This window comes from Amblyomma mixtum, chromosome 3 (assembly GCF_055824585.1).
Source record: "Amblyomma mixtum isolate Tamu chromosome 3, ASM5582458v1, whole genome shotgun sequence".
NCBI lineage: Eukaryota > Metazoa > Arthropoda > Arachnida > Ixodida > Ixodidae > Amblyomma > Amblyomma mixtum.
In genome coordinates, this window is record NC_143014.1 from 168,969,844 (window position 1) to 169,034,439 (window position 64,596).

The window sequence follows — 64,596 nt, forward strand, 5'->3', positions numbered from 1 at the left end:
GCACGAACGTTTTAAAAGCACTACCTGGCACCGGCGATGACGACTGCTCTCCAATTGTTCTACGATACACGTTGTAATGGTTTTCAAAGCAAAAACAAAAACCTAAACTAAAAGCAAGCAATCAGAAAACCTTTAAATTGCCTTGTGAAATTTTCGATGTTTCTTTCCATTTTGTCTCGTCTGAAAAAAACGAAAAAAAGCCGTTTTTTTTTGTTTTTCCAAAATTGCAGTGTTTTTTTCAGGCCTTCACATCTCTAGTTCCGGGCCGGCGCTCCCTGTTTTAGAGATGGCAGGGCGGCCTGTGCTGCGTCTGCACGGGGCGCGGATGGCCCTGCCTCAGGCTCACTGTGTGTGGCCTGGGCAAGTGCCGATGCCCGGTGAGGTGCACCGCACCGTCGCACCAAATCGGCGAAATTTGTTCTTACTATGAACAGGAATGTGCCTTGTGTCTGTCTGAATCGCTGACGTGCTTCTTTGAAAGATATATTTTCTTTTGTTTTTATTATTATAGTTATTCTGCATACGTTCTTTCTATATCTATCGGCACGTGGAAGAAGCTTCCCAGGCAAGCATGAGGTTACAGGTTGAAATTTATTCTTTCACATCATCCGAATTAAAAGCCTGATCAGCGTCCCCGCCCGGCATGCGGGGGGGTTACCGAACTGCGCGCCGCCACCACGTGCAAATGGCTTGTCACTGCCCCTGAACGCTGCTGCTGCTTCGCTCGCACGAGCCCGCAGCGCCGCCACGTCCTCTGCTAACCGGCCGTGCCCGATTGGGAGCGTTGTTACTGACGTTCTTCTTGGTACCCAGGCTGGCTCGAGGAAACCGCTCGTTTCCTGTGCTCAGGCGACCTTACGGTAGGCGCCGAGCATAAACTCCTTTTCGTTCTTCCACGTCGGACACGACCTTGAGTACGCGGGGTGAACCCCTTCACATTTCGCGCACTGTGGTGCAGCGTTGCAGTTCATGGATTCATGATCATTCGATGCACATTTGGCACAGGTTTTGCGGCGGCCGCGACAACTCTGAGCGCCATGGCCGAATTTTTGGCACTTGAAGCAGCGTCAAGAGACAGGGGGTATTGCTTTACACAGGCCGGTCGGCCGGTCTGTAGGATAAAGCCGGCCCTCGACCAGTGCGGTCTTCCTGGGGAGGTCCGAAAAGATCACTTCATACTCCAGCAACAGTTGTTTAACTTCCTTCTGTTATCCGTTGGCCACCGTTTCGCAAATGCACACTTCCGCGAAGGACTGCACCTGGTGGGACTTGGGCAGCGCTATCTCTTCAGAGTCCGCGTTTCTTCGGCAAAACATTAAGTCCCCGAACGCTGCAACGTCACTAGGGAGGAAAATAAGGACTTGTTCTCCGGTCCCTATAGAGACCGTTTGCGGCTCTTGATATTGTAATACCGGCCGTATCGCTCTCCAGCACGTTCGAGCTCTTCGAGCAAGTTTACGGGTACGTTCGAGCCTGTCTCGCAGTGAAAGGACGTACTGGTATGTAGTTCGCAACTCTTCAGATATTACTAAATTCGTCCAAAGCTCCCTGAGTACTGCCAGATCCCACGGACAATTCATCCATATAAGAGTTCGAATGGGGAAATGCTGAGGCTCTCCTGGGGTACTTCTCGAAGACAAAGAGAAGCGGAGCAGGTAGCGATCCCAATCGGTCGGTCTCTCTTGGCACATGCGCTTCAGCGTTTGTTTGAGCGTGCCATTAAATCACTCGACCAGGCCGTTCGCCATTGGGTGGTAAGATGTGTGTAGTTGTTTTAGTGACCGCAAGCAGCTGACCTCTTTCATTACCTCGGATGTGAAATTCATGCCCCAATCAGTAGGACTTCTCGGAGCACCCTTACTCGAGAAAATATTTCGACAAGGGCCTCGGCCACCCTTTCGGTCTCGATGCTAGGAGTGCGACCGCATCGGGATACCGCGTAGCGTAGACGACCATGTTCAAGATGTACTTATTGCCCTGAGCCGACTTGGGGTTGAGCGGTCCCACGATGTCAGTCGCTACCTTCTGAAACGGGGTTTTAATCACGGATACTCGGACCATAGTTGCTCGGGTCGTACAAACCGTCGTAGTTGTGCGTTGGCAAACATCGCAACAGGCAACCGCTCAGTGTCCATCTGCATTGCCGGCCATAAGAATTCACTGTGCAGCTTTAGCGCGGTTTTCGCGCCTTGGTGGCCTCCCATTAACCCACTGTGTGCCAGTTCGAGGATTGCTACTCTGTATTTCTTGGGCACGACAACTCCCCTCTGGACTCGGTGGCGGTGTACTTCTACTGAAGGACGCCGTTGGCAACGAAAAAATGGTGACTGCCCCTTCCCTTCTTGTGCTGCGCGGTGTGCCCATGTGATCGAAGCCCGTGCGCAAGGTAGGATCGTTCTCCTGCTCCTGTATTAGCTCCTCGCGGTTTACACCATGTGGGCTTGGCGAGCCCTTCAGCTTTAGAGATTTTTTCTCGCACCCTTGGGCTCTCGTAACCTCCGGGCTAGCTTCGGAGACATCCTTAAAGGGTACAGCACTCTCGACTCTCTCTTGTTCCAGTTTGGATCCGGTTCGTCTACTCGCCTGGCTTCTTTAACGTTCCCTAGAACCAAGTCATAAAGAGGATCGTCCATACATTTTGCGCGAAGTCATCCCTTAAAATATGGTATATCGACATCGATCCAGGCCTCTAGGAACATTAGCACTGAACGGTCAAGCAAACAGACTGGGCACTTCGTACTGGTGAAGTCTTCCTCTTTCACCAAGTCCTTCCTCACCACTTCGGTGCTGTAACCGGTGTCTCTCAGGGCAAGGACCACTTGATCACCTAGTTATGCATGATGGTCACAACGGGTAAGATTTCCTTGTTTGTGCACGCCTCGCCAGCGAACCCTGCGCCGATGACGGGAATCTTTCCTCCGATCTTGAGTTCGAGGTAACCGTCCTGAATGCGTATTGATGCTGACGCCCGTTTTTCCTCTTTCGGCTTTAGCGGCCCGCCTTCCCAGCATTTACAGCTTGGATGGCCTGATTTACCGCATCTGTAGCACTTTTTATGCTGCCCTGTCTCGTCGGATGTGGCGGCACGGCAATCTTCGGCGCGGTGCCCTGGGCGCGAACAGATGAAGCATGTCTTTTCTTCCGGCCCCTTCCCCTTCCGAATAGCGCGACGGCGTTCCCTTTCTCTCGAATGACCTGAAAATGCCATTCGCTGGCTTCTCTTTTGGTGGACCTCGATTTCAGAAGTTTGACCAGTATGAACCTCTACATATTGTTCGGCCCTCGCTACGGTATCCCCGAAGGACGATTTCCTTCAGAAAAAGCTGTAGCGGTCAGTGGCGTCTGCTCATGTTGCAGCGCGGCCTCCTCATAGAATTTGTGGAGGGATCAAACGCAAGAATGCTAACTGTATTGATTGCCATTGACAGTGCCATTGCGTATTAGATAAGGCTGCGAACTGTCCAGACAAATGAAGTACGTATTTTTTAAAATCAAAGAATGTATTCGTAGGTCTTAAAAATCGTTGCAGACATAACTGATGCCAATGCTTCCATATTTTTGCGTATTTAGTACGTAAACAAAAAATAACACGAAATCTAGAACTATGTCAGTCCGAAACCAGCAAAACAGTGCATGCCGCTAATATGAAAAATGTAAATGCCATGAAATGAACAAGTAGAGGACAAATATTTTAATGAATCGTTATTGTTCAAGAACCTTTACATTTTTGTACATATGCAACGGCCAGGGAAAAATCTCAATGGCGCTGTCCTTCGCTCAGTGTACTGCGCAGCAGCAGCTGTCACCGGTCGTGTACTGCGAGTAATTGCACCGAAATTTTAGTCGTAACCTCGAGCACATGCATAAACGAGGAGTTCTTATGCAAAAAATATGCAAAATATAAGAATAATAAATTAATTGAAATTCTCGGTTTGAAAATCTAAAGCACAACTTTTGAAATCTCAGCGCAGCTTTCGCGTCAAAAGTTTATGGGAACTTTACACCGATTAAGTTTCAGAATTGAAATGAGTGTCTCCGTAGACTCCGCGGCCGCCGTGAGATGCCGGGGCGAGCCCGCTTGCCATCGATAGGCCCTTGAAACTTTTTGCTAAGATGGGGCTCCATGCGTTACGTGAGTCCAGGTGCATGGGCGTTGCCACGAAACCCAACCCGAGTTAGCAATGTTCGCGCCAAAATGTCTTCTCTAGTCTGAAAAAGACACTGTAGGTGCCAAAATTCAGAATGACTTCCGGCGCCGGTGGTTGTTTTGGTCAGCGGTGCAGGACAGTTCGAAAAAATTTCAGGGAGGGGGGGGGGGGGGGGCTGAAGCCCCATAAGCCCATAAGCCCCATGCAAACGTGTTACGTGTAACGCGTGACACGGCTGTCGTTGTACCCTCAAAATTGCTTCTACTAAATGGTTTGTACAAAACTATTGCAGCTTTCACTGTAAAGCCGAAGTCATTCGCATACACGGCCTCCGCTACAAGTCACCTGTCTCTCTCTGCCTCCAAATCCACGACCGTCTCATTGAGGAACGCCCGCTTATCAGAGTCCTCGGCCTTTGGGTCCAACACAACTGCAAGCGCACTCTCCAAACCGTCCGTACCTCGGTTCTCAATATCACCCGCATGATCCACCGCATAGCGTGGAACAAAAAGGGGGTGGAACGTGGTCCACAATTATTACACGGTAGTCGCGGCTGATGAGCCGGCGGAGAGGGCAGTCGGTGCTGCAGATAGGCAGGTTGCCGAATGGGTCCTCTTCTGCGCGAGCGAGGTCGCGCTCCAAGCTTCATCTTCGTCATTAGCGCCGCTACAAGGGCATGCGCGAAGAGGACACACTCCGGCTCGTGAAGGCCATCAGCCGCATTCACTACAGCCTTCCCTACCTCAACCTTACCAAGATCGACCAATACAATAAGGATGAAATCCTCATCCACACTCTTTCAAAACCGCTCTCAGACTCCCGATGTGCACGTCAACATCTCGGCTGGTCATACTGGGCATCCGCAACACCTTCAATGAAATCCATGGTGCGGTCCTCACTTCCCAACGTATGAGCTTACTCACTACCTCCGCGGGACGGGCCGTCCTTCAAGGCCCCAACACATCGGGGGTCCCCAGCAACCTTAACACTCGCCCTCACAGGAATACTCCACCATCTAAAGCCGTGTAACGCGGCCCTAGAGCTGTGGTAGGTGAAGCTGACCAGTGAAGGCCTGGACGACCAGGCTGCGCTCCTCATCGCCAGAAGGTCGGCAGAAGCCTCCGGAGCCCTGGCCTGAGGGCCCACCCACAAGCGGTCGAGCTACCTTCCTCGTCAATCAATCAATCAATCAATCAATCAATCAATCAATCAATCAATCAATCAATCAATCAATCAATCAATCAATCAATCAATCAATCAATCAATCAATCAATCAATCAATCAATCAATCAATCAATCAATCAATCAATCAGAAGCTGTAAGAACTGCGGTCCTGTGGCTGGTATGGCAAAACACAAGCGCACAAACGTAGGCGACAAGAAAGTAGCACGACGACAGAAAGCACCAAGCGCTTGACGCGAAGGCTAGCAGCCGCTAGCAACGAAGTCACGAGGGTCAGGAGATACTGTACTTACCTACACCCATAGAGCTATTATACCTACACCGGCAGCTTTGCTCAAGGTAGAGGCTGTTGAAGACGGTGCTTCAATCCCACCGCTACCACCAGTGTTGAAGACGGAGGAGGCCTGGAATGACTGACTCGTTCAGCCCCGCACGTCCCGGCTCCGAAGGACGGTGCCGAACTCCGATACGGAGGAAACTGTACAGAAGATTTATTTTACATATTTACAGACGAGATGGGAGTGCTCCGATCACAAAACAACATCCCGTTAAATATGCTTCGGATTCCCCAGGTCCCTGACTGGGGAATAAAGTTCGGAGGTCGATGTCCAATCAGGTGGGCGGATGTAGACACTGGTGGTACCACCCACGGCAGGGGGCGGTGCTGGGCTCTCTCACCCTCTCGTAGCTAGGTCGGTGGGAAGGGGAAGACAGAGTCATCAAACACTGATGCGTCACCTTGACCACTGCTGCAAGTCTTCTGTGCGTTGCCTCCGCGGGAAAGGAGTCTCCTGCAGTCTCCCCGCAGGTGAATGAATGTCCTCGAACTCCCTCCTCCTCCCCCCCGGATGACCGAAGCACGAGACCTCTGTCGAGGACACAGCCGTCTTTCAATTATCAGCCTCAGCTTGACCTTGCGCAGCACCACACTGTCCGGCGACCCGAGGGCAGACTCGGCCACCGCCGCCGCCATCGTCTGCTTCCGCCGCTGCTGTCGCCAGCCCGCGCCGCATCTTTTGCTTCGCGATGAGTCAGGCCCGGTACTAATTCTTCCCTGGCCCGTGTTCGTCGATCTTAGCAAGGCGTAAGAGCAGCTCTCCGTTGCTGTGAGCCAACGCGAACATAAATATTAAAAAAAGAGAGAAGCGTTGTACTTTTCATGCAAATCTATACAAAACTAAAACATTTTTAAAAACAGTAACTAAAATGGTGTTTAAATGGTTATAAATCACAAAAATGTAACCAATTATTCTTCTTTTATCTGTGTTTGTCCGCTTACTCCATTCTGGCGCTTCAGTTGATGATGATGACGGCCATGCTGTTAAGACCATTCCCCTTTGCACCGGGGATCACAGCGTACTGAACCTGGGCTATTGGGCTTTCGAGCTCCTCCTTCGCGACTATTGTAAATTGGCCTTCCCCCTTCTGTCAAGTTTCCAAAGTCGTTTCATACCGGTATCTAGGAATTCATATCACCAACAACCTCACGTGGTCCGAGCACATTACGAAACTGGCAGCTGATGCTTCGAAATCACTCGGGTTTATCAGACGGCACCTTGGTTCTTCCCCACCTTCTATCCGAAAACTAGCCTACAATACTTTCGTCCGCACTAAACTAGAATATGCCTTTCCTATTTGGAACCCACACCAAGCTTACTTAATCGACACCCTAGAAGCTATTCAAAACCGTGCAGCCCGCTTTATTTCATCCGACTATCACACCCACTCTAGCGTTACAAATATAAAATTGTCTCTCGACATAGAGCCTCTGGTGCACAGGCGGAAAATTGCCCGTTTGTCATTGTTCCACAAACTTTACCATTGTTTTCCATCACTTCGGGACTCCATTTTGCTTCCGCCCCTCAGAACTTCGCGCCGTCTCTTTAACTCCATGAGCATTCTACGCGTGCACGGCTCCACTAACGCATTTAACAAGTCTTTTCTACCCGTTGCCATCGAAGAATGGAATTCATTACCCGAGTGCATTGTCATCGAACGAGATCCGTGTAAGTTCCGCATATTGCTGCTGTCGCACTTAAAAACCTGATGTTGATTATTCTTTTTGTGTTTAACTACCGTTTCATAAATGTTTGGCCACTCTCTGTGATGGGTTCATGTGCATTTTTTTTCTTTATATCCTGCCAGTACATGTATATAGCACTGATTGTGACCTGGTGTATTTTTGTTATGTAACGCCTCCCCCTTATGTAATGCCCCACCACCCAGGGGCCTTTAAGGGTCAATAAATGATGATAAATGATGATGACTAGTTGCCGCTGCTAGGAGTGGGAATGCCTGCAACAAGCTATCGAATCATACACACGTTTCGACATGTCAAATGAAGTGACAAGAAACCGTGCTTTTTAAACTGCTCTGTTATATTCAAGTTCCCCCTCCCCTTTGCACGTAAACCCACGTATGCCTCACAATACCCACTGTAACATCATTTCAAGGAACGACTCACCGGTTTTTTCGCCTCGTACGAAAGGTGATACTAACCTGAGACCTCGCGTTGCCATGCTCGCGATGGCGATGAGCTGCAACCTCGTTATATCCTCGCGATCCGCTGCCTCGTCGTTCTACGCTAGGTCCCGCCTTAGTGACAAGCTTCTGCCCACGTATGCTACTGTTGTTGCTCTTGCCGCGTGAACGTGCCAGGCCCAACTCCGACGGGAGTATGCACCGACTTCAAAGTGGCCGCCATTTTCTGATGCATGAAGCACGGCAAAATGCTGCAGGCATATCTGATCGGCTTAGCGTCACCTGCTCAGGCTTGTACTGCGGAAGCTGCGGGCTGTATCACTAAACGGCACCCGTGACGTCTCGTTAATACCTCGTATACATTCGCATACTTAGGCTTTGCTGTGTCAATCTCTAATGGTTGCAAAGTGCAGCTCCTTCCAACATTTCGCTTTTTTTTTTTGCGAGCACAGAAAGAAGGTGCACCAGTGTAGTGCAGCGAAATTTGCAGAGTGTTAAGAGCGGATATTTTAAAAGATAATGGGATACCACGCAGCTCCGGGGCGTCCTAATATTATAAGAGTATCTGCGGACGCCAGTGTGATTTATGGTTTCTTCGATCAAACGGAATCAACGTACGTTGCGGCAAATTCTCTGAAGCAAACTCTTGCTGCTTTGTATGTGTGTACACCGCATGTTGGTAAACATGCCGTGGTGAGGCACGAAGTGATGAAGTGTTTAGCGTTTGCCTTCATTTAAAGTAAAACAGAAGGAATGAATGAAGAAAGAAGGAGCTCGAGAGTGTCGTCGAAATGCGCATCACTTTCTACCAGGTGATCGTATAAGGAGTCCTCCATTCGAACTTTACCGTCGAAAGGACCAGCTGAGACGCGATAGTGATGCCAGGTCATCGCTGCAAAAGGAATAAAATTGCGCCTGAAATGCGCTCTTGACGGCGCGCAGCTCGACAGTGCTGTACACCAAAGCGTTCGGAAAACGAGCCAGAAAGAAAATAGCGCCTAGCTCCAGACAAGGCTCCAGGGCTCTCCCCTCAATGCTGGGGAACAGACCACGGAAGAGAATGGCCAGATGAACGCCCCTTCCCCCCATCCCCCGAATGGGGTACCGCCCCCGTTATTTTACTCCACCTCTACACTTCGCTCACCCCGTCTTTTCACGGTGCAGTACGTATAGGTGGGAAGCTTTAACGGATTCATGGCCTGAAGGCGGAACGTATTTGTTATATTTATTTTTTGTTTTGTTTTGACGGGGACAGCCGCAGCCAGCATTCGAAGAAAAAAAAAGCTGCTCGCGTGGCTTGCTGCCCGTAATTGCGCGCCGGCACAGCGAACGCGGGTCCATGGCGCTCGGATGCGGCCTGCGGGCGGCACAACAGCTGTTTGGCGATTGCCCCTGTATAGCCGCATGCCGCCATCGTCCGCGTGAGCGAGCAAAGCAGCGGCGAGGCTCGGCGGGCAGGTCATCATCGCGATCGTGGTTCAGCCCGCGTTGTGCGGAAGCTGCTGGACCGAGCAAACCAAACAGTCCGCTAAGCCTAATTAATAGCAGGGAACTTTCCGGCGCTAGGGCGCACTGCACCTATAGAGAATAATTCGCGATGCCCTGACGAGAAGTCCAAAATTCTGGTCGCGGCGAAATGAGGTTGGTTTTCTCCGCGCTATTAATTATCGCGAGTAGCTTCTGCCACAACTTTATGATCCATGCCGACCACGTCACCGTTACCACCTCAAATCACTAATACAGCCACTGCCATGAGAAAAAACAAATGGGGCGACACTTCGCCTTACCGCAGCCGTGTTCGCTAGCGGCGCTTATGAGGGCGATGCGTCGTCGTTGTCATCATCATCAGCCCAGCTATCTCCATTACAAGACAAAGGCCGCAGACTTTCTTAGCTGATCTGCCCACTTCTCTAGGATTGCATTCCGCTACCACGAGGAATCATCGGTTACCTTTTCTCCACATTGCATGCACTGCTCATGTCCATTTCCTCTTGTGTTCGATCCCGGCCGCGGCGGCTGAATCTCTTTGGAGGGGAAGTTCTAGAGGCCCGTGTACTGTGCGATGTCAGTGCACGTCAAAGAACCCCAGGTGGTCGAAATTTCCGGAGCCCTCCACTACGGCCTCCCTCATAGCATGAGTCGCTTTGGGACGTTAAACCCCATAAACCAAACCAAACCATTTCCTCTTGTTGATTTCGACTAAGATATCATTCACTCACGTTTGCTCCCTGACCCGCTCTTCTCTCAGCATTCCTCTCTTAACGTTACCCTTATAATTTTCCTTCCCCTGCGTTGTCTGCAATTTCAAACCTTTTCGTTATCTTCGACGTTCTATACCACTTCTGCACGATAGTTGTGTAGCAAAAGTACGTAATCTTTCTTAATTGCACATGCATCCCCAAATACTGTTGACCAGTGCGTCAACTTTTTCTACCCAATTAGTAGTCATTGACTACACTCGGTAATCGGTTCATTTTACGTTCACCACAGCTGCGACATAATTTTAACGCTCAGCCGGAGACTAAAGGTAGGGGCACCATCTACTCCTGTGCATTTGCAGACATCGTCTGATAGCGACGAAACAAGTCAAGAAAGAGTAAAAGTGTGCTAACCTTTTTGCTGACAGCCATGAGCTCAGGCAGCTGATCGTCTTACCTGATGACTTACCTGGACGAAGTATTTATTGCTTGCCTGCGGCTTAATCCGAATACGTTAGAGCGGGCGCGCATGAATTACTAGATGCGCCGGTAAGGTATATAAAAAAAACCGAAACAAAACAGAAATATACAACCTGAGTTTCAAGAAGCTTTATTCACATTGTGTTTCAAGACTGGCCGCGCAGTGCAGCGCCATTACAGTGCGCCGGGAACTCAAACAACACGAGAGGCAGCGTGACCTTCTCCTTCACGCGTCACGACGAAAGCCGGTATAGCAGCGCGCCAGTGCATGCAGCCTCGCCGTTCCTCAGTAGACTGAGTGTAGACTTCGCGGTGGGCTTTGACTCACGACTGGGATAAATAGCAGCTATCCATCCATCTTTTACCGCAAACCACGAAGTGGTGGTAGTGGACTCCAGATTCGGCACGCAGTGTACGGCTTTTGCAAAATTTTGCCCTCCGTCGCATGTGCGATCATAAACTCGCTCACCTACTGGTACTCATTTTACCGTGCTGCGTACGCCGTTCTTTGAAGAAGCGCCGCTCATGTACACGATTCAACTTGGCTGCCGGCCTCTCATAGCGTACATGTGGTCTGCAGCGATTAATTCCATCAAGGAATATTGCTTGCAGCTACAATAAAAACTGTAGGCACGTTTTCTCTCGGCTCTACTCACTTCTCGAATCGGCCGAATCGGACTGCCATTGTACCGGACCGCCGTGTGCATGAAACGGTTGCCTGGACAGCGGACAAGCGTGTACACGACTCCCGATGTCTCCAGCTGAATGGCCGACATAGTCTGGCAAGAGGCTGTAATGACTACTATGTGGTACTCCTTTTTCGTTTTTGCGGGGAAGTTGCCTCCAACCACGAAGCCAGATAAAATATCTAATTCCAGAATCTTTTTTCTTCTTCACACGTAAACCTATAGCTTGTTTTCGATTATCGTAGTCCCTCGCTTCCTTGCACGCAGATATAAATAAACGAAAGCCAACCCTGATGAAAAACTGCAAACTATATATAACTGCGTCGCTTGAGTATTAATATAGAGTGGAGAATTCTCCCGGGGACTGTTCCGAGATCGCAAGTGAATTGCGAAGACGTCCGGAGTAAAGTTCCTGATGGCATCTTTGTCCGCTACTCGCATCTTCACACCGTAGACTTTCACCGCTCCTCACATGCGGATCACTGGTTCTGGAGGAAAGAGTGAGGTGAGAAGGAAGCGCAAACGAAAGACTGCAGGTGTGCGAAATGTTTACTTTTGAGTTCGTGCAACGAGCACGACAGGGAATGAACAGAACGGGCGGATTCGACTGCCTGATGCGTCAGAAGCTGATGGCGGTGCGAATGCTGAAAGAGATAACGAGACACAGTTTTCGTTATGCCGATCACTTAAAAAAAAAATACAGCAGAAGAGGCGAAGTTTTTGAATATGCTGCACAAAACGCAACAACTCTCGACCACTTAACGCGACCTCTTGCCAAGCTCTTTCCGGCGAATAAAATCTTTTACAATCAATCAATCAAACAGTTGGAACCGAGCAGGCATAGCCGGGTCGATACGGTAACTACATCGCCAGCATGTATACCGAGTGCATACACGATTCAGAAGATCTAAATGGCGGGTTCATGGGCAGACATTTTTCTTTTATCTTTGCCTGATATCTAAAGCTGTGCTTGTTTAAATGCAGAGGCAGTGTGCGCACCTGTCGTGAGATACAAGAGAGGTTGCTGTTTGTCATGCGAGTGTCATTATCGGATGCGTGGCATGCAGGTACACGAATGTTCGGCGCCGTTCCGTTGAATGCACTTTTCTTTCTATCGCAAAGAGGTGCGTGTCACGAAAGGTACTGAAAATTTACGAGATACACATTTTTTCGAAGTAAACCGACACCTTAAATGTCAATCGAGACATCCCTCGACTGCAGCTGGGACCCTGTAGTTTTACTGAACTGATGAAATCGCTGTGTTGCCGCGCTAAACGTTATCCGGAAGAGTGAAGTTTTGTGCTTCGACTTCGAGCGTTCTTCTTGTTAAACGAGGCTACCATTTGCACGATTACGTTTCGAATCATGCATTCATGGTATTAAATGTGCGACGAATGTGTCAGCCTCTTAAATGGGCGCTTTTCAGTGAGAACCTCGAGATTCGCAGACCCTGTCGAACTCCACGAGGCTGTGGCAACAAGACAAAGTTGATGACGGCTCAGAGGTCAAGTAACCCCACACCCGATAGATGTAACTTACCGCGTTCGAAACAAAGTTCATATGAGAAAGCGACGAAGTAAGCATACATTTATAGCAATATTCTTATGAGTGGTTATAAAATTAATGCCACAAAATCATGCATCCTGTGCTATTGCACTTGTGAAAGGATCGATGTTGGGTTCTGTACGGCGCTAAGGGACTGGTGATTGCAGTCTCCTTAATGGTGTCGGAGCTGCTCACTTCCTCTGTCTCTTTTCTTTTTAGATTAGAACGTTATTTTACAATGCCTGTAATAGTGAGCGCTCTGCGACTGGAAGGTTGCTTTTGCGGTTCGAAGGCTGCTCCGCCGCACTGCATAACGCAGTATGTAGACGGTGCATGGTTGGAGCCGCTCGTGTAGCCGCTTTACGAATTCGGGTTATGAACGCAGTTTCGTATTCAACCAAACTATTTCAACTATAACCTGGATGTTATACAGACGAATCTCAATAAGTTCGAATCGAAGAGGACCGAACATTGGTTCGTGTTAACCGGAGTACGAAATAAAGAGAGCCCAATCGACGACGGGCTGATGTACTGCGTTGCGTGGGTAACCGCATCAGAGACGCGACACCATCTGCTCGGCCTTCTCGCTCTCGTGGGGCAAATCAGCACTGTGGACAATTATGATGGGTCTATATAAGCTTTTGTCCGGCGCCGGCATCATGTCGGTGCCTATGGGTCGCTGTTTCCCGCCAGAATTCACCGCGGCCGCCAGAATTCACCGCAACTAGATGCGAAAGGTTCGCGGGTGTATAGCAGCGCCACCATTTTGGCCATCAACTTCGCATCAGCAGATAAAGAGCACGATGCAGGGAAACGAGCCGCGTGGCATATGGAGCTCCGACTCCGGGATTCCCGAGCGGATTAGAATAAACCTGCGTATGCTGTAGACGAAAAGAAAGGAGGGGGGGGGGGTGCTGGAGCACTGCGACGGACGGCCCAACGCGGGATGGAATTCTGGCCGCAGCGGTCACATTTCGGTGCAGGCTAAATGCAAAAACGACCGTGTGCTGTGCGATGTCAGCGCACGTTAAAGAATCCCGGCTGGTCTAAATTAATCCGCAGCCCAACACTACAGCGACCTTCATAGCCCACGTGTTGCTTCGGGATGTTGTACCCCACATACCATGCGATAACCGCGCATTCAAGGCAGTCAGGCGATCGTTTTAGGTGCGGCCACTCGCGGCTGGAAGGAAGCGAGCACTGTCGTGCTTTACCGGCTGAGCCGCTAGCTTCGCGGTCAGTTCGAAACAACCGTTGCGCAGGCACATGCATTCCGACTGCCGGGCGATTTCTCTTACTGAAATACGCGTGGGTTTGAAGGTACCGTAGCACCATTTCGATCTGACGATATTCCGCGGTATATTATCATCATGCCGTATAATTACATTAAATCTGGACGCCTTGCATATGCCGCAGCGGTATATAAAACAACGTGGCGTTTATAGGCTTAAGGAAGGAATCAATGGGCAGCTTTGGCATAGTCCGATAAGCGGTGGCCCTGTGGCAGAGCATCCGCCTCGCGTTTCAGAGGTGCTGGTCCGATCCCCAGTGCCGCCGGGTGCACGCCGGTATCTAATGGGTACAAGGTTTCCCCTGGCCTGATGCTCGGCATTTTTGGGCTGAAATGATTGGAAAAAGGGTCTTGGGCCAAACCATAATCCGCTTACAAGGGGAGCCAACTGCCTTTGGCATGCGTTGGCCGGAGTTCGCCTATAGGCAGCAGATCACAAAGCGCTCATCGCGCACCTCGCTATGCTTGTGTGTGTTTGCGTGCGTGCTCTAGTTTGGCACATGTTGCTGCACTGTTAGTCCAGCACTCACGATAGGCCGCCCTGCATGAACGTGAAGGCATCGTTGATTCTCTCCAGGTGCACCCTGTGCGTGATGAGCTCGTCGAGCTTAATCTTCTTGTTCAGGTACAGCTCCACCAGCTGAGGCACCTGGTCGACCGACTTCCAGCCTGCGCGAATGGACACGCAAGTGCAGTGGGTAACTTGCCCGAGAACGCCATGGAATCCACAAGCATTGCTTGCAGGGTAAATCGCTGGCGGCCTTTCGCAGTGCTTCACAGACTTCAAAATGACGGCCGCTGTGGCGTCAGTAGCGCACAGAGATTTAAGGGTGGACGCGGCAAATAAAATGGCCAATTTGGTCGAAGTTTTTCATTTCTCAATTCATTTTTTTTCGTAACCCTCGGTTACGGTCCCGGTGCGACGACGCGAATTTCGCGGTTTTCCGGGTCACCATACCATCTTAGTATCACCATGAAGAGGAGACAGCAGAAGATCAGGGATTCCGTTGGTTGCAATGTCGCATTTCTCTGACCAAAAGCAAAAGCATACGAGGCGGTAAACGAGGCAAACGAGGGAATAAACTTTAAGGTTCTCAAATCTTCTTAGCTCTCACGATTTCTGCGATTTGTATCACTCGTCCCTTCATCATTTCATAACGAATGGCATGCAGTAGAATGATTGTTTTTTGGCCACGAATCCCGAGGCGTTAAGTGCATTAAAGATCACTATTTTTTTTTGTGTGTGTACACTTTAAGTATTGTTTGAAAGCTAATTTTGTGAGAAATGCTCTTCATGTAAATATGAATGCTGGAGTTTAATTTTTATTTGCATGAGTACTGGGCGTCTGAGAAAAACAAAAACTAATAGCTTTATTGCACGGAACAAGGCTTTGTGAGCATGCTGACGTAAAAAAAAAAAACTTGTGCATTTTCTTCTTAGTTATTTAACACCCCGGGGATGACTTTACGAGGGTGTTAATTGCGATTACTCAGCAACTCCACAAGATAACCTAAATAAATGCAATTATGAAAACAGCATTAAAAATTATATTTCCGCCAAATTTGGTTACAATTCATCCATAAATAACGAAAAGGGCGGGTGGCGAACCGTAAAAAACATGAGAGGTTCAATGATTTGTCTTTATTTTTATGTTAACGATAGTCATTTAGCTCAGAAAGTGTTCAACATTATCATGCCAGGACGCCAGAAGTGTTGTTTTAAGGTCAGTTTAGCAGTACGTGCCCAAGAGTGCTCCTGTAAAAATAAAATAATCTGTACAGTCTTCTTCGCTACCTTTCTGCTCTCGCTAGTCCGTAACAGGTCATTGAAATCTGGGACCTGTGGACCTGAACGAGCCAGGCACTCCAAGGGCCACATCTCTAAGAACGCGAAAAAAATAGCGACACGACGAGGCGGCGCGGTGAGGACCGCCGTCGTTCGCTCAGTGGAGAAGCCTCACGGGCAGCGACATATACTCTACATGCACCAGCAGAGATGCGTTTTCGTTCGGTGCCTGCGCACTGCAGCTTTGTAAACACTCCAGTAAACTGTCACCTCGATCAGCCTGTAAGTGGGCAAACTATGCAGTTGATCGAGAATATGCTTCGTGAGTGATCCTGCACCTATACAGCTGTATAGCAGCAGCACTGGGGATCGAGCGCCCGTACCGGCTCACACGCATGTCGGCCTGCATTTCGCCCTCTCGAAGCCTGCTCCAATTGTTAGCCGAGCAGATTGTACTCTTTACTTAAATTTTTCTGGTTTGACTAGCAAAAGATCATGTTCTCTACGGCAGCGGTGCAGCGGCAGTGACGATGACCAAGCCGACGCGCTTGTTGAGGCGAACACAGATCTCGGGGGAAACAGCTAAGTGACAAATCGGAAATAGCCAGCGGCGGTCTGATTGGCTAATCGCGGGTGAATTTCCGGGCGACAAGCGAAATTACGCCCCAGGGCGCCTGAGTGTACACTGAGGCTTCATCCCTGGGACGACGCATTCCGGCTACGCTGCGTCGTGGCGCCTCCGGTGACGCTGCGGAGGCCCAGCGAGCGCACCTCAAGCGACACCTAACGACACTGCGATTGGTCTTATTCTTCTTTCACTATATTCGTTTCCTGTGGACTTGAAGGACTTTTTAATTCGAACCCTTATTTCCACCTGTGTGCGGCGACTTTTCGGTTATATATACGCGCGTTGTCATTCACTGTTGTGATCTCTTGTCCTTAGTTTTAGAATGTTCAAGAAAACATTGCTAAAAAAACACCTATCTCTCTCTATCGCCTTACATTACAGACACGGAGTGAGGCACTCTGTCTTTGCCACGAGCTGAAACCCTGGGCACTGCTATCTGTCCATACGTGAGTGACCGCAAAGTGTCGCCGCTGATTTCGTCACGTTGTTGCTACAAACAGGACAGTGTAACCGCGGAGTGTATCCTACTCAGTGTGATGTCTTTTCAGCGAACGAGGGAATCGCGGAGATTCGGGAATCTTTATGATTAAAAGCCGCAATATAATAGCCAATCTGCAGTGAGTAGGAGTCAGCAGGTTAATGAGTATTAAGGCAGACAAGGAAAAAGGAACCGAAGTTCGTTGTAAGGTGGGACAGTATTTAACGCCAGTGACGGCTGCACCACCGCAGCGCAAAGACAATGATAGTATATAGACGTCTATGGGATTAAAGTAAAGTACACCCGACACAGCTGCGCTGAAGAAAGTTGTGGTCTCATTCTCGAAATGCCTGCTGTTGATGGTACCTTCGTGTGCGTCCTCCCCGCTCATCGCGTTTCGAAAATCGCTGGTGACCTTCACTATACCCGTGTGTCCGCATGGTTGGTTACTCGGCGCACTGGCTCACTGAGCACAAACCGCAGCCAGCACACATGATTATTCGCGTGGGCCACGCACCTCCGAAGACGCATCCTCGCCAGGCCCGGCCGGCTGTGAGTTGCGAGGGCAGAGTGGAGATCACCTTGTCCGTGGGCGCCGCGCCCAGGATGAAGGACTCTCCCCAGCCGGCGTGGCAGGACTCCAACGCATCCCTCTGCGCCGCCAGCAGTGGACGATGAAAGCACGTGAAAATCGTTAAGTACGTCATATGGTTATTGCACTGTTTGCGACTGCACCGGAAAGCAGTTCGATGATGTAAATGAAATGCACTTTTAATTAATTCAAAACACCACGTCGAAACGAAATAGCCGCGGGCTTACCAACGGCACCATCATTTTCATGAGTTCCCAGACCAACGGGCTTATCTGTGAACTCTCCAGGGCTTCAATCCTTTCAAATATCCAGGGGTTCAAACCTTACGGGTGTAGGGACTTTCCTCCTCATACCATCAGTGGCAGCTAGGGCGTTAAAAAGCGTAGCTTTTTGGGCTTGTTGGTGCATGATCATAGCGATATAATAGCGCAGATTAAGACAGGACACACGAAGAAGACACGAACACGCGGTTAATAATTGAAGCAGAGAAGATAAATTCTTCGAGAGAGACATGTATAAGCACTCCTTCTATCTTTTTATCGGATAAGGAGCTATCATTTCTCAGACAACGTTACTGATAGCACAGGTGATGACGTGGTTTTGGTGTTAAATATGTTGCATGTGTGTAATAAAAATTTTGTTGGAAGTTAGCGCTCGTGTTGTTCGTGTCTTCTTCGTGTGTCCTGTCTTAATCTGCGCTATTATATCGCTATGATAGGGCGTTAAGTGAGCTCCGCTACATGGAAACGACCACCGGGACAGAACTCTTGAAGGGACAACTCGTGCATACACCGTCGCTTCCATTACTACGAAAGCTACGGGCGTGCATGTGGAGGCTAGCGAGTTCCCGCTGAAAGCCGCTCACCTGGGCGGCGCATCGAGTTGGCGAGCTACCAGCTTCCAGGTAGCGCGAGCGCGTCATCTCCAGCAGGTCCAAGTGATACATCTTATGACACGCGCTGTCGGAACGCGGAGCGTTGTATAAGGCATGTAGCAAAAGCACAGTTCTCAGATCAGCCCACCGCCTACCATCTCCTCAGGGCCTGTCCCAACCTCAGGGTGAAGCCCCATCCATCACCAACCCACCAGCGTTGCCCTCTACGGGCAGACATATAGCTGATCCAAAGGGTTAGCATGGTCGACACTGCCACTGCGGTCTTGGACTGAGGACTATACACCCGAGAATTGATGACAAATGAAGTTGTTTCCTATACTATTGATGACAAATGAAGTTCTTTCCTATACTACTCCTTGCCAAACAGCCGTGCATGCCATCACATAAAGGCTGGTTCAAATGCAAGCCACTGAGCGATTGAGCGGCGCGTCGCAGCAAAAATTTGTTGAAACCTCGCCGCTCATCGCAGCAACGACTCAAAACAGGCTTTTCCGGCTCGGCGGCAGGATTCGCTGGCATTTTCGCTTCCATGTGTATGAGGCTTAGAACGGCTCCAAGCGTCACCTCCCTCGCGAAAAGCGGGGAGGAATGCCCACCATAGTGCTGACGTTTCCGATGCACTCGAATGTGAAGTCAAGGCCGCCGTTCGTGTTTTCAGCCAGGTGCTGCACAATGGTCTTGGACAACGTGTTGGGATTCACGCACTCGGTGCAGCCGAACTCCTTCGCTGCGTGCACGTGAAAAGGGCGACACGCACTTTTTTTTAGAAACGTTTAGCGTATTCTCTATAAAACTGTTAGAAAAATGACAGGGATCCACGATGTAATTATATCGTTCTCTGGCCAGTGGATATGCATGCTGGATAGCAGGTTTGATTTCGGACATGGCTAACTGAGTGAACGATGCCGAGCATCGACTTGGAAGGCGCTCGAGAAGAGCCTTCAAGAACAAAATGTGCCCAAGAACGGTTATGAATAATGCGTGCGGGACTGGTATTTCAATAGCGTAGCGGCAAATTCTATAGCCGAAACAAATCTGGGTGAGACTACCGTGATTTACGATATACACTCCGCATCCGGTGTATATAAATAGTAGGGCTCAATTTTTACTCGTTTTTTTTTACTAGATTGTCCGTTCACGGTACATAGCTTGTAATAGCAAGGTGTACAACCGGCGCATAAAAATGCATGTGAACGTACAGCGCAAGTATCACAAAAGCTCGTAATAAAATAAGCATTGCAAAAATTTCATGGCGTATCGGCGATGTTAAAAACAAAAAAAAAATACTGTATAGTCCGCACCTGCAGCCAGTCCTCAAAGCATACCTGGAGCCTTAACCAAATCTATCAGATACATTCACTATATCACCACATATTTGAGCCACAAGATTCATTCCTTCATATTATTCAAACAATGTCAGCATATCTTTAAAAGCCAAGTCCTGCCTGATAAATCTTGATTGCCGCAGTCGAATTGCCTGTATGTGCTAATTTCATACCACTTTTTTTTTTACACATTTCGTATTCTGCCCTATATCCGGCACGCATTTCAATCCGCATCGGTCATCCCCTGCAGGTTGCGCCTCCACATGCACATACTACAACATTTTCTGCATTATTCTTCCTTCGCTCAGCCATTGACTGGAACGGCCTTCGGCATGACGTGACTGGGTATACGTCTACCTATAGGGCAGGTATATAGTGACCGCGGCTCTGGATCACGAGAGGGAAATAACTAGAAGAATAAGAATGGGGTGGAGCTCATTTGGGTGGTTCTCTCAGATCATGAATTGCAGTTTGCCAATATCCCTCGAGAGAAAAGTATACAACAGCTGTATCTTACCGGTACTCACCTATGGGGTGGAAACGTGGAGGCTAAAGAAGAAGGGCTGGTCCGAAAGACGCGGGTGTGATCGCGGCCGCGGCGGTTGAATTTCGATGGAGGCGAAATTCTAGAGGCCCGTGTACTGTGCGATGTCAGTGCACGTTAAAGAACCCAAGGTGGTCGAAATTTCCGGAGCCCTTCACTACGGCGTCCCTCATAGCCTGAGTCGCTTTGGGACGTTAAACCCCAATAAATCAAATCAAATCAAAGCTAAAGAAGAAGGTTCAGCTTCAATTAAGACAACGCAGCGAGCTATGGAAAGGAGAATGATAGCTGTATAGCGTTAAAGGGGCTTTAAATAATGTTCCGGTATGCCTAGGATATTAAAGGACGCCGCTTCACAAATATCCTCCAGCAAGAATTTTTGAATGCGTTTTGTGGAAGTTGAGTTATCTGTAGTGAAAATTTGAATTTCCGCGTCTTCGCGCCTTTCTCTCTCCTCTCGACACTTTTGCACACTTTTGCACTTTTGCACACTTTTGCAGGCCTTTGTCCTGCAGTGGACGTAGTCAGAGTGATGACGATGATGATATCATCCACATTTAACGGAAAATGTTTTTGTATATAAGTTTATTTTTATTCCTGTACCTCCCCTGTACGTAATACCCCCGAAATTCGAGGTCTTTAAAGCTAATAAAAAAAGGTAAAATTTAAGCTAAATTTCAACTTTTAAACGTGTATAGTTTGCGAGCTGTGCACCAGAAATTACGGTAATTTGTCATTGTCGTGAACGTCGGAAGTGATTCCTTACTCCTCTTGTGGAGAGTCTACACTTTCCCCGACAGCGGTCAGAAGAAGCAGTGGGGCACGCACCCTTCTGGAACTTTCCCTCGTTGATGTCGATGCCGATTATGGTCTTGGCACCTCGCTCCTTGGCACCCATGGCGGCCGCGAGGCCGACGGCTCCCAGGCCCCAGATGCCCACCTTGCTCTCCTTGGTGATCATGGCCGCGTTCAAAGCAGCACCGTAGCCCCTGGACACGGCGCAGCCAAGCAGCCACACCTTGTCGAGCGGCGCCGCAATGCTGATCTGCGCCAATCGTCTAGCCTCACATAGCTGGTCTCTGAGCAGACCATAATGCAAGGGACTGATGCGGCTACAACGCGGGAAGCGTGCCCCTCGTCACTCAGCGCGGCATCACAGCGCCGAGAAAACCACGTTGGAATTATGCAGAGTTCAAACTAAAGGTGTCCGATCCGAAAGAGGGCTAACGCAGAACTGTGTCGCGCAGATAAACGAACTGCCCCCCCTTCTTTTCCCTGCGATAGGTGCCGAGAAAACTGACACAGCAGCTCACGATGGACGGCGAGAACACAGCTTTCTAAAGCGGCGTGCGCGGAAGGTATAAATGGTAACGGGCGATAATGGCAAACCGTCCGTGCACGCGGCACCAGCAGCTCACCGCGATAACCGTGCGCTCGAGGCAGTGTCGTGGCATGCTTGAATTAACCTTTGCACATACGGTCATGTGTTCGAAGTACCGAGCGTTTTCCTTCATTGAAATGTATGCTATTTTGATGACAACGAAGCCTCATGCAGTTCGGATATACCGGAGGTTCCAATTCAGCGAGTTATAATGAACGATACACTCTGATATCTTTCTAGAATGAGTGTGCTCACTTTTGACTGCTGGTCGATGGTATCCAATCGGCTCCAGAGTTGCCGAATTCGGCAGAGGATGACCCAACCCAGATCGACCATGTCACAGGCGGTCGGCTATGGAATTTGCGCCCGAAGTCTACACGTCACATTTCCATTTTCAGCCGCGCTTCATAATGAAACAAAGCATTTGTTTTCTGATTCCTAAGGTATGTCCCAACATCATGGCCAGCAGCAACCAAATCTCAACTCGAAGAATGTGTAAATATCGGCGTCGATGTTTCCGATGATTTTCCTTTGTAAGGCGGTTCAGGAAGAGATTGTTAGTGCGAAAGCATTATTCTGATTGGGTAAACCACGAGCAAGATCTCGCGGTGTTTGTCTGTTTGTGCCAAGTATTTCGCGATGTTTGTGGGTTTGTGCCAAGTGAATTAAATAAAAATTAATCAAAGAAATATTGCCGCGACTGGGATTCGAACCCGCAGTGGCGCGAACAGAGCAGCTTCGCTGGCCAGTGCTTGGGAGCACTAGGCTATCGCCGCAGTCTTTTTTTCTTTATTGTATGGATATAGTGCCGAAAAGGAAACTTCTGCTTATGCCACAAAACACCGGGCTGTGTAATACGAGCCCACCATACCCCCACACGTCCCCACCGTCCCAAACATCGAAAGTCTAGGAGATACACACATGCATCTAGATAGGGGAGCCAGCTAGGCGGCTCTTCCAGGGCAGATTTAGGTGACCGCGGTGATTCGGCGTGGCGGCCTTATACGGCTTTTCCAGAGACTATGTAGTCCCACAAAGATAAATAGATCACATGGTACAACACAATTTTACTCAGTGGACTCTGGCGCATTGCACAGGCGACAATTCACCGACCATGCCACAAACCACTCCTTAGCATGAAGCCATGCCTTGACAGGCAGTGTCGATGTGTGCAGTTTAATTTAACTTTTTTAACTTTTGACAATATAATTGTCAAAAATTAACCAGCTCAATAGTTTACACTGTTCATCTGTTTTAATATTCCGCATATGCAATTTTCATACCTCGAAAAGCATATTAAAGAAAATATCCCTGAAACACAGGGTGTCAGTTAAGCTTTACAAATTTCTGTAAATTACGCGCTGTAAAGTACGTGACAGCGACCTAATTGTCACTGTCAGGCACATGATTAAATAAAATATATCTCTTAGCCACTGAGGCTAGCGTGAATATTTATATTGGTAATATAGGTGCGGTCCCATTTCAAGACTTCAACATTATAGCTAAATTCTAGCGCACGAACGGTTCCGAGACGTTTGCCCGTGAAGTTTTCACTGATTTCGCGCGTTGCGTATGTTAGGCGGTGGCAGTCGACGCAAAACTCCTCCCTGATGTTGCACAACTGTTACGTCGGGCGTTTTTGTCATTTTGATAGCCCAAAGTGAAAAGAAAACGGTTATCAGGGGTCGCTCTACGCCGTTGCCAGACGAAATACCCGCGTCACGACGGGAGGAGTTTTGCCAGGGGTAGGAAACTTCCATATACGCCACTGTCCAGCAAACACAGACGTCAGCGCCAATCCCTCCCATAGCGGCCGGAGGGAAGCTAACTATAGGCGTCGTGTCGTCGTCATGACAGCGGTATCAGGAGAAAAAAAACTTAACCCCCAAGACATGCCCCAAGACGAACTCGAACCACCGCCGTCGAAAAAGAGCAGCTTCGTATCCCCGGTCACTCGGCCACGGACGCAGCCTTATCACGCTACGTGCGTGGGCAGGAATAATTCAATTTGAGAGGATCAGTTCACCTCCAGTCGCACGGTGCACTGAAGTAGTTCCACACGGTACACTGAAGTAGTTGAAACCGAAACTAACCGGAGTTCCCCTGGTTTTGCGCCGACCGTCAGCGTCTTGCATGCACCATTACGTGGATCGAGCTGAAAATTTGGACGCGAATATCTCGGAACACACGAACTTCGCTGGGAGAATTCTGCCAAGTGGAATTCTGTAGGAATACTCCAATATAAACAAGCCCTCTTACTACTCTCGTAAAAAAAAAAAAAGGAATAATCGATTTTAGTTAATTACGTGCCTGATGGTAAAATTATCTTCTCACTTTGTATCCCTTTGGGCGCATAACTTATGTGCTAAGGTATACATTTCACGTACCTCCCAATGCCTAATTTAAAAAAAAAATCTATAAAGCTTAATTTTGAACACCATGCAGTATACCAACGAATGCTGAACCAAATTGTCAAAACCCTTGGAGCTAGGTCTGACGTGGCTATGGCGAGCAAGCAAAAGGTCTACAAAACTAAATGCACGGCTCCGTAGCACCAGTGATAGTGTGAAGGAACACCTTGTCCGCTTTGACGGCTCATCGACAAACCGTAATTAGGACATGCACTTGCAAGTGGCGGGCCATTTTCTCCTTCCACGAAAAAGAAGCAGCGTACACACTTTGGTGTGGCAGTATTACGGGCAGATAGTCTCCCGGGAAGGCCATCAAGCCGCCCACGGGCCCAATAAGCTAAAGGTCGACTTGCTTGCGCTGCCGAGAACGAGGGACGACAGAGACATGTGCAGCCGCTTGGCTTGGTTGCGAGAGAGGGAAGCGATGTTCGGCTTGTGTGGAACCACTCGTGCACGCGTAACGTGGATCCGTGCGAAACAGAACGTACTGCGCGCAAATGAGGTTCCTGTGTACGCTACATATGTGAAAATGAGCATATTGCCATGTATGGACGGACGTTATCAAGGCCGCAGGGTTCGAGGAGCATTGCACTGCTGTTGATTATTTTAATGCACACACATACTTCAGTCATCGAATGCAGATTGCAGCGTGGCGGTGAGCAATATAACGAGGAGGTGGAGTAGTAGTAGGGGCTTATTTTATTTATTAAAAAGAAAAATTAACTAGGCCCTACTCCAAGGGGTGTGTGGTCAGCGCTAGCTGGTCCGCGAAATAATTAACGCAATGGTGACGCCATGCTTAACGGTACGGTGATTGCGCTTTTTATGTTATGGAATGGCTGCAGTGAGTTGGGGTTCTGATAGAACATGTCTTCTTCACATCTATCGCTCTTTTGTACGCTCCTCAGACTATTGGGTACGGTTCAGAAAGACCGCAGTACACAACTCAGGCCTACGCCTCTCGTGTGGCACATACAGGACATCTCCCACAGTCAGCCTCTATGCAGAAACAATTTTTAAGATTTTACTTCCTTATATCAGTAGTCGGCACGCACAACTCTCCCCATCATCTGCCGAAGTTCCGATCATTTCTCGACCGAATGGCTTTGGAGCTGTTTGAAAAGCTTCTCTCAGTCAGGAACTTTCAGAACGCAAAAAAGACTAATGTGGAAGCTCCACAATGCTCATTGCTGCCACTTGCGTCCTGTTCCTCGAATGCGACTGCGCGTATCAGCATACCGGTTGTTGCCAGCCTAGACACTAGACGGCGCCACCTTCCTAAGGTTGCGGAAACACAAGTCGTTTGCAGCGCTATGAAGGCTGCGGCGGTCTGAGCCAATCAGTAAGGCGTGCGCGGCACAACGTGTTACTTCGCGGCCCCCATCCCGGGTCTGATGGCTTTATCCCTGGGAAGGAAAGAGTGCCAGTGTCCAGCTACTGCGCGCAGGAGATTCGGCCGACTCGGCAGACACCATATTTACGAATGGCGACGCACCACTTTGCAGCAGGCCTCCGCAGTGCTGTGTTCGTGCGGATTTTCTCCGCTAATTTAACCAGTGAATGAAACGCTCTCTATACTTTCAAAACGCCATCCTGAGCTACTTTTTCAATTACTGCAATAATTGTTTGAAAAATAGCCACAACACTGGTAAAATATTTTAGAGACTACTTGTTGTCTTCCTTGGCCCTGAATGAACGAGAGAGGTCTACCTTTCACAGTGCTGCAAACGAGTTGTAAGTATCATCATCATCATCAGCCTGACTACGCCCACTGCAGGGCAAAAGCCTCTCCCATGTCTCTCCAATTAACCTTGTCCTTTGCCAGCTGCGACCACCGTATCACCGCAAATTTCTTAACCTCATCTGCCCACCTAACTTTCTGCCGCCCCTACTATGTTTGCCTTCTCTTGGAATCTACTCCGTTACCCTTTAAACGTTGCCTAGTGCCCCCGAATTTGTGTGTTGACTATCACTAGACACAACGGCTGACGCAGATATTGACAATTTGGCAATGATACGCTAAACGTACGAGACAGCAGCTACTTTATATTCGTATGTTTCCGTCAGCTCTAGCGCGACTGAGTTCGCGACAGGCTCAGTGCTTTACGGCTAAAATGAATAAAAAAACATATAGCTGGCTTAAAACCGGCGAGGAAGAGACCTAAACTTCCATTGATTTTGTGCCGCGGTGTCCCGAATTATTTAGGAAATGCCAGTTGCCCACCATCGGGCTAACAAGAAGGTACCGAACTTCGCCGTGTGCATGAATGCCACTTCGAGGAGCAGTTCATCGAACCGGGCTACACATTTGTCACTTAAGATAATGGTTTTAGCCTATCAAAATCATTTTCTGCGTACCATGCTATGCAGCGCAAACGGGAGTGCTAGCGTTTTTTTTTTTTTTTTTTGAGGGCCAGCGCTCTCGTTCCCCTGTGGCCGCGGCCACATGCATGTCAGCCTGCGTGAAAATGGGAAGCCTCCTATTCACACCTGCTGCATTGGACAGTTTCGCGATTGCTTGCACCTTCGCTCGCTAGGCTAGTGTGGCAAAGCATAGGCGAGTTCGCCTGACTTCACTTAGCTCTTCCCCGTGGTTCAAGGTGCCATATGAGATCCGATGTGAGCAGCATAAGAAAATCAGCTAACAAACCGCGTCAGCAATCTTCAACTATCGCAAGCCTCTTCAACAACTGTAAGCCTTCATTTCATGCATTGCCAAGGCCCCTTTCTCAGGAAGAAAAAAATGGCTGGCGGTTTAGCATTGCTAAGCACGAAATATTGTACGAAAGCATGGTTTTTTTGCAGGTGTGCACCACCTCCATATGCCCCAAAGTGCGATTGAGGTGTACACTGACGGAGGGAGCAGTTATGCGCCTAATCTTACGCTTGCTTAAAGAAAAGGAAAGGCGCATAACGTCCTCAATTTCCAGGTTGATGCCACCGCCCACCCACAGCGCGATTGAAGTGTCCACTGACCCAGTCAGCCGGCTACACTTGCTAATCAGAGGCTTCACACAGACACCTCTGAAACCCGGGGAGTTCGGCTAGAAGTGCTTTCGCCCTAAAAGTAACAACGGTGTGTGATTTAAGTGCGAGGAAAGAAGCATATCTCTGAGAGGCGCGCTTGAATGGTGGGCACGTACGTACTATCGGGGACAAAAGTGGTTTACTCCACGTGGCGAGAGCCGGAGCGACGAAAAACTGCGCTGCAACGCCATCTACAGGCGGAATCTGGGATCGAGACAGCCAATGCTTGACCTTTATATCAGCAGGCATGTCGCTTGGACCGTTTCAATGTTTCGTGCTTTAGCTCACCAAAATGCCGCAGTTTCCGTTGCTTCGGCTCCCGCCGCGTGGAGTATACCACTTTTGTCCCTGACAGCACGTCATTTATTTCACTATAAATGCTGGTAAGCACTCTTATGCCCGTAGTTTGCTTTGCTCATTTACTCATTCACTTGACACGGAGTGTCGTTTTTAATACGTACGTCATTTATTTCACAATAAATGCTGGTAAGCACTTCTATGTCCGTAGTTTACTGTGCTTTGTTCATTTACTTAATTTGAAGTGTTTTTAATTTAAGCTCACGTTTTATCGATCGATCATTTCTGATTCACGAGATCCCTGCGCATCATGCAGATGCACTAAGCATGCATTGTAATAAAATACATGACACACGGTTTCCTGATGATGCAGACATTTCCAGAAGAAAAGTAGAAACATTGCCGTAAAGACATCTGAACTTGTACTAAGGGCCTTCTTGAACGGAGTACTCAGGGGAAAAGATACTCTTATAACGACCGAGCTCATATATGGCAGACTCGGCATCCCTGCCACTTTGACACACACACACACACACACACACACACACACACACACACACACACACACACACACACACACACACACACACACACACACACACACACACACACACACACACACACACACACACACACACACACACACACACACACACACACACACACACACACACACACACACGTGTCTCTCTTTTTCACAAGGCAGTAAAGTCATGTGCACTTGGAAATAATTGGAGTGAATCGGCTTCCTACAGGCACAGCAAAGGGCGAAGGAAGCAGGTGCAAACCTAGATTTCGTCGGTGGCGCCACCGCTGCGTCATGAAAAATGGACGCGCTCGTCCCCTCGACGCTCGGCACACTAAACCATAGAGTTTTTAAATATTACCAAGAGGGAACAATGCAATGTGGGATGACTGACGACCGTGCAAGTATTGACTCTGCATACCCCTCGTTAACCCCTCCCATGGCCATATGCGCCTTCCTTACCTAACAAAGGACATTAAACTCAGCTCAACCTGGAGGGAAAGCTGGCAAGGCGAGGTTTCTTACTTGACTTGACCGAAAACATGGATTGTACTGCGTTTTTCACTTATTCAGTAGATTCACGGAAGTGAAAGTACGGTGGAAAGCCTGCACGGAAACTTTCACGGTACTTCTTCGAGGTTTGCCTCGAGAAGGGTCGTATTTTTACAGTTTAATGCGCCCAGCAGTAGCCCATTAAGCCAAGTAAGACTCCTCCTCTTTCCGGCATTCCTGCGCCTCTCCATGGTGAAGTGTAACGCCGCCAGCTTTTCCTCTAGTTATATATTAAGGAACTCTACGACCTAAAATCTAGAGATATAAAACATGTGCAAGTTTGACCTGCCCCGACATTTTGAGAAACCGCACCTTCCGCGTACCATGCCGTTCACGCCTACTAGGTATATGTAAAAAAGGAATGTGAAACTTCAAATCAATCGACGCACAAAAAAAAAAAAAAAGTAGTGGAGGTGCGGGGTATCGATCCCCGTACCTCTCGCATGCTAAGCGAGCGCTCTACCATCTGAGCTACACCCCCGCCGGCGGGATTTTGCGATCGGGCTACATAAGCCGATCGCCTTAGTGCAAAAAATATTTGCTTAGGCAAGGTTTTTCGGATCATAGAAAAAAATATTTTCTGCTCTGCTCCTTAGGCTGGCCGTCTTAAAATCTTTACATGCTTCAAAAGTACAGTGACCCCGCTGCCGCATCCAGATTCCAGCGCCGTTGCTCGAAGGCGGCTTTAATGCTTTCCTCTCCATTTCCTCTGTAATGTACAAACGTTGTACCGTTTTTTTTTTTTTTGGCCGTTCTAGCACCTGGAAGAGTTTAAAACGCTAACCAATATTGCGCTAATCGCACGAGGTGGCAATTCGTGCCGACGCGACGCCCGATGGCTTCGCACGATGGGGTGGGAACCGCTGGGCCGCGCTCGCTCAGGTTCTGGGTTTTCATGCATCGTTCATTCTGAGTTTTCATTCATTCAAATCAGCATGTCCGAGTCAGCACCTCAGAAATGTTATTGGGCGCCAGTGCGCAGCGCTCCTCAGGTCCAGATTGAAGATGCAACTTATACAAAAAAAAAAAAAAAACGGGAATTCCATCATCGTTTATATCTTGCTTGGCGCTGTTTAAGGCACTAGCGCAGTTGCACTCGTCTGATAACGCGATGTGACTGAAGCGGTAACGTTGGTCGCAACTGCCGCAGCCAACCAACACTGCTGAAACGTGCAGTGGTTGGAGCGCTCGGCTGCTGATCTCGAGGACGCGGGTTCAATCACGGCCGCGGCGGACGCGTTTCGATGGCGGCGAAATGCAAGACGCCCGTGTACAATGAAAATACGTCCACTACGGTGCCTCCTTTTCTCAATCTTTCTTACATTTTCTCTCTTCCCTCACGTCGCTGTCGACGTGCCCATCGATAAGTGGGACTATTACTGCGCCTTTCCTTTTTCTCAAAACAATTTTTTTTTTCTTCACGTTTGGTGTGCCCGCGCCAGTGGCAGCGATGGGTGACGGCCATCGCCATCGTATGTCGCGCCTCTAGGATCACCGACATTACTGCGGTTGATCTCCAATTTGAGCATACTTACATTCATCTCTCAGTAGAAGCCCATATCGTGCTGGCTGGCTGCGCAACGGCCGAGAATACGCAAAAGCTGGGTGCATGTCCACGCTGCGTTGCGCCTTCGTACCACATACGGCAGTCACGCGGTTAAAGTAGATATATTTATTTAACGAACTCCCGACAGCAAATAAAACAGAGAGCGGTCAAAAGATCACACAGCCAATCACTAGGGGTGCCGTCAAAGTGTCCTTTCAGAATTCCGAAGACCTTCGTCAGGAGCGTACTCGGTCACGTTAAGTGGTAGCACTTTTTTTTTCCTTCTTCGGTATCACAGGGTGTTATAGAACCGGGCAGTCCGTTGAGAACCAAGCACCGATGCGGGCAGCGCCGCAATCACGGAGAACAATGGTCGGTTCGCGTGCTAGTAGACAGGGTTCTCACAACCTGGCTGTGTTGATTATGAACACAAAATTGGTTTTGGAAGATATAACTAGTAAACGAACACCTTTCTTGTACCCTAGCTCTCACCTAAGAGTAACTGTGAAAGTTTAAATATATTAGTATCATATATATTACTTTTATTTCCTTCAAGTGTATTAGTGTATATATGTATATATAGGTGTATATATATTATAATCTTTGGAGCGCCGCGTTTGGACGCAAGTTACCGCGCATCAACAAGCGTGCCGCTTGAGTCGTGTCAAGTTGACGTTTCGTGCCGTAGCACAGTTTTTACACAGCACTTTCCTCGGCCAACTCCTATCACATCTTTTTTTTTTTTTTCCTAGACAAGCCGAAAGCATGGAAGGATTGTCGGCCCTGAGTCTCTTTCCGAACTCACAGAATGTCTTGCTCAATGGTGTATGCGAAAATGCGCAAAGGTCTCCTAAATGCACGAGCGAAAACGCACACTTCCAGCCTTCGAAACTGAGTTGCCTCACACCGAATATAAATACGCAGTCACACAGGACGACAACCACAACGAAATTATATATGACGACGGCGGCAGCGCATAGTCGGTAGACAGGAAGGGTCAGGATGACAACGGGGTCCCGCTACTACAGTTCGCACACGACAAAACGGGACGAACTCCACAATACCGCGACACAGAACCGGGGCAGAAACACCGAACAGTGCGATCAACATGACGACGGATAAGCAAGCGCCACAAGACCGACGCAATATCGTTCAGCTCCTTTACGTCTTCTGACATGTTCTGTGTGACGGCGAAACAGGCGACAAGGGCTCACTTCACAGAGCAGGTGCTGATACACCTTCGTCAGCAAACCGAAAAGAACTTTGAACACGAAACTAAACATACACTCAACGTCCAACACAACCAACGAAACGGGTCGGGCGCGAATGCGGATTTGTAGGGTCCACAGGCGTCGTTCACTTCTGGCGCTGGAGCGCCTCCAGACACCGCTCAATGTGCTCATCCAGGCCCGGCTTGGCCGGCGCCCGGAGCAGGAGGTGCCAGCGGGCGTCTTGGAAACGCGACGGCAGCATGGGAGCGTTGCACAGACCACGCAGGTCGTCCGAGTGCACCGCCCGATCCGGCTCGGCCTTGCGGAAGAAGAGCACCTTCTTCACGGGATCCTCAGCGCCGCAGCCCCAGTGGATGTTGACCAAATCCAACACGAGATCTTCGGCCTTGGGCCTGACGCTATCTGGCAGCGCCGCCATGATGGCCTCTCGTAGAGCCTCCTCGCTGCTTCCGGCGCCGCCGTCTTCGCTCTTGGGGACGCTGCCCAGGAAGCGGTACAGCGGGCACGGTCTGCGCGACCGCGTTTCGAGCGCCGTCCACAGCTGCTGCGCTCGCAAGACCTCGGGCTGCTGCCGGGCGTCGGCGCGGCGCACGGACAGCTCGACCCAAGGATCGGTGAGGGCCACGAAGGCCTCAATTTGCTGCCGGCTGGCGTCAGCCTGCCCGGCCTCGTGCGTCGTCCACCACAGCCGTAGGCGCCCGACGCCGCTAGCCGCTGCCACTTTCTCGTCCGCCAGCTGCAGCGCGTCGCAGATCATGGCTTCGAAAATGCTCACCATGTGGTGGTGATACACGTTGTAGTGCAGTGTGCTGCGGATGCGAAACATCTCGTACACGTTGTGGAGCTCTTTGTCGCGGAACGCTATGCGCGTGGAGCCCTCGTGCTCAATGACGCGCGCGCTGCCCACGAGCCGCTGGAACTGGAAGCCGCAGGCCAGACCGACGGCGTGGCAGTCGCGCAGATAGTAGTCCCATTTGTCCACATCCAAGCCAGAGTCGCGGTTATTGACCACGTGGAAGAGGAACCACCGGCTTGGTGCAACACCACTCCTGTCGCCCAAGATGAGACCCTGCACTAGCCTGATGTCGTCCGCAGTCAGACCCTGGCCGGGCCACTTGTCCTCCCATGCGGTGAACGTTCGCTCGAGGCCGTTGGTGGCGATCAAGTGGGCGAGGATCTTGCACGACATCGCCTCGTGGGTCCAGCGGGGCTTCAGGCCCCGGTCGCGAGCGCCGCGCAGGTAAAAGTGTTCCCAGAAGTGCGAGAACGGGCCGTGTCCGAGGTCGTGGCACAGGCCGGCCAGTTCGAGGCATAGCAGCTCCTTGTCGCTGAGCTTGAGCTCCGGCTGACAATCGCGTAGGTGTGAGCCTAACACTCGAGCCAGGTGAGCCGTGCCGAGGCTGTGCTCGAAGCGACTGTTGGAGGCGCCTGGGTAAAGGTAGGCGACGTGACCCAGCTGACGGATGTGCCGCAGTCGCTGGAACTCGGGCGTGTCAATCACTGCCACGGACACAGGATGCAAAGAGATCTGACCATGCACGGGATCCCAGAAGACTTTTCGTGGAGGCAGCACGCCGGCGCGGAGGTCTGGCGACGCCGTCACCGCATGCGCTGTCGCCTCGTAGCGCTCGCAGATTTCGCTGCCGTCTGCGTTGCCCATTGTCCGATCGCTGCCGTCGCTACCGCCTGAGGTGAAATTCGGACACGTTCCTGTTACGTCCTGCCTGTGTAAAGGCCGGAGATCACAGTAATCCTCAGGGAAAGCCGGACTTACGGGATTACCGAAAGGTGATTGCAGACGAGCAGGTGTAGTTTCGAAACACGACGAAGAGCGGAAGAGCGAAAGCCGGCTGCAGCGGCTGCAGTGGCGACCATATGTATACAGATGCGTGGAGAAATAAAACTGTCTGTTTGTTTGTAGTGGAGTAAGCTTTACCCTTTGTGCGATTTTGACAGAAAGGTAATGTTAGCCAGCGACATCTAGTGAGTAGTCTACAAAGCTTTTTGCTGCTTTTGAAAATTTGCCGCCAGGGGCGGGGTTACTGGGGTCGGGACTTCAGGTCGGCAGCAATGGCAGCATCGGCTGATTTGTTATTTGGAACGTCCTCGAGGCAGACGCCGATGTCCCTTGTCCAATATGCCATCGGTCATGCCGACTCCTCCCGCAACAGCGACTGCTGCCACCGGTAGCATCAAATCGGCGACCAAAGAGGTTGCCCAGGCGTGTTTCGGACCCGCCTGCTGATCACGCAAGCTCTCCAGACTGGCGTCCTGCTCACCAACCCTGAGATCACGGTCATTGATATCTCGTTCACCATCAAAGGGAACCTTGTTACTCTTTACAGTACTCGTGAGTCCACCACCAGCCTCCTGTCATGGCGTGTCGAGAATGAAGCTGCGAACACTCCTCAAAGGATGCCCTCCAGCCAGTGGTGTTGACTGTTTGTCATGACGTCGCAGTTAATCCCATTTCACGGAGGCATTTGCCATTCACCTGCGATGTCGCGCTAACGGATTAACCGCAACGTCATGACAAACACAGTCAACACCATGCATTTGCCTGGAGGGCCTTCTTTGAGGAGTGTTTGCCGCTTCTTTTGAGCTGTATCCGGCAGTAGTACCGTCGGGTACCACCACGGAGGAACTCATTGCTAATCTGTGTGCCCCTGAATACATCTTGGCGGCACGCATGATGGGCTGGACAGTTATTCCTCCCATCGCTTTCCGCAACACAAAATCACACGTTCGGTCCTCCACTACCAGGTCGTGTATCGCAGCGCACGGCACCATGCATCCACGAGTAAACAAAACTTTGCACGTGTAGAAGTTGAGGCGCTGTGCACGCGAGGGCCGATTTATAACAGTCATATATGATGACCATTCGAGAAGCAAACAGCCAGTAAGAAATATCAACATCAAAGTTATGCCGTTTCAGCATTCTGTGTTGTTGTAAAGACTGTCTGTATATTGTAGCAAATCTAGCATTTGTATACTTTACACTGAAAAGTGAAACATCTAAATGGGGCACAGCGGACCACGATGGCAGAGCCACCAACAGAGATGTCAGCACTCACTCATGCGATTACATGTAAACCATGCTTGTCTTTTGTGTGTTTCTAGTGGTATCTATTGTAGGATGAAACTTAAAAAATGAAACAGCAATTGGTAGCAATGGGCCATAGTTTGTGGCGTCTTGTATTATTGCTCTGACATATCGCAACAATAAACGAAACAAGACAGGCGTTACAAGTCTTGGACTTATAATTTTATCTTATAATTAGCTTTTTGGTCAGGTTACAAAAAAGCTTCAGCTGCGGACTGTTTTTTATTGTGGAAGAATTCCATGTGATGGTCCTGAATGTGGGCGGAGCTTTACTGCAGAGTTGAGTTAAATTAGACTTTAGTGGCAGTCAGTGTGGTTAAGAGGACTGTCTGGACGCCACGACCCACAGCCTAAGACCCACAGCAATGCTGCTTTGTAATTTTCTTTACTTTTGGCCTTCTTGTCAATAAAAGTTTTTCACCATTACCGTCACCTCAGAGTTAAGTTGTATCCGACTGTAGTGGCAGCCAGTGCGGTTAAGAGGACTATTTTTTTTAAGCATGCACAGCACTACATTTTTTGAGGTAGCCAGGGAGGATAAAGGTGCCAAGCTGGGCATGCTCTCAACATGTTGAAAGAAAGCATGTACTTGCACTGCAATGTGCTAAAGGGACAGTACCTGTGGCATATGGATGAGAATGCTGAAATATAGTGTTACTATTGAGGTTTCTTTGTCTATTTATATGCAGAGCTAGCTGAGTCAGCTTAAGTGCCAACAGCTGACATAAGTTGTGGACATTTCGTGAAGGCTGGCCACTCAGATGGAATACAATGTGTGCAGATGCAAAAGTAGAAGGGGCTGTGCTGCTAAAGTGAGCCTGGTGAATAGCTCCAGAGAACAGGACACTTTGTATTTGATGACTGTTGCCAACAGATAGTGAATAAACTCTGCTTGAACTGCAATATTTAATAAGTACTGCTGTGCTGTCTGGCTGTGTTATCTTGCAACCAGGGACAAATCTGTAATCACCAACTTGTATAGCACCTTGGAGAATGTCATGTGCCACGCTCTCCGACAGCTAACATGAGTGGAGTAACTTACTCAATGCATCGATAGCTTCTAAGCATCTTATCCGATTCAAGACAGTGCTAACCTAATGCAATACAGTGGCTTCATTTGTTGCTATCCAATATGTATACTGTGCATTTCTAATGCTTGTATATTTGCAGTAAGTTTGCTGTGTAAGGTATTTTGACCATGAGGTCATTATTAGTAAATGAAGGAATCACTCTTGCTACAGCTTGCTGTCAAAATGATTACCTCTTCACCCAATTATGAGATTGGGAATAACTATTAGCCTGCTTAGGCCTCTGGTACATGGCACACTGATCAAGTAATGTGAAGTTTGTAAAACTATAATGAAAAGGATTCCAACTTTTATGTATTGCTGTTTAGTCACTGTAATCAATGTCATGACTGCCATCCTTTCCCATTTCTCTAAGGTGTCATCAGATATTTATGCATGTTGTACGTGTGCACGGGACATAACTGTTATGAGATGGAAAAACAAATTGAACAAGGGAAGGGGAGGCCTGGGAAAGCTTGCCATCATTTCAGCAAGAGAACTTGTTTTCATCTGGACAAAGCGCTCATCATTGGCGGGGTTTAAATTGGGCCTTGACTCCAAGGAAGAAGGCCTGGTGAGGGGGAGAAGAATGTCAAGGGGGAAGCCTGTTAGGATGAGGGGTGGGAATTTTGTCCAGGCATGATGGTTGCTAAAAAGGATTAACCCCTTGACTTGCAAAACTGCGAAAAGAAATACACCATCTCAGCAGAAAGGAATCTGGAGGGGAATGTGGGCTTGAGAGACTGTGTGTCCACACATGGGGAGCTGCATTACGTAGGTGGTATAGTATGACTCGTAGGCTGACCTGGAAGAACTAGAACAACACAATTTAGCAGTAAGAACGAAATACCAGGAAGCGAGGAAAAAAAAGTGAGAGTGCAGAGAAAGAGTGAAAGGAATGGGAGGGAATGCAAAAGCAAAGGGTTCATGAGAAATGGTAGCAGGTGGTTCAGAGTATAAGGTGAAAGTAGGTAAGAATGAAGGATAATAATAAAAAGAGGGGGGAAAGAAGGAGGCAAAAAGTACTGGTAGGGAGGAGGGGTAGGGTGAAAGAAACAATAAAGAGGCAATGTGGAGTACTGAAAAGACCGGTGTAATGTGACTGAAGAATGAATGGTTTAAGTTCTTCGAAGTTGTGGCCACGTTGATTAAAATGTTCTGACAATGCTTTGTAGACATTTTTTACAGTGTTAGCGCAGTGGCCATTTAGTTAACTCTCATTGTTGTCCTGTTTCTCTGATATATTGTTTCTGACAGGAGGAGCATTGAAGCATGGAGATAACATTAAATGACGTGCAGTTAAAGCAATCTTATGAAATTGCTTGCCGTGCTTCTAACAGTAGTGTCACTTTGTAAATGCTTGTATGTCTTGCATCTAGGTCTAGAGCATGAGCTTATTGTCGGCGGGGGTTTCTTATTGAGCCTATCATGTACTAGTATATATCTCAGGTTTATGTTGCGACTGTATGTCACCCTTGGTACATCAGAAAAAATTTTCTTGAGACAGTCATTACTAGTTATAAAATTTATTTATTTATTCAAACACCCCAAATGCCCTCTGGGAAAGGTTCAATCTGTCAATCTTACGATCACGCACAAATACCTAGGAGCCATTTTGAGATCGAATCTAACATGGCATCATCACATCAACGTTAATCTTGCATTTGCTAACTGCACATTCGGAATAATCAAACACAGACTAAAGCAAGCACCTTCACACTTAAAAAAACTCGTGCACACCGTTTTAATCATACTAAAATTCAATATGTATGTGTCACCTGGGACCTGAGCCAGGACTACATCGTATGTAACATTGAATTCCTTGAAAGCCGTGCTGCATGTTTTATTTTTTTCAGACTATTCCCCGTACTCCAGTGTTACTTCTTTAAAAAATCATGCTGAACTGGATCCCCTATCACTACAACGAAAACACACTTTCCTATCGCTAACAACAACTTCTTCCAGTCACCCTCTGTCATTTTCCCCTGCCGAGATCACCCTTACAAAGTCAAACACCCAGCGTGTCATTCAGCTCACTTGCACAATCATTCGTACCCAGAACCATAATAGATTGGAATAACCTACCGTCTGACATTGCTACCAAAGCTCACCTCGATAAATCTGAACAAATGCTGCGCACTTACATCAGCATGCAACATCTCTGTGCATGATTAAAATGTATTTTTGCTATTTTTCTTTTGTGTTCCTTAATGTCTTTGCCATCCTTCTGATTTTGTTTTTCATTTTTTCTCTTATTGCGGAGATTTCAGTATTCTGAATCTCAGTTGTTTGAATTTGCACGATTTCTTCTAATTTTGTGCTATATTGGTTTTGACCTTACTTAAGGTATTGGCGTCTATGTTTTTCGTCGTATTTTTTATATTTTTTATTGCATTCTCACAAATTGTTATTACAGTGTGTTTTTTGTGCATAAAAAAAATCACTATTTCCTCGCACTGCAAGGCTTTAAAGAGTGACCTTTTGTTCGTTTCAAGAACTGCTACGCCATCGTCTTGTTCGTGGACACAAACTCGCCGTTGGTACTACCCACCAGACTGTGTTAATTAAAAAGATAATTAGTGACTCCTGGTTGATTAGCTAGCTCATTAGTGTGATTTTTTTTAAGTAACTGTCGTCCTTCGCGGCTGAGTGTGTATTCCTGAAAAAATTTTGTCTCTCAAACACCCTATTTTCAGGAATTTTTTAAGTGCTCATTGAAACACCCGGTATAGTTCTGTCGGGAGGAAGTCCGCTGAGCTGTGGGAGCGAACATTGGGGGAACGGAATGCAAGCGAATTTTTCTGCCCGCTTTAAAAGAACGCTGGCAGTCTTTTGCTAGTGTGAACCTCGCGCGTCTAGTACGTCGACGAAGGGCGCCGTGATCCGCTATGAGAGCGGCGGTGATGTTCCGAGTCTGACTGCGCGCCGAGCTCCGGCGAGTGCCAGGAATGGGTTTAATCGCGCGCTCTTGGAGCAAACCCGAATGCCTGACCTTGCAGAGCGAGTGCTCGGACAGCACTGTGTATTCGCTGAAGGTGCTGGTGCCCATGAAGTGGTAGATGCGGTGGCCCTGGCACATGAAGCGCGTCGTGCCGTCCGGCATCAGGCCCCGACCCTGGGTCATTCTGCGTGTGGGAGACAATCGCCGCATGCGCCTGGTCAACGTGCAGTTCTGATTACGTTTTTCTGCGCTGCCAGTTTAGAACAGAAAGTCACGTTCGAGAGAGAAATGAGTCAGGATCTTATAATACGTCCGACGATTCAGCCGACAAGGTGTATACTGTCATTGAGCCTGGTGTCATCGGTTCGATCCCCAGCGTAATTTTCGCTGCAAAAAAAGTACTGCAGTAATCCTCGCGCTGTGCATCGCAGCTCCTGTGTTACTCTAGATAATAAGTGTTTATGATATTCCACACACATTGTTGTCTGTAACATTATTCGTCTCACATGGCTAATTCTGTGCAGTTCTGTCCCAGTCTCCTCAGCGAGATGCATTCTGCGTTCCTTTATCTCGGTGTGCGGTTGCCCGCCCGCCTGCTCGCACGCACGCACTCTCACTCAATCAATCAATCAATCAATCAATCAATCAATCAAGCCAGCAGGCCTCCTAAGCGCAACTTCGGGACTTCAAATAGTCCCAGCAAATTTCCGACATCGGCAGCATGTTTATTTAAAAATGCCGCGGAAAACTATGTGTTTGACTAGGCTGTTTTGTTACCTAATCTGATATGTATTTTGTTCAAGCTTACGTTTTTTTCTTTCTTTGCTGTATTACATTACATTTTGCATTTACTTATTGTTTTCATTTTGCTGCATTGTCTATACTTTTTTTAACCACTCCCTTCTGTAACGCCCCACTGGGGCCCTGAAGGTATTGTAATAAATAAATAAATAAATACCTATTTGGTCAGCTTGCGACTACCTGGCTGTTAAGGAGACTGCTCTTCAAACCGCAATCAACGAGGTTGAATCCTTCACCTCCTATAGGGGCATGAGCTGTGCACTAGACAAATCTGAGGTCATACACATTCACAGCTGCTACTATACATCGCCCGGGACTACAGACCTCCATATACACGGTCGCCCCCAAGCCGAACATTCTTTCTTCCACGTACTCGGCTTATGGATCCAACTTGACGGCCGCCCCCTTCACACCATCACCATCTGCCGCACTACAGATCTGAACATTGCCCGCATGATTCTACGCGTTGCAGGGCATGCGAGAACATTGTACCCTCCGCTTGGTCAACGCTTTTGTCTTTAGCCGCGTTCGATTACGGCCTCCCTCATCGTAACTTACAACGTACCGACATAAATAAGGTGGATATCCTTCTCAGAACACTCTGCAAATCCGCCCTGCATGGGCCTCCCCATCCGCACCTCCACCACGCGTCTTCTAGCACTGGGCGTCCATAATCCCTTCGAAGAAATTTAAGACGCGGTTCTCACATCTCGACGAGCTCGCCTTATCACCACGCCGGGCGACCCCCAAGTTCACCAAACCATAGCTCTGACGGATAACCGCCCGTCGTTCGTTCCTAACGGGAATGTCGCTCCACTTCCATGCCACATCATCATGAATTCCAATCAACCCGGCGCCAGGCATGTGTATGTTGCCGGGATAGTTGGTTCTGCATGTTAACTTGTAAATCAAGGTGCTGCATTGACACACACAAAAAGACAGGACGGCAAGCAAGGGCCCCTGTGCTTGTCGTCCTGTTTTTGTTTTGTTTTTTTGTGACAGGACGGCAAGCACAGGTGACAGGCTTTTGTGTGTGTGTTTTCGCCTACAGCTACGACATGACCAATCCGTGGTTGACATGGATGCAGCGTCGTACCCACTCCTACACAAATGCGCCGTAGCGGCTGCGGACCGTCAACAGGCTCAGTACATGGCAACCTCATTCGCTGCACCAGACCCTGCTGCGGCGGAAATCAGTGCTATCGTTCTTACCATTAAAGCTCAGAACATGCAACACCGCAGCTCCCACATCTTTACGACTCTCAGGCTGCCTGCCGTGCACACACAACGGTTAAGGTACCCCGTCTTGCTCTACGCGCCCTGGGACTCGCGCTCACGCAAGACCACGTCCTGACCAGGACCCTGGGTCACGAAGGCTACGTTTACGCTCGCTCTCGCTGTATTGCGCGACTTACGCGACAAGCGTGAGCGCGGCAAATTTTCGGAGCGCTGCTTTCCACTTCTCGCATGCAAAGCTGCAGGTCAAATCAGGCCTGGATTTCACCTCTGGAGGCTCGGCGGATGGATGGCTGTGACGTCATACCACGTGACTTGTCGCAGCTGTTACCGCTCGTTCCTCAGCTGCGCTGACCGCCGCTCTGGCCGCTCGCTTTCTCCAATTGTGTCACCTGACTAACCACGTGATTCGCTCTAAGGCCAACGCTCGCCGCCTATAAATAGACACCGCAGACATATGGAGCCAGAACCGGTCACAGGGACGAGTTGTTCGACTGAGCATTGGAGGCGCCGGGCTGCTTCTAGCGAACCCTATGACAGAGAGCAAAGAAGCCGCGTTGACTAGAGATAGTCGCGAAAGTGGGCCCGTCTAGTTGATGAAGAACGGGAGGTAGTACGTCTGGAGAAGCAGCGGCACAGGCAGCTAGAGTATCTCAAGCGGAAAAGGGCAGCGCACGCTGCCGTTTCTGCGTCGACATCGGCCACTGGTTCGTTTGCCTTTCGCTCCTATAACCTGGCTCAGCCAAGTTGAGCCTCACCATTTTGCGTTTCGCCTCCATCGAAACGCGGCCGCCGTGTCGCATGAAAATGAAAATTGGTTTTGAGGAAAGTAAATGACGCAGTAACTGTCCCACATCTCGGTGGACACTGGACCGCGCCGTAAGGGAAGAGATAAAGGAGGGAGTGGAAGAATAAAGGAAGAAAGAGGTGCCGCAGTGGAGGTCGCCGGAATAATTTCGACCACTTGCGGATCTTTACCGTGCACTGACATCGCACGTAGGGCATAAAAGTGGCTTCTGCACAGAACGCCGGTGCACTTTTATGCGTTGAACAGAACGCTGGTTGTGTTCGATGCAACGCCCGGCCGCACACGGCCAAAGCTCCTTATATCAACGGAGCTGTCGCTCGACATTCTGTGCTGCAGCATTGAACCCATGTAAGCTTTTGTAAGTTTCAGGTGACTTGCCGCATATATTAGCTCGCGCACCACGTCGGTACCAATTTAACACCAAAAAGTTCAGCACCTGGGATTCGGCGGTTCTATAATGCGTTCTGTTGCTGATCACGAGTTCGTGGCTTGAGTTCCTGGTAGTGGCTTGCGCATTTCGATAGGGACGAAATACAAAAACGCCCTAGGCAAATTTATCCCTAGCCGTCCACTGCGACGTGCTTCATTACCTGGGAGCAGCTCTGGTACGTTAAAGGGGCTCTGAAAAACGTTAATAGGAAAGTACGTAAACTCGTTCAATCGCTACATTCTGTTGTCATGAACTGAGTCAAATAACACACTATACACGCAGCAGAGAACCCACAATCGCGCGCGAAAGTTTGCGAGTATTTCCCGGTGACTTTTTCACGCTCGCGCCCTCCTCCGCCGCTCGCTCCTTCGTAATTCTGTTCAGCAATGGCTATTGGTTAGATTCTTTCTGGTGTCACGCAGCCACCATGGTCGCGGTCAGTCAAAAGCATCGCTCCGGTAGGTCAGGAAGCTCTGCCCTGCGGGGAATTCCCGCGCGCGTCGGAGGTGGGGCTGGGAGGAGCGCCGACCTTTGAGCGTACAAAAAGAAGCCGGTCGTGGCGAAATTTGAGGAGAGCAGAGGGAAAGGCGGGGAAAACATAGCTTCTACAAGACGCATTAAAAAAAAAAAAACGCTGCCGCATATTCGTGAAGCGGCGCCTTTTGACAGCCCAGCGGGAATACCGCACCTTTATTGAGTGCTATGGGCTAATTGTATACTGCAGATGTTAAAGGGGTCATGACATGGTCTACCAACAAATCGTGCTTTTACGTCGCAGCTACTAGCCACGACGTTATTATGCGTACTTAAAAAGAACTAGGGCTCTACGCGTGCATTTGAGCTAAAAATTGTAATTTGAAGTTATCGGCTCTAAGCCCCTCCTCCTGGCAGCGACGGCCATATTGAAGCAGCCTGAGTGATGACTGCGCCGTCGTCTGCTGCAAAACTGCCGCGCGCACGGTCGGTGGGGAGCAGAGCGCGCGCCTACCCGAGCGCGGCCGAGGCACAATAGACACATTTAGCATACAGTGTACCGTGTTACCGTTTACCGGGAGCCCTCCCATCGCCACTGCGCATGCGCAGATCGTCTCGAGGGCGCAGATGGCGCCAGGTACCCGGCAGCTGCACGCACGCCTGCCGCATCAGGACCAATCGCTCACTGGCAGTGGGTGGATCCCGGTACTCCGGTAACGGTAACAGTAACACGGTACACGTTGTGCCAAAGATATGTCTATTGCGATGAATTCGCCAAAACCGGGCAGAAGCTATACACAGAACAGGAAAGGACACAGGCCTTTGTCTCCCCCAACTTCCCCCTTCACCCCACCGCAACCTAAACCTGAACAACGAACAACTCACTCCCCTCTGCTCACTAAGCGCAATTCAGTCGTTCAGTCGCGAGCAAGCACGTGAGTGCCAGTCTATGTCGTCACGAACCGCGAGCGCGCCATTGTTGCCTGACTGCCACGCGGTTCAGGAGGACTTTTTTAACAAATGAGCTCATATTTTGCCCAGTTGCTCCGAGATGTATAGCTAACAACATGCAATAAACAATGTCTGAAAAATGGTGTCATGACCCCTTTAAGATAAAGAACAACGGTAGTGCCGTACCTGATTTTGGAGCACAGGTTGGTGCGTGGGTTCTTGCAGTACCGGCACTCCTTGCACTGCGGCGTGGATAAGGGGATCACGTGGTCTCCTGCACTGACGCCAAGAATGTGAACTAAAGGTCGGCGCGTATTGCACCCTGCAGAGCAAAGAGAATCGACTTGCCCGTACACAGCGCCCTGTAATGCGGATACGGGGCGTGTTATCGACGGAACGGAAATCGAGAACTGCATCTGCGTGATCCTTGGAGGCGTCGAAAGACGCGTGGTACCTTCCAGCGTTATAATGGTGTCCCTCGTTTTGTGGGCAGTCGAACTCTTTGAAAATTCTAAACACTTCGGCACCATCCCAAATGGCAGAAGGCAACCCACGCAACAACAGTCGACAGCGTTCGTGGAAACACGTGCTTCAAGTGGACTTGAAACTAAACTAACGCTGAACTAACGATAACTTCAAAGCACGCGAATTCAGTTTTGCAAACGAGAGCAGAACGACGTTTCCCGCATTCTCGTATTGTGGCGTTTCGTACTGTGCTGTACGGCAGCTATCACGCCATTTATATCTATCGTAGCTATAGCTATCGACGGCAGTCTTGTACACTTTAAAGAAAAGAAGTAACCGATTACAATCGCAATTACTGATTTCAGCGGTAAATTATATCTCCCCCCCCCCACAATATATATATATATATATATATATATATATATATATATATATAAAGTAAACAATTGCGTTAATGGGTTAGTGCCCATATATGCGGAATTGATAATTCATTATTTAACGTTCATAGATCGCTGGGAGTACTCATACGGCTCCCAGTGCAGAGGTGCAGCGGTTAAGCGCTTGATCTGTTATCTGCTGCAATTCTTACGCTGTTAATTTTCACTAGCGGTTGTTTTTGAAAGCCTTTGTCGGTGTTTCCTCCACGTTTTCTTGTGAAAACGTAAACAGCGGCACTGAAAAGATTCTCGGTGTACGCGTTTGAGGGAAGGGCGGAGCTGTAACGCACAAAGAACTTGCGCACCAGCTCTTAGTTACGCAGAACGCTGCGCTTCGTTGCTTGCTCTCGGGGAGCAAAGCTTAAGCTCCCTAAACATGACATTCTGAATTGTAAATTGGGGGGTTTAACGCTACGAAGTGATGCATGGCTATATAAGGGCCGCCTTAGTGAAGGGCTCCATATTAATTTTGACTACTGTGGTGTCCGGCTATCGCCGCCGCCGTCGCTAATGCGCATGCGCGCCAATAACCTAATAAAAGGCCTGCACCGCAACCTACGGGTGGGTTATTCTCGGCCAGCCACGCACCGACGAACATGCGGGAATAAACGCAGCGTTCGCCCCTGGAAACTTGTCTGCTCATTCGCATGAACGCGCGCTCATGAACCACGCATCACAACAACTACCTTGGGTTTTTAGCATGCGCCGACATCGGGCGTTTTCGTATTTCGCCACCATCGAAATACGGCGGCCGCGGCCGGGGTCGAACCCGTGACCTTGGGATCAGCAACCGAGTGCCAAAGCCACTGAGACAGCGGCGGCTAAACATGACGTTCTGTTCTGCTGCCGTGAAGAAATGCTAACAGTGGAATACCGCGCTATAGTAAAATGCAGGCCGCTCGGGCTTGCATCTCCGGACGTCATCGCGCGCGCGGCTTTTCCGCATCGCGTAGAAATATTCCGGGCTAGCACTGGTGTTCGCCACCAATTTCTGCTTCTCGAAGTTATAATGGGGTTACTATAGATTATTGAAAAAAAAAGGATTACCGATAACTTTGGCCCCTGCAAAAAGTAATGCATTATAAAATTTGAAGCAAATGTAATTCATTCCAAGTAATCAATCACTTGTTAAGTACAACTCGGACCTACAGTTATGCAGCGATGTTTAGTGTTTTTCGGTTTCCGCTTCGACAAACCGTGCACAAGAAAAAGGCACCTGCCATGCAGTTCCACCACATGGGGCCGTCTATTAAAGGCCGGTTCACATGCAAGCGACTGAGCGATTGAGCTGCGCGTCGCAGCGAAAATTTCCAACTTGTTGAAACCTCGCCGCTCGTCGCAGCGACGACTCAAAACAGGTTTTTCCGCCGCGGCGACAGAATTCGCTATAGTAGGATACAACTAAAAAAAACAGCAGTTGCTAACACTGGGCCGTGGTCCGCGGCGTCTTGTATTACTCCGCTGGCCAATCGCAACTGTAAACGAAATCAGCTTTTTAATGTTTGACTATATCAAACAATTTGTGAATAAAAATTCTAGAGCGCATAATTTTTTTTCTTGTCATAAGCTCCTTGTTAACGTAACAAGAAGCGTTTAAGCAGCGGAAAACTTTTTTTGTCGTGGAGGAATTCTGTGCGCGAAGCCTGAATATGGGCGGAGCTTCACTGCAGACTTAAGTTGTATCCGACTATAGCATTTTCGCTTGCATGTGAAACAGGCTTAAGGTAACCTATTCAAAGTTTTCGCTCGATTGCGTTGAAACCCCGACGATGCCCATAGACGAGAGACACTATCCTCTATGCGCTATACTGTTGAAACGAGACTCGAAAGCAGCTGTATACTGCAGGCAGTCAGGAATTCCGGAAACGAGTCACAGGAAGGAAAAATGGCAGGAAGGTGGCACAGATGACGGGGCTTCTTGTCAAGTTTTGGATATAAGAACCACGAAATCATTCGTGGTCATTAAACCTCGTTTAATCAAGCATTGTTTGAACACACAGCTCGAGAAGCTCTACGTTTGAGCGCGGCGTACCGGGCTTGAAGTGGGTCACTTTGGGTCCTACGCTTTCGACGATGCCGGCCCCTTCGTGGCCCAGGATGCAGGGGAAGACTCGGTCTGGGTCCAGACCTTCCAGCGTGTTCGAGTCGGCGTGGCACGTGCCCGTGTGCAGAATCTGGGAGATGAAACAGTTACAGTTGTGACTTATCCAAATACCTATAGTCGCAAACGTATGGTTCAGCGTCGTTTCTTACAGATTTCGCTTATTCTTTACTGTTACTGAAACGAGCCGTGCAGCTATAACCCCTGCGATGCAGATGGTGACTCGCCCATTTCGTGGATCTTGTTACCGCTGGTTTTCACAATGCGTAAGTACGGGGCCCGAGTTGGCCGTATGTGATGGCATTTGAAACCGGCTGAATCCGAACGAATACCGCATGTGTTACTGCTTGAATATGCGAGCCCGGAAGGAGCGCAGTCACGTGCACATGCCCACCTTGACGCGCACTTCTCCCTGCCTGGGCACTCCCACCTCGACGGTCTCGATGCTCAGTGGCTCCGAGGGCTCCCACGCGATGGCCGCCCGGCAGTAGATGGGCTGCAAGTGGGCACCGAGAAAAAAGCTCATTAGCTGCCCCGTAGTTCTTCGCAAACCCCGCAAGGACGACGGAACGGCTTATAGCGAAATAACTGCCATGTATTTGATATCTCGTTTTTACGATGTAAAATCTTCTTATAAATGGATATAACGAACCCCATATGAACCTCATTGGCCATTTCACGCTGAGTATATCGATTTATGGTGTGCAGTAGATCCGTAGCCATTCGATGCGGCAAATTGGAATCTGCGCATAACCCGCTCTTGTCGAGCACCGCACAAAACACGCGAGCCCTCGTGTAGCGTGTCTCCTGACGATTCGTCGGCGCGACAAAATGTTAACGCCAGCGCGCTCATCTTCGCTGAAACTCGAGTACACGGCCCACGGAACAATGACACGCAGAGTTACCAAGGCCATTTGAGTCCTCCGTTCTACAATTTCCCGGATGCACATGGCCCGCTTCAAGCAAGCACGCTGTGCTGCTCAGGCGCCATGTGCCGTTTAGAGGGTAGCTGTGAGCATGGCGTACCCGTTCACCTCCCACGAAACACGAAAAGCGCTAATAGACGTCTAAAAAAAGTCTCGGAAGAAAAAGTTTGACATCTAAAAGAAGTTTCATCTAAGCAGTTTTTTAGACTTAGACGTCTACTAGCCCTCTATTAGCTCTGCTAACGCTACGCTTGTATACGGCTAGAAAACTTCTGAGGTAGAACTTTTTTAGAATTTTTTTAGACGTTCCTTTTTTTTCCGAAATGGGTGCCTGTAATATCTTACGCATTTCAAGACTGATTTTTAGTGCTGCCTTTAAACCCTCTAAAGCTTTAAAAATGTTATAGTTCATTTTTCTTGTATACACTCAAAAATGAACTCAAAGCTGATTTGCAAACACCCGAAAAATGAGCACACTTTTCAGTCACTGCATTACTCTTTATTGAATCCAGTGCATACACCCACACAAAAAAAGAAAGGGACCAGGAAATTAATGTTAGAAGCCATGGAGGAGGTAGCTTCACTGGTTTGGCTGACGTTGCAACGGTAAGCACTTGGATGGCGGGAAAGTGTCGAGCAGCAACCAATTGTTAAATCAAAAATTCATTCGGCCCCGGGCCTTGTTCACAACGGATGCGTTGATGAGAAAAGTTGCTGTGATGTGGACGGCAATGAAGAGATCGCTAGGTGTTCCAAACATCGCTTTTCTTGCAAGGAGGATGCCAACTAGACGGTATACAAGGGGAAGTCAAATCCAGCTCTGTTCAGCAGCCTGCAGAAGGGAAAAATATTAGAGTAACCAAAAGCACAGTCAGTCAGGTGCATGTAGAATGGCCAATGAGGAGTCGGAAGCAAATAAGACCAGGAAATGGCAAGGAGTGACAGAACAGGCAATAAAATAAGCTAACCAAAAACATATATGCATATGATGTCATTGCAAGCGGCATTTCAGCAGAGTGCTACGGCTCACCATAAACTCAAGAAGTCAACCACTGTGGAGGCCTTTAAGAGAAGCAAAATTCAAACAGCGTGCATGGACACTGAAAGCCAAGCAGTCAATAGCAAGTGCACTGCCTTACTGCGATGCACACTGTACTCACAGAACCTCCTAAGCTGCATCTCGCAAACAGGCTTTCTCTTACCTGAAAGAAGTGGCTGATGGTTGCCATCTTGCACCGTCGCACGAAACCATAGAAGAGATGCTGCTGTCCTGGTAATACCTGCATCACTTCAGTATACACAAGAGATGCGTTAAATCTTGGACCTAACCTTGACAGCCACACAGGGGCACATCTGAAAGATAAGACAAATAAAAGTGCGTGTATATAAGGCTCTTAACACTGCATTGCCAAACAAGCCCTTTCTAATCTGTACGATGAAGCTCAAACAGCGGGCAAGAGATTACTTACACCACTGCACAAGAAGCATTTGTCCAGATTCCCACCTCAGAACTGAAACAATCTCCAGACCAAGTCTTCTGAACAACCAAGTACAAGGTGCTGCGATTAATTTGCGTGAAACTAGACCAGGTCCTTGCTCCTCCGGCCAACAGTTGGGGTCCTAAAGGACAAACACATAATGGGGCTTGTGGAATGAACATTAGCAAACAGCCTAGACCTATACAAGAAATCATGAAGTGAAAGAAAAGGTGTCAGCTGCAAAGCGTGCTTACCAAAACTTGAGAAGTTGAGCAGGCAAGGAGGTCCTCTGAAAACCATTGTTGAACAGCCTGTACCCAAAACGAAATGCACACAGTGAAGCAGGGACAACGCCAGCTGTGCATGGCGCAATGGTTTCCCAAAAAATAAAAGCTGCCACGCCTGCAAAGAGCCGTAGTACTTCACTGCACTGTCAAACAGCCGGCACACATACAGAGCAGCACCACTGAGTAAACTACCTTTGTGCCGGGGCTCTCAATCGTAATGAAATAAAAGCTTGACAGGACAGGACAGGTCCTTCGTGCCCTATGCCTTCAGTTTTAACAATGTACCGACTAGCCCAAACAAATACCTTAGTGAAGATAACCAAAGCCTTTTTAACGGGAGTTTCACTGACGGCAATCACAGCAAGGAGAATTGGAGCACACAGGTGGCCAGATGAGAGTCCTTGGCAAGAATAAAACCCTGCCAGAATGCAATAGAGCACAGACTTTAATCAATGTCTAGGAAAAAATTCGCGCCTTATCAACGTACGCTTAAACAAAGCTGGTTGGTTTGAAGCTTTGTCACGTTCACATTGTCACCGCCTTGGTAAAGAAAGTAACTCGCATAGCCTAGCTGTATCCACTTAACAAAAGCTCAAATAGCACTTTGGTATGTAAAGCACTGGCTGATACTGTTTTGTGATTTGTAAACCAAAGGAGTGACACACTAGCCGACCGTTCAATCAGGCGCGTTAGCCGACCGTTCAATCAGGCGCGTTAGCCGACCGTTCAATCAGGCGCGTCAGAGGCTTAGCTAAAGCAAGGCCGACACTTTCACCACAGAAAAGAAATGGAAGGTTACTTACTTTTGCGGAAAACGAGGCTCACATCTCAGTGCAAAACTGGTAGTGAACGATACCGCAGAAAAAGGGGAAACTGCGAACTGCAGCGGCGTCAAGTGCCAACCAGCGCGGAAAAAAGTGCGCAGCGAAACGTACAACGTACGCAGCATCCACTTCGCGCGCGTAGCTATCGCTAGCCTCTGCAACGCCAAATGAAGTACTAAATTTCTAAACGTAAAAATAAACAAATCATCAAAGAACCAAAAAAAAACAAACAAACTGAATCTAATACTTTCATGTAAAACTAAGCACTTGCAGCTTGCACTAAGATTTATTTCCGCTTGAAACGGTTAAAACCACTTTGGCAAACTAGCCATATGAACTAGCCTGCATGGATGGATGTATGGATGGATGGATGGATAGGAGCGCCCCCTTTGAAACGGGGTGGTGGCAATTGGCACCATGCTCAGCTTTTCTTTATTTATTATTTTTTTGTTTACTGTGTTGGCAATTCTCATTAAGATTCTCCATCACCTTTGCCTACGGTTTCCTACTATTCTAACCTTATGCCACATCTCTGCTTTTCAGCCACCAATCCTCCAATCGCTTTTTGCTGACTTCCACTGCAGATTTATTTACATGACCATTGTTATCTTTAAACCCTAGGGCCTCCGGAAGAGTGACTGTGCCTGCATCGACGTCCGGATGGATACCATCACATTTGAGTATGAGGTGTTCAATTGTTTCCACAGATCTACCACACACTGCACATGTGTCATCTTCTTCGTTAAATTTCTTTTTGTAGCTGCGCGTTCTAAGACACCCTGATCTAGCTTCAAAAAGTAGGGCACTGCCTCTTGAGTTATCATAGAAATATTCTTTCCTGATCTGCCTTTTCCAGAATCGATATAGTTCTACACTATGTTTCTTTTCCATTGAATTCATCCAATTTTTAACTTCCGCGTTTTTAACCTGTCGTTTAATGCTCTTTTTTTGTCCGTCCTCATGACCGGCATACTTACTGGTTAGTTTTCTAGTTCTTTTCCGCCACTGTGAGTCAACGTTCTTTCTGTATAAATATTTAAATACCTTAGCTGCCCATCTGTTATCGTCCAATTTCCTCAGGCGTTCTTCATATAGTATTTTACTCTTAGCTTCCCGTGCCTCGAACGATGCCCAGCCCATATCCCCTTGTACTGCCTCGTTTATGGTTTTGCCGTGGGCACCTAGTGCTAATCTTCCAACAGCTCTCTGATTTACGTCTAATCTCGACTGAACTTCTGCCCTTAAGCACAGAACCGCATTGCCGAAAGTAAGTCCCGGCACCATTATTCCTTTCCAAATACCTCTTAGTACTTCATATTTGTTGTACCCCCCTAATGCCCTATGTTTCATTATCCCGGCGTCTCTTCGTCCTTTTGCCCTAAGAGCCTGTTCATGCGGAGCGACACCAAGCAGCAAGCTGCGGCAAGGTCTATTGAAATAGGTCGCGAAGCCGGAGCCCGAATGCGGTCCAGAACCAAGTGCTAGCGACATCAAATTATGGGTGGAACTAAAGCGCCAAAATGAAATGAGTGGACAAACAACTAGAAGAGGAAAATAATTAGGACATATTTTGTGTTTCAAAAGCATTCAAAAACAATTGCAGTGATTCCTTTTTAAAATATTTTAGTTGTGTGCATTTTGTTAGAAAGTATAGCGCTTGCTTAGTAAAAATTTATGACAGCGTTTGCTCAGAGTAGCGGCAATGGCAGCGGGACGATGCCAAGGTTGACGGTGCTCTGATGTAATACCCTGGTCATATCTTTTGACCATTCTGCTTGCTTTTGTTTGAAACTCGATTCTGCTAGCCCTACTTTTTCCTCGTTGCTTGTTGCTCGAGTTCTTGGTGTGCATCGTTCGTGTACAGTTTCCGCTTTTGCCTTTTGCCAGCGCTTCTGTTTAGTTTCGTTCCGTTGGGTGCGGTTCTGTCGCTTTTGCCCCCAAAGGGCATCGTCTGTGGCCATGGCGCCCCGTACGCAAAAAAGAGGTGTGCGGTTGCACGATGTGCGAGCGATAACCTGTCTGGCGGCGTCACATTTCATCGCTTCAGCGCGACACCTGCGACATTCAGCGCGACACCTGAGGTGAGGACGAAGGAAAAAGGCACAACGAGAACTGACTACCTAAAAATAGCGTTGGTGGTCGGCACTCGTGTCTTCTTTCTTCGTTCTCGTGTCGGGTGTCGCGCTGAAGCGTCGCGGCGTTCAGTAGTTTATTTTTCCCGCCAAGCAGCACCTGACGCTGACGTCACGTATATGACGTCACTAAAACACGTGACTTCGACGTCGCGTTTTTGTTTTAATTATGACGTCAGTTTTTAGTTGTCCACGCATTTCGAAGACGGCGCTGGCTGCGCACCACAAGCCGCCATGTTTTGAACGTATGGGCTTCTATGCAGCCTACGCTACCATAGTACATCTACCTTGGCTGCGGCGTGACTCAAGAAAGATTATTGCCTCCAAGATCTGCCGACACGATCCCAGGTAGCACACGGCAGCGGGCCAATATTGGAAATCCACTGGCAAAGCGTGGCCCTAACTAGGCCCAGAGTTGCCAGTGAGCATCCGATATTGGTTGTGCCACTCCTTAGCACATCCAACAATGGCCCTGGTTGTCCAACGCTTTACCAGTATTGGCTGAGCCATAATTAGATCCTGGCTATCATGGGCCAGGTTAGCCAGGATTGCCCCACTGTTTGCCATTGCTGGCTGTGCCATCATCGAATCCTGGCTATCATGGGCCATGTTAGCCAGTGTTGTTCCACTCTTTGCCAGAATTGGCTATGCCATTTCCGGGAGCTGGCTATATTGGCCTAGGATTGCCACCGCTTATCCAGTGTTCAAAGTATAGTGGCAAACGTTGGTAAACATTGTGTCATCCATTAAAATGGGTTCAAAATTATTTTTATTGTCGAGTACCATTTCGGCAGTTCATAATTTTCGAACGCGCTAAAACATGCGAGTTCAAAGATTTGGTTTTATTTATTACTATATTTTAACCGAACACTTTTGCAGTTTGTGAGCAAAGCTACCCATGATTCCGTTGGAAAAGCTGCACTCTGGTTGCGCAGTGAGCGGCAATAATACGTTTAGGAGAATTGCGATCGAAGTCCTGTTGATCGGAATTAACGTTCTGATTACACCCGACACGCCTTCAACAAAAATTGTCAACAGGTGCCTTCAACAAAAATCAAATAAGTTTCATTTGATTAAATTTTTGGAATAAAAAAATCACTTTATTTTTATTCGCTCTAGGAATTCACTGCCGCAGTACGCAGCTGGTGTCTGCTTCAGGGAGATCGCGATACAAACGTAATAGATGCGCAAGTGCATTCGCTAAACCGAAATTGTGCTCAGTTTTGGCAACGTCCAGAAACGAAGCAGTCGCCTCGTAATTTCGAATTATGCGTTGCGCTCGTGAAATATTAGGCGGGTGCTTCATAAACGCACGCGGACACGTGCTAAGCGATTCCTACGCTTCCCTACGTCGTGCCCTGTGATCGCGCCTTTCCCGTGTTTTCTGATTTGCTATTTCCTTTCTTTTCTGCAAATCGTTGTGTTGGAAATTGTTGCTTTTGACCATTTTATTCTTCTGTTGCGTAATTTGCATTGGGGGCTATATAGCTCTTGCTCACGTCTTTGTATATTTACTCGCTGGTTTTTTTTCTTTCGAACATCACCTTTATTGATGAAAACCATCGAAAGTAGTTGCGAACCACAATTCAACATGCCTTTGTTTGTTTTTGCTTTTTTTTGCGCGAAACTTCCACCCCAACAAACAATTTGAGGATTCTTCGACGACCACTGAATAAATGGACTGACAACTGGCGTTAGACGCATGTTAACCTAGCTTGTTTGGCGCATGTACGGTACATGAAACTATGAAAGAGCGCGCATTCTGCTTGGATATATTTTTTGCTTTATATTTTTGTTATGTGGTAACATTTTAAGCTATCTTGAACTAACAGAAGCCACATCATACGGCCCCACAAAATACGCGAGTGTCTCAAGTCGTTTTGGCGAAATGCATCTTGAAGCTCCAAGTTTTTCACTTCAAAATTTTCAGGCTTTTGCTGCAGCTTTGTAGCAATACTTTGACGCTTCCGTGTTTCCCATCCACTTCTCTCTTGTAGATATTGCTTTCTGTACTGCCTGTGGCCATGTGACTCATTCTCCAAAAATTCCAAACCCTTTTCACGTGTTTTGGCCTCTTTCCCTCTCTCTTTCAAGTCTTCAAGTCGAATATCTCCCCACCTGTTCTCCCGGCCGTGCCCTTTTCCAGGGAGCGGGCTAACCCCCCACCCCGCGAAGCGCTATTTTTTCTTTTTGGTTGTCACTTTCTCAAACCTGTTTTCCCTCGCACGCAGCTACGCGCTTCGCTGTTCCTCCACCTCCCTGTCTCCACCTTTCAGCTCGAGGACTTTTCTCGGAACCACAAAACCTGTGTAAAGGAAAATTACTCTCTCCCCTCCAGCCAACCCCCCCCCCCCCCCCCCTCACACACACACCATCGTCTCCACTGCTCGTCTTGGAACCGCGCGACTCATCACATTCTTGACTGCACGGCGGAGCTCAACCACGTGCACAACCAACGCGACGAAAATGCATGCACACTCGAGCTAGCACCGTTCATAGTCTGTGCACGCGAAAAGCCACACTCATATATTAGGAGAGCTCCGACGCTGTTCGTACCGCCTGCAAGATCTTTTGTAAGTACTAAAACTCTTTTACCTTGATATACGTCTGGAAGTTAAAGTGGTTTTTGTAGTAAATGTTGCTTTGACTACATGCGCCTTTATTTTTTAGGCAGGAGAAGAGAGCGAGCCAAAAAGCACGAGGACGACTTCTGTGTACCCACTCTCATTGCGAAATGGCTTGCTTGACGTCGTGCGCAGTGGAATTGTGGCCGAATGGTGAGAATTTAATTTTTCGTCTTTGGTGAGATGAACTCACTAAAGATTCACTACTTTGGCTAACAGCGGGTTTGAACACATATGAATTGAGATAGAATGCATTCGGGAATATGTCCTTTACCGCTTATGCACGACGGAAGTCAGAACCGCTTAATTAATTTTCCACTGCAGACTAGTTGGTAAGGATATGTGTAATACTTCCGTAGTGTTTCTTTTTGCCGTCTACTCTTGCAGACTCAATAGAAAATCCGCAATTACTGGTTAAAGCTTTTGCCCAAGTTCTCTCGCAATGAAAAAGGGCATTACTCTTGACTATAAGACTAGTATTTTTGTGTGGTTTTCAAGTTGCAGTTTCGAATCCAACTATAGCATGCATGCGAAGCAACTAAGGTAAAACAAAGGTGCCCTGAGTTCCTTGCGTTCAGCGTATTTCGTCAAAAATCGCAAGCCGCATTTTTAACCCCATTAAATAAAACTAATCAAAAATGTTGTTTTGACGTCCATGTGGAAGAGACGCTACAACCTGTGCATGTTTACTGGAATAAAAAATTACCTCGCAATTTAGAGATACGAGTTATATTAAAACAAAATAATACATTAATCTGTTTTCAATATTACATTAATTTGCTTATCTCGCATTGAATATATTTACTGGGAGTGCGACACGACGCATTAAACTAAATTAAACCATTTGGTATAAGGGAAGTTTAGTAAATTAAATTCCACTTTGTGCAACTAATGTGGTGCTGATTCTTAAGAATAAATTAAAAATTATCCTGTAAAATATGTTGCTAGTGTCTTCACGATGACTGTGTTTCACAAAATTCTGTGTTATTTAATCATTTTTGTTTTTGTTCTGTGATGGCCATAATTCAACTTACCATGACATCATGCATCTCTTTGCAGGCTTGGCGCTTCGTGAGGCCATCGTGCAAGAACTAGACGAGGAATTTCTTTGAATGCAGTCCAGCAGTCCCCTTGCAAGTGGAGTGCAACGATTACTTTGGATATGACTGATCAGTTCACTGGAGGACAGCTCTGTTGAGCGCTTTATGGATGCCTTAGCCGTGCCGCAGCAGCTTGCCGAGATGCTTTGTCCAACCGATCGGCACGCACCAAACTTGAAAATAAATTGTTTTCCCACAGCCTCTGCCACCATGCTCTTGGGCCCCTTTTCTTTACTCCCCACGGTGGCTGGTGGTAGCGCAAACCATCCTGTGTGCGCTAGAAGCGTGATTCTTGTAACTCAAAGCAATAAACGGGTCTTTTTTCTGCAATTCTTTCGCAACCTCATTTATGAATATTTGCTAGGTAGAATTGTATGTATGTACATCCATCCACAGTGCCGGTCATTGGCGAGTGGGTTAATTGCATGTGCCAGCGTTCGAAAGCTGGATGCCATTATTCGAAAGCTGGAAACCATTATTCGAAAGCTGGAAACCATTATTCGAAAGCTGGATGCCAATATTCGAAAGCTGGAAACCATTATTCGAAAGCTGGCTACCAATGTTTGAAAGTTGGCTACCAATGTTTGAAAGTTGGATGCCAGTATGAGACCTTTGCTGGTCCATGCTGCAGAACGAACATCGGGACTGCGTTGGCCGCTTGATCGGCCGAGCGTTGGCCCAAAACTGGCATGAAAGTAAGGCCAATGTGTGAAGTGGTAGCGCTCGGCCCAAATGCCAGTGTAGGACCGATGTTCGTGCCAAGTTTTGCCAACACTTGCGCGACGTTTGGCCAGTGTTGTTGTGCTGCCTGGGATAGCGCGCGGGTGACAAGCGCGCGAGCGAGCTCGGCGAAGGCGGCGGGAAGGCATATGGGAAGGCGGCGTAGGCAGCGTACGCTGCGCCTGTCAATCCGCGTGCTGCCGCCAGCTAGCCGAGGGGTAACAGAGGCGTTCGCAACATGAAGCAAATTTTTTCGCTCGCGTAACTACCGTCGGCTTTCGGGCCATTATATGTTACCTAAATCCAGCCTTACGAGTGGCGGCTTAGCTGCACTCGATGTGGAACGTGATTTGGGCTCCATAGGAGAAAACGCGCTTTCAGTGTTCGAATACAAAGAGCGGTCTGTGGACCGGCGCGCCTGCTCTTCGAAACGTCAAGCAGGAGAGCCACCTAATTTATGTGCCGTGATTTACAGCATGTTTAACCCACGGCGGCAACTTCCTGCTGATTGCTAGGCGCGTCTCATTGACGTGGTCTCAAGTTCCACATGTTAGAAACAAGTCTAGAAAACATCTGACTTCAGATGTTTCACAGAAGTTTCACAGCAAACATCTGACTGCAGATGTTTAAGAGACGTCGCAGAGGAAACTTCTTGTCGACATCTATGAGACGTTTGAACGCAGCGCAAGACGTTTGTAGTCATTTTTAGCTGTTCCGAGACGTTTGTAAGACGTTTTGTGTTTCGTGGGCTTACTGAGGCCCGTGTACTGTGCGATGTCAGTGTACGTTGAAGAACCCCAGGTGGTCGAAATTTTCGGAGCCCTTCACTACGGCGTCCCTCAGAGCCTGAGTCGCTTTGGGACGTTAAACCCCAACAAATCTAAATACATCGGTGGGCTGCAGTGAAGCCAACTTATCATGAGACATTTAGGTTATGTGGCGAAGTTTTGACTGCAGGAGTGCAAATCTCCTAATGACTGCTGAAACGCGACGAAGCCACAACTACCCAGTTTAGTTAGTTCCGTCTTCGCGGCGTGGTCGCGTGGTGTGATCATTTAGTACGCTTGACAGTGTCGACGTTCCGCTGGTTTCACAAAGCAAGGATGAACGACACTATTTTTCTTGTCCAAAAGGCGGCCATGATCAAAAAAGGGCTAGCCTTCGGTTTGGCATGTCCAATCTCCGTCACAAGGCTCCTCCCGTCTCGTGGTGAAGCCTTACAATGGAGCTGCTGTGGCCAGCTTGCTTGTTCATCATGCAGGGAAGCTAACAAAAAAATTCAAGGGGCACTTTGACTGTCTAAAGTGCGTAGAGGCGAAAGCGTTAAGCAGTAACCACTCGCAAAAAATCGCGATTTGGCCGTGAGCTCTTTGCCCATTGCTGTCCACGGTGGTCACATTTTTGTGCAGTTGTATAAAGCGTTCCCAGGTAGCGGGAGTAACAAGAGGTTCGCGGCAGCCAGTGCTCCTGCTGCCTGCAAATGTACAGCTCACTGCTCACTACTCTCATTTTCGTAACTTTGTACTCCTGTACAGAACTGCTCAGTGCTGCAGCCCGGTTAGCGTCGTCAGAGCGCGTATTTTCGGCGTGGTGCACCGACCGGAACCTGTTGGGATACCTGTCAGGAAACACGGCGGCGCCCTTCCAAGTGACAGCTTCCCGCTTGCCGCCAATGATTTCGCTGCGCTCATCGACACCTAACGGTGATGCTATCTTCCGCTCTCTTTATTCTGTTTGTAGCCGCGTAATAGGGTACTAATTTTCCTGTATTTTTAATACTGCCTCTTAGAAGTTCGTCGCCTCTGGGATTGGCCCCCGATGGCACGCCGAGATCTGGAATGGCCAGATTTCGCAGTCACGCGAGGGCCACCCGACGTCACAGGGGCTACTGCCCTTGTCATATGGACACTGCAAAGGCCTTTGAAAATCAGGTCCCCTCAGGCCGACGTAACTGCTCAAATACGGCCCATGTGGTCGCTGCTCAGGAAGGCACAATTCTCCGGTCGATGCCTTGTCGACGCAGGCTAAAAGCTACGGGAAGGATTCTCTGTAGCTATGTGTCTCTGGTGACTACGCCCGCATATGAATGGCAAGTGAATTGACCGAGGAGCTCCGATCATTGATAAGGGTTGGGGGAAGCATGATTTCGCTGAAAGGCGTTTTTGATGTGTTTTTTTCAGTGTAGTGCTTTCTTGCCCAAAACCGATTCGGTGCACCGATGTACGTTCCCTGCTAGAGGCCACCATAAATGAAACTCGTCGTCGTCAGGCTTCGCGTTATCAAAGGGGCTCGAGACCTCACCAGCTGCACTAAGCGGCTGTTACCTCTGCCTCCCCTATTTGCTTGCAATGAGGAATAAACTGTAGCTCCCAGGCTCGTCACCCAACTCCGGGGCGGAGAACTGATTGCGCGGACGCTCATTTCCCGGCCAACCTAGACAACGTCCCCATCGACCAGCACGTGAACGGGAGCGTTTTCAACAACGGCATAGTACGTTGCTGGCGCTGTTTCTCCCGAAGAGCGTCCCCATTGCTGTAGAATGAAAATGGACGTGCCCGGTCTCACCATGCCTTGCGTGGCGTCAATCGGGTCCATAGACATGGCTAGGCCGTTGTGGGGGTGGCTGCCCGGTCCAGCGAAGCAAAGATAACAGCCTCGGCCTTCGTCTTCTTTCTCGTCTGGGACAACACGGTCTCTCGGAGGGTGCAAAGCGGTAATAGCGGATGCAAAGCAGGCGGCGTGCTCACAGTGACCTTTGAACACAAAGCGAACGATTGAGGGTTCCATTTTGGCGTTTTATAGTTTCGAAGTATACGTAGAACCTCTGCAATGGCTCCTCTATTCACTGCGCAATTGCTATGGAGCGTAAAGATACTTCGTGCACGCGTGAGCGTGGTTCCCTCGGGAACTCACCATCACACTCCGTGAAGACGAGCTATGGAAAAACACTAACAACAAGCGTGCAGGCCTGCGTCGGCGGGATGCGGCTTGGATAAACAATGCATACAAGAGGGAGTCCACAAGCATGGGAGGTTGCGGTGGAAGTGGGTGTTTATTACGAACTAATGCGTGTCTCTCGCTCTTTAGCTTCGAACTACTTCGTGAATATCCGAAGTTATATACCTAGTGTGGGCAGGATTTTCGAAAGTTTCAGTTATTTGCCCAAGCCTAAAATGGAGGGCTCGGCTAGTCCACGTGGACGCGATGTTTACGGCGGATGGGGGAAAGCCTTACTAGCCCCATTACGAGAAAAGCCAGCGGCGTGTGTTAGTGTGTGTACTCGCAGGTGGTACAGAAAATCCCAGCGATGGCAAGAAAAATGGGGTGATGTCATCAAGCAGCCATAGGACACACACAGCAAGACGCAATTTCAGACAATCATGTACTTTGGTTCGCCTTATGCACTGCCCACTGGCTGATATCAATGTGGCGCCAGTATTCCCGACTACATTCGTACCAAAATTGTGGAGCTGCTGTGGGTGCCTGCGCACTCGGGGAACCCCGGCAACGAGGCCGCCGATAGCTTAGCCCGAGGTCTGATACACCGGGCACAGGCGGCCCCCACGTCGGAGTTCTCCCGGGAACACCTTGTAATGATCGGAGGCCCAGCCAGCGGAGAACGGCGAGACAGTCAGGCGCCATCAGGTATGCGGCCAAAGCGCTGCTGTTTCTCGGAGAAGACGCAAGGAAAAGGGTGCCTGGGGGCGGCTTCTGGCGACGGCGTCGGCGGACAAAGGCTGTAATCCCCTTCGCCGGCGATGCTGACTGCAGCTCTGGTGCCGAACTGCGCTCCTGGGGACTGGCAGCGGAAACAGGCGAGCCAGTCCGGCGTCATCAGGCTACTGCTACGGAAAACGCTGCTGTTCGGGGGAGACAAAAGAGACACTGCGTGGGGCAGCTTCTGGCGACGGCGTCGGCGTACACAAAGGCGTCTAATCCCCTTCGCCGGGAAGGCTGAGCGCGGTGTTTCTCCCGGACTGCCCGTGGACTGACCGACGAGACCCAGTGGCGACGACGGCGGGGCGGCGGCGCCGCTAACTCATTTCCCTCGTGCGCCCTGAGCAGCAGACAAAGCGGAGAGGCGACACGGCTGATTTGTCCCTTCCACCGAACTGAAGAGGTCACCGGTGTGAGCGGTCAGCGCTCGCTTCCCCATCGATCAGGATCGTCACTCAGCAGCGAACGACCTTTTGGGCCTGGTCAAACAGTTCGCGACTGATAGACGCTAAGTTCCTCCTTGCCCGTGTGTGTGTGTGTCTGTACGGTGTGCGCGGCCACGTGGGGAGGGCGGAGCCTAAGAAGACGCTAGCAGCCCATTGGACGCTCAACCAGAGATCAGATTCCCTAGCTGGTTTCCTGGGGAATGTGAACTGCATTTAAGCAGCAATCTGTAGGGTGCCAGATCATCCTCCTCATTTTCTGACTTTGGTCTCCGTGCTACTGTACAAAATGTAAAATAAACCTTCCAGCTTTGCTATTCCTCCCGAAGGCTTCCCTCCGTAGTCTGGCTGCTTCGTCCTAATGCGGTGAAGACCCTGGTCCCGATCCCCGAACACATCAACTGGTTGGCAGCTGTGGGATGGTCTGCGCGGCGTCCTGGCTCCGGTATGGGTAAGTGCACGGTCTTGTCTCTTTTTAGTTTTGCCAGGTTGTACATCTGTGGGATTTGTAAACCTAGGTAATGGAATGTGGCTCCAGAGATTGCCTGGGAATCTTCTCTGACCACTAGTAGAGACTAGCCGTCGCTTGGGGAGCAGACATGGACTGGAAAAAGCTGCGCAAACCGGACCTGGTTTTGATATGCGGGAAATTGGGCATCGATTGTGGGTCTATCCGTAGGAAACCGCTCTTAATTGAGGCAGTTGAGGCAAGCGGTGCAGACGCGGAGGAGATAGTCGGATGTTGGGAGTACATTCGGGAGGAATTAGAGAAGGCACGGGAACAAAAGAAGCGAGATGATGAAGAAAAAAGGAAGCGTGAAGAGCAAATGGATAACGAAAAAAAAACGGCTCGATAAAAAGCGGGAAAGGGAGCTGCGGGAGATCACACGTCAACTTAACCTCGTAAGAATGAAAGCAATACGATTTAGGTTAAGTGTTTTCAGGACAGGCGATGATATGAGGACTTTCCTTGAGAGTTTTGAAGGAATATGTACGGAGGAGCAGCTGGACCTGGCTTACTGGTCAGTTATGCTGCTGGCTTTCCTCCCGTGTGAAGTCGCCAACGTACTGGCGCGCCTGTCGGACGAGGACGCGGAAAATTATGGAAAAGCTAAAAGTGCGCTTTTCATGCACTTTGGAATTACCGCAGAGGTCGATCTCGAAAGCCAAAGTGAATGTGGTCAGATACACCACGACAGTGTCAGCGAGCGACTTAGGAGCTCCGCTCAGTCGCCGGAAGACACGGCAGCTGCTCAGAAGTGCCGGGAAGGGGCAGATTTGGTCCCAGAAAGAAGGGTCACTTCGGCAGCGAGGACCGAGGACTTCGGTCAAAATTCTAGCAAACAGTGCAGATCCGCAAGCCGCGAGGGCTCGAGGGATAGTGTAAGCACTAAGGCTAGGAATGAGGAAAAGTGCCGACCCGCAAGCCGCGAGGGCTCGGGAGATATTGTAGGCACTAAGGCTAGCGAAAAGTGCATGTCCGCAAGCCGTGAGGGCTCAGGGGATAATGTGGGCACTAAGTCTAGCAGTAAGGAAAGGTGCAGCTCGGCGGTATTGAGCCCAGAGGAGAGTGCACTTTCCGGGAAGAAGGCGGCCGTCTCTAACCCTGAGGCAGATGCTCTGTTGAGAAGTGAGGTTGATTGCTGCGATCGAGAGGGTAGCACACGGGACAAAAACGCTACGTTAGGCGAACAGCGTGGTTCAGGTCCAGTTGCAGGCCAGAGCATTAGTGTCGTAAGCTCGAACAGCAAGCCTCGAGAGAGCACATTATGCCCAGGAGAGAGTAAAGTGCCGATGAGACAGTTAGATACTACGACATGCAGTGACTCGCCGAAAGCACGAGCCCATTGTTCAAAATCAAGTGGGAAATGCGGTTCGGTGCTGCATCAGAGAGAAGATGCGGAAGGTGAGGACACCGCAAGAAAGGGAGGCGCGCAGGGCCGATCTGCTAAGGCAGTTTTCAGAAGGCGGCCGCGCGCAGGGAGAACCAAGCGAGAGCGTGCTCTCCTGAGAACAGACACAGTACGGGCCGAGGACACTGGAAAGCTAAAGGCCAGCCAACAGTGCAATCGGCCGAGACGGTCACCGCGGCACGCCAGGTGCAATAGGCACCGCACAAAGGCAAGAATGACAGGAAGGGTTCAGATAAAACGAAGGCCACCTGACCCATTGGCGCGACGCTGCGGTAGCAGGACGCGTAAAGCTTGCGGCAGGGCACAGAGAAGCATGCACGGCTACCACGCGAAAGAACGCAGCAGAACGCGTTTCATTCTAAGGCCATTCTTGAATCGAGGGGGGAATGCTCGTAGGCATTGCTTTCTTAGATCGTCCCCCTCCCGCATTCTTTTCAAGTCCTGCTCAGGTGGTGGAGACGCGCGACCGGGGTGCGGAACAAATAAATGTCGCGTGGCGTCTGGAGCCCGAAGAGGTGAACGCGCACTTAAGCCCTTCGGCTTTTGTCGGGTCTCGGCGGCCGAAGCTGCTGTTAGTCTGCGACCGCGCCGAGCCGCCGAGCGCGGCTGAAGAATAGGACCCTTCGTGTCGCGACGGGGGTTGTTGGCAGATTCCGAGAATAGAGTCTCTGCTGTTTGCTTTTTCTTTTTTCTTTTTGCTGCTGCCGAAAAAGTCTTGTGCATGTGTAGTTTTTGGCATGGCCATTAACTTTTGCAGCAGTGGTCTAGCATTTCTTTTAATGCTAATTGTTTGACAATGCACATGTAGTGCTTATGTATAGCAGCGTCCGCTGTCATGCGGAAATGCTGGAAAGACGGGCCATTGTAGGACACTGGCATAAGCGCCGGGAGCAACTTTGTTTCAAGGCATTAAAGAGATTAATGACTTGGGCTCCGATATTGAGGAAAGCTTTGCCAGGCGGAGCAAAGGTGACGGCACTATGCGGTCATGCAAATGAGGGGAAGTAAGCACGTTCGTAATTCTAGTGGTAATTACGAATTGAACTCCATTACAAAGAGGGCGAGGGCCTCAGCACGTGTTTTCTCCGTGGCCTATTAGAAGTGCTGAAAGTTCCCGAGAAAAAAAAGTTTGGATTTGTTTTCTCCGCATTTGCATCTCTGAAGCGTCACCGTTTTGTTCTCTTTGTCGTCTAGTTGGAGCGGTTTTCTTTGGGCAAAATTCGGAAACGAGTGGCTTCCATTACAAAAGAAAACAAAAATTGGCTCAACTAGGTCCGGTAGGGCAGCTTTCCAGGCATGCGCTTTCGAGCGAGGGCTGTGGTGTGTATCGAAAATTACAGTCTTTGTTTTAACCTTATCCGAAAACCTGGCAGTTCTCTGAGGTTGGCCGTGTGCTGCCCTGCTGGAGGTATGGGCTTAGTGTAGGCCTGATCACTAATGCTCCGTTTCGAGGACCACTGCAAGATGTGCAGGGCTTCCTGGCCGACCTGTCGAGCAGAAGGACTCGGACACTGACGTACATTCGTGGTGCACCGATCAGCTGCAACCACTTCGTGACGTCTTCTTGGCGGCGGACGGACTATAATGATCGGAGGCCCAGCCAGCGGAGAACGGCGAGACAGTCAGGCGCCATCAGGTATGCGGCCAAAGCGCTGCTGTTTCTTGGAGAAGACGCAAGGAAAAGGGTGCCTGGGGGCGGCTTCTGGCGACGACGTCGGCGGACAAAGGCTGTAATCCCCTTCGCCGGCGATGCTGACTGCAGCTCTGGTGCCGAACTGCGCTCCTGGGGACTGGCAGCGGAAACAGGCGAGCCAGTCCGGCGTCATCAGGCTACTGCTACGGAAAACGCTGCTGTTCGGGGGAGACAAAAGAGACACTGCGTGGGGCAGCTTCTGGCGACGGCGTCGGCGTACACAAAGGCGTCTAATCCCCTTCGCCGGGAAGGCTGAGGGCGGTGTTTCTCCCGGACTGCCCGTGGACTGACCGACGAGACCCAGTGGCGACGACGGCGGGGCGGCGGCGCCGCTAACTCATTTCCCTCGTGCGCCCTGAGCAGCAGACAAAGCGGAGAGGCGACACGGCTGATTTGTCCCTTCCACCGAACTGAAGAGGTCACCGGTGTGAGCGGTCAGCGCTCGCTTCCCCATCGATCAGGATCGTCACTCAGCAGCGAACGACCTTTTGGGCCTGGTCAAACAGTTCGCGACTGATAGACGCCAAGTTCCTCCTTGCCCGTGTGTGTGTGTGTCTGTACGGTGTGCGCGGCCACGTGGGGAGGGCGGAGCCTAAGAAGACGCTAGCAGCCCATTGGACGCTCAACCAGAGATCAGATTCCCTAGCTGGTTTCCTGGGGAATGTGAACTGCATTTAAGCAGCAATCTGTAGGG

At 49.2% G+C, this 64,596-nt stretch overlaps 2 protein-coding genes and 1 non-coding gene across 3 annotated transcripts; all 3 read right to left on the bottom strand.

The window, feature by feature from the left end:
- Nucleotides 1-10,603: 10,603 nt before the first annotated feature.
- LOC149352661 (alcohol dehydrogenase class-3-like) lies at nt 10,604-49,530 on the bottom strand. Its single transcript, XM_089581876.1, has 10 exons — nt 48,441-49,530; nt 48,174-48,324; nt 46,440-46,541; nt 45,977-46,118; nt 43,229-43,316; nt 38,394-38,526; nt 21,088-21,304; nt 18,987-19,117; nt 17,421-17,556; nt 10,604-14,680 (listed from the first exon to the last, which is right to left on the bottom strand). Exons 1-10 carry the CDS (start codon nt 48,662-48,664, stop codon nt 14,538-14,540), a joined length of 1,467 nt encoding a protein of 488 aa, XP_089438002.1. The 5' UTR covers nt 48,665-49,530; the 3' UTR covers nt 10,604-14,537.
- Nucleotides 28,862-28,934, bottom strand: TRNAA-AGC (transfer RNA alanine (anticodon AGC)). The gene has a single exon. It is a non-coding gene; the product is annotated as a tRNA-Ala (tRNA).
- LOC149352663 (deoxynucleoside triphosphate triphosphohydrolase SAMHD1-like) lies at nt 29,901-33,322 on the bottom strand. The gene is made up of 2 exons (XM_089581875.1): nt 33,006-33,322; nt 29,901-32,917 (listed from the first exon to the last, which is right to left on the bottom strand). Exon 2 carries the CDS (start codon nt 32,889-32,891, stop codon nt 31,356-31,358), a length of 1,536 nt encoding a protein of 511 aa, XP_089438001.1. The 5' UTR covers nt 32,892-32,917; nt 33,006-33,322; the 3' UTR covers nt 29,901-31,355.
- Nucleotides 49,531-64,596: the final 15,066 nt, after the last annotated feature.

Bases quoted from the DNA above. Each gene is read 5' to 3' on its own strand.
- LOC149352663 (XM_089581875.1), bottom strand. From the start codon at position 32,891: ATGGGCAACGCAGACGGCAGCGAAATCTGCGAGCGCTACGAGGCGACA.
- LOC149352661 (XM_089581876.1), bottom strand. From the start codon at position 48,664: ATGATTTCTTGTATAGGTCTAGGCTGTTTGCTAATGTTCATTCCACAA. The intron at 48,325-48,440 runs GTAAGTAATCTC...CTTATCTTTCAG, and splicing joins AATGCTTCTTGTGCAGTGGT to ATGTGCCCCTGTGTGGCTGT. The intron at 46,119-46,439 runs GTGGGCATGTGC...TTCATCTCCCAG, and splicing joins AGGGAGAAGTGCGCGTCAAG to ATTCTGCACACGGGCACGTG.